General features: G+C 46.0%; 1 protein-coding gene and 1 pseudogene across 1 annotated transcript; one reads left to right on the top strand and one right to left on the bottom strand.

The window, feature by feature from the left end:
• Positions 1-18,573: 18,573 nt before the first annotated feature.
• LOC125506753 lies at positions 18,574-25,707 on the top strand (annotated as a pseudogene).
• A 10,403-nt stretch (positions 25,708-36,110) lies between these two features.
• LOC125507813 (patatin-like protein 3) lies at positions 36,111-37,895 on the bottom strand. The gene is made up of 2 exons (XM_048672320.1): positions 36,710-37,895; positions 36,111-36,619 (listed from the first exon to the last, which is right to left on the bottom strand). The coding sequence occupies exons 1-2, from the start codon at positions 37,796-37,798 to the stop codon at positions 36,257-36,259; spliced, it is 1,452 nt and encodes a 483-aa protein (XP_048528277.1). The 5' UTR covers positions 37,799-37,895; the 3' UTR covers positions 36,111-36,256.
• Between the last annotated feature and the right edge of the window lie 34,194 nt (positions 37,896-72,089).

Genomic DNA, 72,089 nt, shown 5'->3' with positions numbered 1-72,089 from the left:
CTGATGCCATTTTTATTTGGAAAGTGATATTTAGTTAATTCTTTTTGAAGATGATTAATAGATAAATTACTCATGTCTGGAAATTTATTTTATAATTTTTGGGGTTCCAGATCTTGCGTTAGATACAGATTACTACAGACTGTTCTGTTTTTGACAGATTCTGTTTTTCGTGTGTTGTTTGCTTATTTTGATGAATATATGGCTAGTAAAATAGTTTATAAACCATAGAGGAGTTGGAATACAGTAGGTTTAACACCAATATAAATAAATAATGAGTTCATTACAGTACCTTGAAGTGGTGTTTTGTTTTCTTTCGCTAATGGAGCTCACGAGATTTTCTACTTTAAATTTTGTGTTGTGAAGTTTTGAAGTTTTGGGTGAAAGATTTGATGGATTATGGAACAAGGAGTGGCAAAATCCTAAGCTTGGGGATGCCCATGGCACCCCAAGATAATCTAAGGACACCTAAAAGCCAAAGCTTGGGGATGCCCCGGAAGGCATCCCCTCTTTCGTCTACTTTCATCTGTAACTTTACTTGGAGCTATATTTTTATTTACCACATGATATGTGTTTTGCTTGGAGTGTCTTGTATTATTTGAGTCTTTATTTGTTAGTTTTCCATAATCATCCTTGCTGTGCACACATTTTGAGAGAGACAAACATGATTCGGAAATTGTTAGAATACTCTATGTTCTTCACTTATATCTTTTGAGTTATATAGTTTTTGCTCTAGTGCTTCACTTATATCTTTTAGAGCACGTCGGTGGATTTGTTTTATAGAAACTATTGTTATCTCATGCTTCACTTAGATTATTTTGAGAGTCCTACAAAACAGCATGGTAATTTGCTTTAATTATGTTAGGCATTCAAGATTAATAATAAAAATTTCTTATGAATGTGTTGAATACTATGAGAAGTTTGATACTTGATAATTGTTTTGAGATATGGAGATGGTGATATTAGAGTCATGTTAGTTGATTAGTTGTGAATTTGAGAAATACTTATGTTAAAGTTTGTGATTCCCGTAGCATGCACGTATGGTGAACCGTTATGTGATGAAGTCGGAGCATGATTTATTTATTGATTGTCTTCCTTATGAGTGGCGGTCGGGGACGAGCGATGGTCTTATCCTACCAATCTATCCCCCTAGGAGCATGCGCGTAATACTTTGCTTTGATAACTTGTAGACTTTTGCAATAAGTATATGAGTTCTTTATGACTAAGGTTGAGTCCATGGATCATACACACTTTTCTTCCTTCCACCATTGCTAGCCTCTCTAAAACTGCACACCTTTCGCCGGTATCATATACCCACCATATACCTTCCTCAAAACAGCCACCATACCTCTCTATCATGGCATTTCCATAGCCATTCCGAGATATATTGCCATGCAACTTTCCACCGTTCCATTTACTATGACACGCTCCATCATTGTCATATTGCTTTGCATGATCATGTAGTTGACATTGTATTTGTGGCAAAGCCACCGTTCATAATTCTTTCATACATGTCACTCATGCATCATTGTGTATCCCAGTACACCGCTGGAGGCATTCACATATAGTCATATTTTTTTCTAAGTATTGAGTTGTAATTGTTGAGTTGTAAGTAAATAAAAGTGTGATGATCATCATTAGAGCATTGTCCCAAGTGAGGAAAGGATGATGGAGATTATGATTCCCCCACAAGTCGGGATGAGACTCCAGACGAAAAAAAAGAGGCCATAAAAAAAGAGAAAAGGCCCAAATAAAAAAATGAGAGAAAAAGAGAGAAGGGACAATGCTACTATCCTTTTAGCACACTTGTGCTTCAAACTAGCACCATGATCTTCATAATAGGGAGTCTCCTATGTTATCACTTTCATATACTAGTGGGAATTTTTCATTATAGAACTTGGCATGTATATTCCAATGATGGGCTTCCTCAAAATGCCCTAGGTCTTCGTGAGCAAGCGAGTTGGATGCACACCCACTTAGTTCCTTTTGTTGACCTTTCATATACTTATAGCTCCAGTGCATCCGTTGCATGGCAATCCCTACTCACTCACATTGATATCTATTGATGGGCATCTCCATAGCCCGTTGATACGCCTAGTTGATGTGAGACTATTTTCCCCCTTTTTGTCTCCTCCACAACCACCATTCTATTCCACCTGAAGTGCTATGTCCATGGCTCACGCTCATGTATTGCGTGAAGATTGAAAAAGTTTGAGAACACCAAAAGTATGAAACAATTGCTTGGCTTGTCATTGGGGTTGTGCATGATTTAAATACTTTGTGTGGTGAAGATAGAGCATAGCCAGACTATATGATTTTGTAGGGATAACTTTCTTTGGCCATATTATTTTGAAGAGACATAATTGCTTAGTTAGTATGCTTGAAGTATTATTATTTATATGTCATTATTGAACTTTTGTCTTGAATCTTTCGGATCTGAATATTCATACCACAATTAAGAAGAATTACATTGAAATTACGCCAAGTAGCATTCCACATCAAAAATTCTGTTTTTATCATTTACCTACTCGAGGACGAGCAGGAATTAAGGTTGGGGATGCTTGATACGTCTCCAACATATCTATAATTCTTGATTGTTCCATGCTATATTATATTCTGTTTTGGACATTATTGGGCTTTATTATACACTTTTATTTTATTTTTGGGACTAACCTATTAACAGGAGGCCCAGCCCAAAATTGCTGTTTTTTTTGCCTATTTTAGGGTTTCGCAGAAAAAGAATATCAAACGGAGTCCGAACGGAATGAAATCTTCGGGAACGTGATTTTCGGAACGAACATGATCTAGAGGACTTGGACCCTACGTCAAGACATCAACCAGGAGGCCATGAGGTAGGGGGCGCGCCTACCCCCCCAAGCGCGCCCTCCACCCTTGTGGGCCCCCTGTTGCTCCATCGACGTACTCCTTCCTTCTATATATACCTACGTACCCCCAAACTACCAGATACGGAGCCAAAACCCTAATTCCACCGCCATAACTTTCTGTATCCACGAGATCCCATCTTGGGGCCTGTTCCGGAGCTCCACCGGAGGGGGCATCGATCACGGAGGGCTTCTACATCAACACCATAGCCTCTCCGATGAAGTGTGAGTAGTTTACTTCAGACCTACGGGTCCATAGTTATTAGCTAGATGGCTTCTTCTCTCTTTTTGGATCTCAATACAAAGTTCTCCCCCTCTCTTGTGGAGATCTATTCGATGTAATCTTCTTTTGCGGTGTGTTTGTTGAGATCGATGAATTGTGGGTTTATGATCAAGTTTATCTATGAACAATATTTGAATCTTATCTGAATTCTTTTATGTATGATTAGTTATCTTTGCAAGTCTCTTCGAATTATCAGTTTGGTTTGGCCTACTAGATTTATTTTTCTTGCAATGGGAGAAGTGCTTAGCTTTGGGTTCAATCTTGCGGTGTCCTTTCCCAGTGACAGTAGGGGCAGCAAGGCACGTATTGTATTGTTGCCATCGAGGATAACAAGATGAGGTTTACATCATATTGCATGAGTTTATCCCTCTACATCATGTCATCTTGCTTAAATCGTTACTCTGTTCTCTTGAACTTAATACTCTAGATGCATGCTGGATAGCGGTCGATGTGTGGAGTAATAGTAGTAGATGCAGGCAGGAGTCGGTCTACTTGTCTCGAACGTGATGCCTATATACATGATCATACCTAGATATTCTCATAACTATGCTCAATTCTATCAATTGCTCAACAGTAATTTGTTTACCCACTGTGAATACTTATGCTCTTGAGAGAAGCCACTAGTGAAACCTATGGCCCCCGGGTCTATCTTCCATCATATTAATCTTCCAATACTTAGTTATTTTCATTGCCTTTTATTTTACTTTGCATCTTTATCATAAAAATACCAAAAATATTATCTTATCATATCTATCAGATCTCGCTCTCGTAAGTGATCGTGTAGGGATTGACAACCCCTTATCGCGTTGCTTGCGAGGATTTATTTGTTTGTGTAGGTGCGAGGGACTCGTGTGTGGCCTCCTACTGGATTGATACCTTCGTTCTCAAAAACTGAGGGAAATACTGACGCTACTTTGTTGCATCACCCTTTCCTCTTCAAGGGAAAACCAACGCAAGTGCTCAAGAGGTAGCAGCCCTCCACCTCCCTCATCCCCCTTCGCCGTCGCCGGCTGCGGCCTCCGGCGTGCCCGGGTGGCGCCAGCGGCGGCAGATGTCCCTTCCCCGCGCGCCGAGAGGGAGAGTCGGGGCTCCCTTCTGCCCGACGGCGGTGAGGCTCGCGGCGGTGTCCTGCGGGCCTCGGGTGCCCTCGACGCAGCAGCGTGGCCGTTGGCTGTGGGGCGGTGATACGTCTTCGTCGAATCTACTTTTCCAAACACTTTTGCCCTTGTTTTGGACTCTTATTTGCATGATTTGAATGGAACTAACCCGAACTGACGCTGTTTTCAGCAGAATTGCCATGGTGTTATTTATGTGCAGAAACAAAAGTTCTCGGAATGACCTGAAACTTCACGGAACGTCTATTTGGAAATAATAAAAAATCCTTGCAAAAGATGAAGACCAGGGGGCCCACACCCTAGCCACGAGGGTGGGGGGCGCGCCCCCTACCTCGTGGGCCCCCTGGAGCTCCTCCGACCTCAACTCCAACTCTATATATTTGCTTTCGGGGAGAAAAAAATAAGAGAGAAGGATTCATCGCATTTTACGATACGGAGCCACCGCCAAGCTCCAAAACCTCCCGGGAGGGCTGATCTAGAGTCCGTTCGGGGCTACGGAGAGGGGAATCCGTCGCCATCGTCATCATCAACCTTCCTCCATCACCAATTTCATGATGCTCACCGCCGTGCGTGCGTAATTCCATCGTAGGCTTGCTGGACGGTGATGGGTTGGATGAGATTTATCATGTAATCGAGTTAGTTTTGTTAGGGTTTGATCCCTAGTATCCTTTATATTCTGAGATTGATGTTGCTATGACTTTGTTATGCTTAATGCTTGTCACTAGGGCCCGAGTGCCATGATTTCAGATCTAAACCTATTATGTTTTCATCAATATATGAGAGTTCTTAATCCTATATTGCAAGTCTATAATCACCTACTATGTGTTATGATCCGGCAACCCCAAAGTGACAATAATCGGGACTACTCCCGGTGATGACCGCAGTTTGAGGAGTTCATGTATTCACTATGTGTTAATGCTTTGGTCCGGTACTCTATTAAAAGGAGGCCTTAATATCCCTTAGTTTCCACTAGGACCCCGCTGCCACGGGAGGGTAGGACAAAAGATGTCATGCAAGTTCTTTTCCATAAGCATGTATGACTATATTCGGAATACATGCCTACATTACATTGATGAATTGGAGCTAGTTCTGTGTGACCCTAGGTTATGACTGTTACATGATGAACCGCATCCGGCATAATTCTCTATCACCGATCCATTGCCTACGAGCTTTCCATATATTGTCCTTCGCTTATTTACTTTTCTGTTGCTATTGTTACAATCATTACAAAATACCAAAAACATTACTTTCACTAGCATCACCTTTTGCTACCGTTACCACTACTATCATATTACTTTGCTACTATATACTTTGCTGTAGATATTAAGTTTTCAGGTGTGGTTGAATTGACAACTCAGCTGCTAATACTTGAGAATATTCTTTGGCTCCCCTTGTGTCGCATCAATAAATTTGGGTTGAATACTCTACCCTCGAAAACTGTTGCGATCCCCTATACTTGTGGGTTATCAAGACTAATTTCTGGCGCCGTTGCTGGGGAGCATAGCTCTATTCTTTGAGTCACTTGGGATTTATATCTGCTTATCATTATGAAAAACTTGAGAGATCCAAAAACCAAGATTTATCCCTCAACTACGAGGGGAGGTAAGGAACTGCCATCTAGCTCTGCACTTGATTCACCTTCTGTTTTGAGTAAGCTTGCGACACCTAAACCTGCTTCTGCTATTCGTTCTGATATGTCGCATGTTATTGATGATGCCACTTCTGCTATGCATGATACTTATGATGAAACTACTTCTATGCTTGATACTACTGTGCCACTTGGTGAATTTCTTGATGAAGAACTTGCTAGGGTTAGAGAGAATGAAATTATTGAAACTGATAACATTGATGAAAGTGATGATGAATACTCTCCCCCTAATAAATATGAATCACCTGTTATTCCTGAGGGTTATGTTTTGGAAAAAGAAGCTGCTTTAGCTATTTTAGCTTGCAAAGATAGATACGAGCTCAAGAGGTTATGAGCTAAATGGAAGCAGCAATCTCTTAATGCTAGAATGAAACCTGACCCTTCTTTTGCTACTTCACCTATCTGTGTTACTGATAAGTATTATGAATTCTCTTTTGATCCTGATATAATTACTTTGGTTGAATCTGGTCCTTTTCATGGTTATGAATTTGAAACTGTTGTGGCACATCTTACTAAATTAAATGATATAGCCACCATGTTCACTAATGATGAGAAATCTCGCTACCTTTATATCCTTAAAATATTTCCGTTCTCATTAAAGGGTGATGCTAAGATATGGTTTAATTCTCTGGATCCTGGTTGTGTGCGTAGTCCCCAGGATATGATTTATTACTTCTCTGCTAAATATTTCCCTGCTCATAAGAAACAAGCTGCTTTGAGGGATATATATAATTTTGTGCAAATTGAAGAAGAGAGTCTCCCACAAGCTTGGGGGAGGCTTCTCAAGTTACTTAATGCTTTGCCTGATCATCCTCTTAAGAAAAATGAAATACTTGATATCTTTTATAATGGAATAATCGAAACTTCCAGAGATTACCTGGATAGTTGTGTTGGTTCTATTTTCAGGGAAAGAACACCGGATGAAGCTGAAATTCTATTGAATAATATGTTAACAAGTGAAAATAATTGGACACTTCCTGAGCGAGCTTCTGATCCTATTCCTAAACCAACTCCGAAGAAAAGAGGTGTTCTATTTCTCAGTCCTGAAGATATGCAAGAGGCAAAGAAATCTATGAAAGAAAAAGCTATTAAAGCTGAAGATGTTAAGAATTTACCTCCTATTGAAGAGATACACGGTCTTAATTTACCGCCTGTTAGAGAAACATATGATCTTAATCCATTACCTATTGAAGAAATACATGGTCTTGATAATCCGACACAGGTAGTAAAGGTAAACTCTCTCTATAGATATGATAAAGCTGAAATCCCTCTTACTAAGTTTGCTAGCCAATGCTTAGATGAGTTTGATAATTTTATGGTGAAGCAAGAAGATTTTAATGCTTATTTTGGTAGACAATTGAAATACAATTAAAATATACTTGAACACTTGGGTGATTATATGGCTAATGTCAAAGTGAACTTAAACTTATTAGTAAACATGCTTCTATGGTTACCACTCAAGTAGAACAAGTACTTAAGGCACAAAATGATTTGCTCAATGAATTGAATAGTAAGAATAATGACTATGCTGTTAGAGTGGCTACTAGAACTGGTAAAATGACTCAGGAACCTTTGTATCCTGAAGGCCACCCTAAGAGAATTGAGCAAGATTCTCATAGAAATAATATAGATGCACCTAGTCCTTCTAAAAGGAAGAAAAAGAAAAATGGTAGGACTTTGCATGCTTCTAGTGAACCTATTGCTGAAACACCTGAGAATCCAAATGATATTTCTATTTCTGATGCTGAAACACAATCTGGTAATGAACCTGAAACTAGTGATAATGTTACTGATAATGTTCATGTTGATGGTCAACCTAGTAATGATAATGATATAGAAATTGAACCTGCTGTTGATCTTGATAACCCACAATCAAAGAATCAACGTTATGATAAGGGAGACTTTGTTGCTAGAAATCACGGAAAAGAAAGAGAGCCTTGGGTTCAGAAACCCATGCCTTTTCCTCCCAAACCATCCAAGAAAAAGTATGATGAGGATTTTGAGCGCTTTGCTGAAATGATTAGACCTATCTTTTTGCGCATGCGATTAACTGATATGCTTAAAATGAATCCTTATGCTAAGTACATGAAAGAAATTGTCACTAATAAAAGAAAGATACCGGAAGCTGAAATTTCCACCATGCTTGCTAATTATACTTTGAAGGGTGGAATACCAAAGAAACTTAGAGATCCAGGAGTACCCACTCTACCATGCTCCATTAAAAGAAACTATGTTAAAACTGCGTTATGTGATCTTGGAGCCGGTGTTAGTGTTATGCCTCTCTCTTTATATCATAGACTTGATTTGAATAAGTTGACACCTACTGAAATATCTTTGCAAATGGCTGATAAATCAACTGCTATACCTGTCGGTATTTGTGAGGATGTGCCTGTTGTGGTTGCAAATGTTACTATTTTAACGGACTTTGTTATTCTTGATATTCCTGAGGACGATAGTATGTCTATTATTCTTGGAAGACCCTTTTTGAATACTGCAGGGGCTGTTATTGATTGCAACAAAGGCAATGCCACTTTTCATGTCAATGGTAATGAGCATATGGTACACTTTCTGAGGAAACAACCTCAAGTTCATAGTATCAACTCTATTGGAAAAATTCCATTGATTATTATTGGAGGTTTTGAATTTCCTCTACCTACTGTCAAAAAGAAATATGATATTCTTATTATTGGGGATGTGCATATCCCCGTTGAGGTAACATAGTGTTATTCAAAATTTCTCCGGTTCCATGTTATTCGGAATGAGTTCGTTAACAAGACTTGATCAATCTTGTTAGTGGATTCCTTTTGATGAGCATGAGATGGATGAAACTAGAAAACACAACTCTCTGTACCCTACTTTTACTTTCTGTTATTTATTTTAAATAAAATTAAAATAATATTTTATGTCTGTTATCTGAATTATCCGTGAAATATAAAAATACCCCGAAAATAAAAGTTCTCTAAATGCCCTGAAATTTAAATATGATTTTTTCCGGAATATTTGAGAATATTTGGCACTGAGAACACAGCAGGGGGGCATCCACCTGGCCATGAGGGTGGAGGGCGCGCCCTACCCCCTAGGCGCGCCCCCTGCCTCGTGGGCCCATGGTGGCCCTCCTCCACTTATTCCTGCACCCACACACTCCTTCTTCCTCCCACAAACACCAATATCCAGCTCAAACCCGAGTCCAAGATCATTTTGCTGCCATTTTCGATCTTCTTGCTCAAAGCACCTCTCACAAAACTGCTTGGGGGGATTGTTCCTTGAAAATAATGAAGAGATTTTTGAGGGGCTCATCGAGCCGAAGCTCGAAGGAAAAGAAAAATGAAGAAGCAAAGAAGCCCAGATATAATCTGCCTCGCACCACGGAGGTTCGGCCGTGTGAATGGCCTTTCGATGAATTCTTGAGAGCAACCGGGATTTATGATGATTTTTATGAATTGGCTGAGAATGCAGGCCTCACCGCCATCCTCCACGACCAACGCGAATAGTATCTCTTACTCACCAATATCTTTGTGCAAAACTTTCATTTCCATGCTAGGAGCACACCACCTACGGTGGAGTTTTATTTATATGATGAGCATAAGGAGATGTCACTTTATGATTTTTGTCGGGTTTGTTTGATCCCTTTAGAGGGCACAATAGAGGAACCACACTGTGGTGATGTGGATGGGTTTATTGATACCATCACTGTAGGGGAAACGAGGAAGGTTTCCGATGCACGAATCACTAGCATACATTTTCCTATTTTATGCTACTTTGCAATTTTTGCTAGTCATTGCTTAATTGGTCGCATAAACTATGGAAACCTTAGTGTTCCTGATATTATTATTTTGTTCCACGGTTTATTCTGTGATAACTCTGTTAGTATGGGCGGTATTATTGCTAAACGGTTAAGTCTGAACCGTACAAAGGGCCCCATCTTTGGAGGCATATATGCTTCACGCCTAGCTGCACATTTTAACACACCTATTAGGCATTATGAGAAGGAAGAAAAATTGATGCCCCCTGTTTATTTAGATTATAAGAGTATGGTGGCACATGATTTTATTGTTAAGAATAGGGAAGGGGAGCTTAAATACAAATTGTTCTTTGATAAACATCATCCTGAGATTATTACCCTGCCTGCTCCTTCCTTGTTTGATTTATCTGCAGGCCAGTACCTTGTTCCGTTAGAGGCTATTCACGCCTACCGGAACCCTACATCAGCCACAGAGCCAGAGTCAGAACCACAAGTTGATCCTCCACGACAGTCTAATTACCAGTGGGATCCGGAGATGATTGCCAACCAGTGGCAATCGGCATCTTCTTCTTCGCAGTACGACCCCAACTATTACTATGGATATCCGCCAGGCCAGCCGTGGCCATAGACCAACTTAGGCCAAAAGCCTAAGCTTGGGGGAGTACGTATTTCTCACCGACATTACATTCATGTTCACACACTCATTGCTAGATGTCGGTGCTCATACTTTTTCATTGTATCATCCATGCTAGTTTATTTTCTCTTTTTATGCTTTCTTCTTGTGTGTTTAATAAACCTTAAGAAAAACCAAAAAATTAGTTGTAGCTTTTAGCTAGTTTTAATTTCCATGCTTGTAGTAGTAATTAAAAAGAAAACCCAAAAAGATTTCATGTTCTTCTTTTTGCTTGTTGGGAGCTTTCCCGTGTAAACAGTTTTATTTCTTTTCTTTTCTTTGGGGGTCGATAGGAGAAGACCATGATTAAATTGTTGAAGTGGCTCTTATATGCATTATTGTTGATCTGACAAAAGAGCCCATATTGCCTTGTCTTCTCTTGTTTATTGAATGCTTGCAGATTCCATCTTAGTCCAATGCACGTGCACTATTATTATTATCCACATCGTTCGGTCATGCAAGTGAAAGGCAATTATGACGATATATGATGGACTGACTGAGATGAGAAAAGCTGGTATGAACTCGACCTCTCTTGTTTTTGTAAATATGATTAGTTCATTGTTCCTGATTCAGCCTATTATGAATAAACATGTTTGCAATGACAACTAGAGATCATAGTTTCTTGTGCCATGCTTAATTAGCTAGGAGCTTATAATGGTTTACCTTGCGTGCCAACATGCTATTAAAATGGTTGTGATGTGGTATGATAGGGTGGTATCCTCCTCTGAATGATTTAAGTGACTTGACTTGGCGCATGTTCATGCATGTAGTTGAAACAAAATCAACATAGTCTTCACGATATTTATGTTCATGGTGGATTATATCCTACTCATGCTTGCATTCGGTGTTGATCAATTTTAATGCATGTTCATGACTGTTGTCGCTCTCTAGCTGGTCGCTTCCCAGTCTTTTTCTAGCCTTCACCTGTACTAAGCGGGAATACTGCTTGTGCATCCAATCCCATAAACCCCAAAGTTATGCCATATGAGTCCATCATACCTACCTATATACGGTATCTACCTGCCGTTCCAAGTAAATTTGTATGTGCCAAACTCTAAACCTTCAAACAAATATCATGTTTTGTATACTCGAATAGCTCATGTATCAACTAGGGTTGTCCGTATCTTCCATGTTAGGTGGGTTATTCTCAAGAGGAGTGGACTCCGCTCCTCACTCACGAGAAAATGGCTGGTCACCGGGATGCCCAGTCCCATGCTTTATGCAAATCAAATCAAAATAATTGCAAACAAAACTCCCCCTTGGACTCTTGTTAGTTGGAGGCACTCGTTGTTTCGAGCAAGCCATGGATTGATGCTTGTTGGTGGAGGGGGAGTATAAACTTTACCATTCTGTTTGGGAACCGCCTATAATGTGTGTAGCATGGAAGATATCGCCATCTCTTGGTTATTATGTTGACAATGAAAGTATACCGCTCAAAATATTATTCACCTCTATTTCAAAACCGATCTCTGGCACCTCTACAAATCCCTGCTTCCCTCTGCGAAGGGCCTATCTATATACTTTTATGTTGAGTCATCATCCTCTTATTAAAAAGCACTAGCTGGAGAGCACAACTGTCATTTGCATTCATTACTATTAGTTTACATTGATATTACTTGACTGCATCTCTTTTACCATGAATTACAATGTCTAGTCAGTCCTTGATCTTTAAAGGTGCTCTGCATTTATGTTTTGCGGTCTCGGAAAGGGCTAGCGAGATACCATCTTGTTATATCATATTATGATTGTTTTGAGAAAGTGTTGTCATCCGAGATTTATTATTATTGCTCGCTAGTTGATTATGCCATTGATATGAGTAAACATGAGACCTATGCGTTATTGTGAATATGGTTAGTTCATAATCTTTGCTGAAAACTTGAATGCTGGCTTTACATATTTACAATAACAAGAGCAAACAGAGTTTGTAAAAGTTTTTCTTTATCACTTTCAGTTTATCAACTGAATTGCTTGAGGACAAGCAAAGGTTTAAGCTTGGGGGAGTTGATAAGTCTCCGTCATATCTACTTTTCCAAACACTTTTGCCCTTGTTTTGGACTCTAACTTGCATGATTTGAATGGAACTAACCCGGACTGACGCTGTTTTCAGCAGAATTGCCATGGTGTTATTTATGTGCAGAAACAAAAGTTCTCGGAATGACCTGAAACTTCACGGAACGTCTATTTGGAAATAATAATAAAATACTTGCAAAAGATGAAGACCAGGGGGCCCACACCCTAGCCACGAGGGTGGGGGCGTGCCTGCCCCCTGGGCGCGCCCCTACCTCGTGGGCCCCCTGGAGCTCCTCCGACCTCAACTCCAACTCTATATATTTGCTTTTGGGGAGAAAAAAATAAGAGAGAAGGATTCACCGTGTTTTACGATACGGAGCCACCTCCAAGCCCTAAAACCTCTCGGGAGGGCTGATCTGGAGTCCGTTCGGGGCTCCGGAGAGGGGAATCCCTCGCTATCGTCATCATCAACCTTCCTCCATCACCAATTTCATGATGCTCACCGCCGTGCATGAGTAATTCCATCGTAGGCTTTCTAGACGGTGATGGGTTGGATGAGATTTATCATGTAATCGAGTTAGTTTTGTTAGGGTTTGATCCCTAGTATCCACTATGTTCTGAGATTGATGTTGCTATGACTTTGCTATGCTTAATGCTTGTCACTAGGGCCCGAGTGCCATGATTTCAGATATGAACCTATTATGTTTTCATCAATATATGAGAGTTCTTGATCCTATCTTGCAAGTCTATAGTCACCTACTATGTGTTATGATCCGGCAACCCCGAAGTGACAATAGTCGGGACCACTCCCGGTGATGACCGTAGTTTGAGGAGTTCATGTATTCACTATGTGTTAATGCTTTGGTCTGGTACTCTATTAAAAGGAGGCCTTAATATCCCTTAGTTTCCACTAGGACCCTGCTGCCACGGGAGGGTAGGAGAAAAGATGTCATGCAAGTTCTTTTCCATAAGCATGTATGACTATATTCGGAATACATGCCTATGTTACATTGATGAATTGGAGCTAGTTCTGTGTCACCCTAGGTTATGATTGTTACATGATGAACCGCATCCGGCATAAATCTCTACCACCAATCCATTGCCTACGAGCTTTCCATATATTGTTCTTCGCTTATTTACTTTTCCGTTGCTATTGTTACAATCATTACAAAATACCAAAAACATTACTTTCGCTATCATCACCTTTTGCTACCGTTACCACTACTATCATATTACTTTGCTACTAAATACTTTGCTGCAGATATTAAGTTTCCAGGTGTGGTTGAATTGACAACTCAGCTGCTAATACTTGAGAATATTCTTTGGCTCCCCTTGTGTCGAATCAATAAATTTGGGTTGAATACTCTACCCTCGAAAACTGTTGCGATCCCCTATACTTGTGGTTTATCAGGCGGAGTGATGAGCGGCTGGCCGGCGGCGCCCACTCGGCCCAGATCTGGGCCTTTTCGGGCCCCATCTGGGCTGGGGTGGGCCTGCGGTCTGGTTGCAACAGCGTGGCTCCCTGGTGGTGTGACGAAGGGGTCGTGGTTGCGGTGGTGGTAGCTCCGGCGGCCGGCGTGCTGCAGCGTGGCTGCAGGGACTGTCCGGACCCGTTGGCGTCCGGCCGGGCCGGTGGTGGCCTAGCAAGTCTCTGTCGCCATGTCCGGCCGGCTCCGCGCGGCGGTGGAGGTTGTTCCCTCCTGTTGGCTACGATGCGGTTGCCTCCGAGCCTAGTGTCTTCTCGTCCTACCTCCAAGTCTCGTGTTGGTGACCTCAGCAAAATGGTGAAGATGGTGCGGTATCCGTGGTGGCACAGGCTGGTGGGCGGCATGTTGGGCACTGCGCTTCCGATTGTCTGAGGTGGCGGTGGTGTTTTCGGGGCGGGAGAAATCACTGACGGCTCGTTCGCCACCGACACGGTTGCGCCTGTGGGCGTTGCTGGACCCTCCTGAGGGGCGTTGGTGATACCCCCTTCCCCACTGTCATCCGCGTACCGGGGGAAACCCTAGGACTTGTCTAGGACTTGTCCGGGCAGCAGCGGCGTCGTCGTCACATTTCTTCCTGAAGATGTTGCTTGGTACGCGAGGCCTCGGAGTGTTTGGTGGGCGGTGGTTCTTCTCCGGTGGGTGCAGCGGGTGTCGATCATCTTTGCTTAGTTGAGCTGCCGGCGTCGGCATTTGTTTCTTTTTGCTTTCTCTCCTTTTTCTTTTGAGCTTGTTTGTGCTGCGCCCCAGCAGTTGGTTGTATCGGTTGGACGTTGCTTTATAATCTAAAGCGGGGGGAAACCCTTTTTCTCATATTAGAGAAGTTTCATCCTACCACTTCGAAATCAACAAAAAAAACTACAGCCGTCGAATTGGAAAGCTTCAACCGTTGAATTGAAAAGCTTCAACCCAGATCATAGAAAGCTTCAACTGTCCATATAGAAAGCTTCAACATGTGTGATATGATGACCCACAAGCATAGGGGATCTATCGTAGTCCTTTCGATAAGTAAGAGTGTCCAACCTAATGAGGAGCAGAAGGAAATGACAAGCGGTTTTCAGCAAGGTATTCTCTTCAAGCACTGAAATTATCGGTAAAAAATAGTTGTGTGATAAGATAATTCGTAACGGGTAGCAAGTAACAAAAGTAACTAAGGTGCAGCAAGGTGGCCCAATCCTTTTTGTAGCACAGGACAAGCCTGGACGAACTCTTATATAAAGCAAAGCGCTCCCGGGGACACATGGGAATTACTGTCAAGCTAGTTTTCATCATGCTCATATGATTCGCGTTCGGTACTTTGATAATTTGATATGTAGGTGGACCAGTGCTTGGGTGTTGTCCTTACTCGGACAAGCCTCCCACTTATGATTAACCCCTCTCGCAAGCATCCACAACTACGAAAGAAGAATTAAGATAAATCTAACCATAGCATGAAACATGTGGATCCAAATCAGCCCCTTACGAAGCAACACACAAACTAGGGTTTAAGCTTCTGTCACTCTAGCAACCCATCATCTACTTATTACTTCCCAATGCCTTCCCCTAGGCCCAAACAACGGTGACGTGTCATGTAGTCGACGTTCACATAACACCACTAGAGGAGAGACAACATACATCTCATCAAAATAGCAAATGAATACCAAATTCACATGATTACTTATAGCAAGACTTCTCCCATGTCCTCAGGAACAAACGTAACTACTCACAAAGCATATTCATAATCATAATCAGAGTATTAATTATCATTAAGGATCTAAACATATGATCTTCCACCGAATAAACCAACTAGCATCAACTACAAGGAGTAATCAACACTACTAGCAACCCACAGGTACCAATCTGAGATTTTGAGACAAAGATCGGATACAAGAGATGAACTAGGGTTTGAGAGGAGATGGTGATGGTGAAGATGTTGATGGAGATTGACCCCCTCTCGATGAGAGGATCGTTGGTGATGACGATGGCGATGATTTCCCTCTCCGAGAGGAAGTTTCCCCGGCAGAACAGCTCCGCCGGAGGCCTAGATTTGTTCTGCCCAAGTTCCGCCTCGAGACGGCGGCGCTTCATCCCGTAAGCTTCCTCTTGATTTTTTTCAGGTCAAAACACACCATATAGCAAAAGATGGGCACAAAGGGCCTGCCATGTGGCCCACAAGGTAGGGGGCACGCCCTCCACCCTTGTGGATGCCTGGTGGGTCCCCTCTGGTACTTTCTTCATCCAATATTTTATATATATTCCAAAATAATTCTCCGTAAAATTTCAGGACTTTTGGAGTTGTGCAGAATAGGTCTCCCGGATTTGCTCCTTTCCGGTCCAGAATTCCAGCTGCCGGCATTCTCCCTCTTTGTGTAAACTTTTTGAAATAAGAGAGAAAAGGCATAAGTATTGTGCCATGATGTGTAATAACAACCCATAATGCAATAAATATCAATATAAAAGCATGATGCAAAATGGACGTATCATGATACACCGCAAAAATGTTGCAATCGTTGACATGAAAAGCTTCAACCAGAGACCGGCGGCAAAAAGTTGGAGCTCGCACCTCACCATTGATGCAACCGACTACTGCAATGGTTTAACGGCGGAGCTGCAGCGGTGACGAACTCGAGTGGTGCGACGATGAACTACTGGCGAGCTACAAGCTGGACGGGGCGACACTCCTTCGCCGACAGGAGCTGCATACGGCGGAGCCGGCGAGAGTCACAGCGAACCAGGGTGTGGGTGGGGGGCTGCGACCAGGGGCAGGCCATGCTGGGGAACAAGCGACGGGGACGCTGGTGAGGAGCGTCCGACGGAGCCGGACGCACGCGAGCGGAGGCCTGCTTTTTTCTTTTATCCTATGTTGTTACTTCTTTGTGACGAGGTTGAAGAAAACGTTTGGCCAAATCTGACGGCTATACACAGGCTTATCGGGTGGCTAGGACGCGTCCGGCCGAAAGTTTGGGCCGGCGCACCGACGCCCGGTACTGCCCACTAGGAAAAGACATAGTTTCCCCTTCCCTAGCGTAACGCGAAAATAGGGGAGCAACTAGTTAACGAACGCTCCTTCGGAAGCCTCACAACTATCAACGCCACTTGGCACGCTCTCAGCCGTCCGCCATGTGTCGCGCTCTGGACGCTCCCTCCGAATTTGTTGTTTTTCGCACGTGTTATCGGCTTTTTAAAAGGGTTTTTCTGAATTTTTTGACGTTTCGGTTTTCCACCGGTCTTCCTTAACTTTTGGACCAATGTTTTTTGATTTTTTTGCGAAAAAACGCGTTTTCTTTTTTTCTTTCGCGAGAGGCACGGTTTTGCTTTCGCGAGAGTCACGGTCGTACCTCTCGGAAACGAAAAAAACACATTTTTTTCGTGAGAGTCACGGTTTTGCTTCGGCGAGAGGCACGGTTGTGCTTTTGCGAGAGTCACGGCCATGCCTCTCGGAAATGAAAAAACGAATTTTCTGTTTTTTTTCTTCCGCGAGAGGCACGGTTGTGCTTTCGCGAGAGCCACGGCCGTGCCTCTCTTGAAAACGGGGAAAAAGAACCCTTTTTAGGGTTTTCCCTTTTGTGAGAGGCATGGTTTTGATTCCGCGAGAGGTACGGTTGTGCTTTCGCGAGAAGCACGGCCGTGCCTCTCAGAAACGAAAAAAACGCGTTTTTTTCTTTTTTTTCCGCGAGAGGCACGATTTTGCTTCTGCGAGAGGCATGGTTGTGATTGCGCAAAAGGCACAGACGTGCCTTTTTGGAAAGGGAAAAAACCCCATGCTCCCGATTCAGGTTTTTGTCCCTTTTTTCATGAAAAAAAATTCGTCAAAACTTATCAACATAAAATCTAGTTTTGAAAATCTCGATGCAAAGAATCCAACGGTGAAAACGGTTTAAGATTTGGACGCAAAATTTAAGACGTAAAACATTTTGAATAAATGAATCTACGAAAAAAGAAAAAACTTCCGGATTACGACAAGTGGCGCACATGTAGCGCGCCACTTGTCGCAACCTAAAAAGGTGTGAGTGATCTTTATAATGAGTACTTCTTAATCAAGTGATTTCGAAGAAATAGGGACGCCCCCATCCGGCAGGAACTGCAAACTAAGGCCTTGTTTGGTTCGTAAGTCCTAGGACTTTTTTTAGTCCCAACTTATAAGTTCCAAGTCCCTAAAAAATCCCTACATGTTTGGTTCCTGGGGCTTATAAGTCTCTATAAGACCATATTACAACTATAAGTCCATATAAGTCCCTCCTTGAGAGTCTTATTTCATAAGTCTCAAATGCTCACTTTAAGTCCCTATAAGTCCCTCCTGTTTGGTTTAGATGGGACTTATAGGGACTTATTTAAGTCCCTAGATCAATAAGTTCCTGGAAACAAACACCATCTAAATCAGCAGCGGTTGCGCGGCCCATAGAAGCAACCCAATGACCTAGGGAATAAAAAAACATGTCCCATAAGCACGAACGACTATGCGGCCAGCTAGAGAGGACACAGCCATGGTCGGCTGCACCACGCCGTCGAGAACAAGCTTCCAGTTGCTATCTGTACATGAATAAATTTGGATGGCAATATGTTCCGGTTGAAATAATAACAAACAACACCATCTCAAATCTCAATCTGTTTTTCTACACTCGATTTCTAACACCAGTTCATCTCCTCTTGGTCTGAAAGACTGAAACTTAGCTTCTACGTAGTACAAACTTCAGACTTCATGTTCAACCTCAACTTGTTAGGTTAAGCAGCTAGCTAGGTTTCACGGCGGAGGTGCGGACATGGCAGCGACAGTCACCCTCTCTTTCACTGCAAAGCTCGGTTTCACTTTCACGGCGGCGGCGAGCGCTGGCAATGGCGACGGCGAGCGAACAACGACGGAGTTCGAAGGTTTTTCCCCCTTGCGCGATTGGGCTTCGTTTATGGGCCGAACGGTTTTAGGCTTTTGCTGGGGGTGCTTGCCACGTTCCATCCGATGAGGCATCGACGGGCGCTAGACATCCACGTCCCTCTGCAGTAGTTGTTGCTACGTTCCTAGTTAAGGGCTCATTCGGTTTGGAGGAAATCAAAACATAAGAATTATGAGTAGTATAGGAATATGATAGGATGGCACTTGCCATCCTAAGGAATTTACTTGCCTCGTTCCTACGTGTAAAATGAGCTTTGAATGGATGTGTAGTTTTCTTCAAAAACATGGGAAATGAATAGTATTCCTACGAAATTCCTGCACGCATTTCCTACAAACCGAATGCATACATAGAAAATTTTCCTCTGGAATCCTTATTCCTATGTTTTTCCTACGAAAATCCTCCAAACCGAATGAGGCCTAACTGGCCCTGCTCGCCCCCGACTGCATCCGCCCCCGACTCAACCGCGCCGCCCGCCTGTTCATCCTCAAAGCGCACCCTCCCCCGTTTCTCTCTCCTCTCCTCTCCTCTGTTCCCCCTCGGGGGCCTCCTCAACAAGATGCTCCGCTCATGCTGGAATCTGCACCGTGTTTCCAGATGCGTTTTTGCATTGTACTAGTACTGATTTTTGGCTCTGTATTGAGAATTTGAGATCAACGTTTAATTTTGGGCGTTTGAAATCTTGTTGGGTAAGTCCTATTGCTGGTTACATTATCCTCCACCCCACAGTCCGGGGAAAATTGGAATTGATGTTTGCTATCAGCGGGGAATTAACAATTTCTATATTTGGATTATTTGAGTCGGATTCTAACTTTGAGTAAAAACCGGTACCTATATTTGGATTTCTATCCTGCTTGTGTATCTTATTTGAGTCGGATTCTAACTTTGCTCTTTCGTGACAGATCTGCTCATGAATCCTTCTTGATGGCCAGAAACATTGCAGCACATAGCCAAACGAATCGGCCTAGCCACCTCCCTTGGGCTTGGGGCAATGCTTTTTCCTATTGCACCTCCAGTAATACCCTCGGTGAGCAATTTGCCTCTATCAAAGGGAAAGATGGAGCAGAAATTATGAAGGAACCCAAGCTGGTCAATGTGAGGTCGGCCGACATCTATCCTAATAGCAGCCATCGCGATGGGTCTATAACTCTATATACGAAAACTCTATTCTCCAAAGCATAGGTCATGTTACAAAGCGTGATGAGAGTAAGTGATGCAACTCGATTAAAAGTTTGAGGCCGAATGCATATTGTTTTGTTTTGAAATATGCAATGTTTATTTTGATTGTTCTAGAGAAATTGTTTAGCGAAAGGTCGACCAACATGTAGTTTTTTTAATCTAAAATTTCTGGATAGAAATTTGGTGATAGATAATGCATGGTTAGGATCTGGACAATAGTCTTGTTTCTCTATAAATAGTTGTCATATGATTGATTTAACGATGTCCATATCATGTTTTAATATAACAACAACAAAGCCTTTAGTCTCGAACAAGTTGGGGTAGGCTAGATCTGAAACCCGTAAGATCTCGAAACCACTTCATGCACTCCTGTATGGTTACTTTTTTGGTGATATTCTAGTCCTTGAGATCTTTCTTCATAGATTTCTTTCATGTCAAGTTTGGTCTACCCCTGGCATTAAATATCAACGTGTTTTAACCGTTTGCTATGCACTGGCGCTTCTGGAGGTGTGTGTTGTATATGCCCAAACCATCTCAGGTGATGGTGGACTCTCTTCAAACGGTGCTACTCCAACTTTATTACATATATCATCATTTTGTGAAGTCCTATTTTAATGGCTCAAAACCGACCTTTGTTGCAGTCCTATTTTAATGAGAAAGTCATCAGTGTCGCCGTCCACTTGTTCGGACACTTGTCACAACATTGCCATACATGTCCTTGATGAGGGCAATGTACTTTGTTGGGACTTTGTGTTTCTCCAAGACTCACCACATAACATTCCATGGTATCTTATTATAGGTCTACTCCAAGTCAATGAACACCATATGCAGGTCCTTTTGCTCCCTTTATCTCTCCATAAGTTGTACCAAGAAAATGGCTTCCATGGTTGACCTCCCAGGCATGAAACCAAACTGATTTTTTATCATGCTTGTCATTCTTCTTAAGCGGTGCCGAAAGACTCTCTCCCATAGCTTCATTCTATGGCTTATTTGCTTAATTACACGGTCATTGGTACAACTTTGAACACCTCCCTGTGTACTAATATACTCCGCCTCCATCCTTTGGCATCTTTTTTGCCCGAAAAATGAGGTTGAAAAGCTTAGTTAGCCATACTTCGCTATGTCTCTGAGGCCTCTCGACACCTCAATGAGGATACAATCAGGGCCCGTTGCCTTTCCTCTTTTCATCCTTTCCAATGTCCGCCTGACCTCAGACTCCTGGATTTGTCGCAAAACGCTTGCTTGTATAGTCAAAGGAGTCGTCTGTTTTAATAGAGGACCTCAATATGGAATCAAGTATTTGGTTGTGGAGTAGTTTTCTCCAAATTGCAACATCGATAAGCTTGAGTATTCTATAGTCTCACCTAAATAGCTTGGCGTAATCATGGTCATAGCTGTTTCCTGTGTGAAATTGTTATCCGCTCACAATTCCACACAACATACGAGCCGGAAGCATAAAGTGTAAAGCCTGGGGTGCCTAATGAGTGTCATTTTGACTTTCAAAAAATTTAGGACTTGGATCAAATTTCTTATATTCTATTTACTTGCATATTATTATATTATCAGAAACATTACTTTTTTCTTGGAATCACGTGAAAAAAGTAAGCTCTGTGCAAACTTATGCGTTCATACCAAAATATAAATGGTAGATAAGAAAATATGATTTGTGGATAATTAATTGATTTGGAAAATTCTATAAAGTTCAAGCTATTGCTTTTTAATATTTTGTCGTGTATGACATGAGACTTGTAGCATTTGTTCTTGTAGCTTGGATTAGTAAACCTATTCCCAAAAGGTATACTTTTTCAATGTAGCATTGCTTTATTCTCCTCACTTATTTCGTTATATTTTTTGTTATGTTTTTCTAATAGATAAACAAAATTCTAACTTAGCACATGTATGCATGTGGAAATCATAACTGTACTAATTATTTTAAGTACTTGTCTAATATTATAATTTTTAAATGAAGCACAACTGGAGCCAATGAAGTTTTCGGATCCCACTAATTGCTTTCCTGACCAGCAAAGGTGTTGTATACATTTTGTATGTAACATGATGCAATTTTTCTCACTGAAATTGGCTAAAGTTTCTGCAAACACAAGCTTAGTACAATTATATGGATATATAGCAGTGCGAGATTCTCGGGATTTGTTGCTTAATTATATTGTCAATCGTAGCAGGGACGATCCCATTGTGGTGAAACAGGTGCACATCTTTACTTATACACAACTATTTTAAATAATTCATTTATTTTATAGTGTAGGCCTATGTCTGTCAAATGCATAGAGTGGATGGATTGTAATATAAACATTTTATGGCATACTACAATCATAGGACCACAATCATTTTTCATTCATAAAAGTTGGATGGAAAGTAGAATTTTCTAACCTACCTTATCTGTTTTATCTCTTGTGGATTGATGCATAGAATGAAAATGATGTTAGTTATGTTCTCTGTTTGTTCTAAGGCCAGCACTGGGCGCCGGTGCGCCGGCCGAAAGTTTCGGCCGGTCTGCCCCCAGCCGCGCGAGACCGTCAGATCGCAGCTCCTCTGCTACCTTTTTCTTATCTTATCCTTGCCTCCAGCACATACAGAGAGGAGCGAGCCGGTCGGGGCCGCCATGGATGCGCGACCACGAAGCACCGTCGGCTCGCACCGTCCGCCGCGCTGTCACAACCACACACCTCGCTGTCGCTGCTCGCTGTCGTCGCGCGCGAGGTTGTCGACGTCGTGCCCGAGGTGGTCGTCGTGCCCAAGGTCGCCATTGCAGCTCCCCTGACCGCCCCCTGGTTGCAGCACCACGACACAACGTCGCATCTCCACCATCAGCCGCCGTTGCAGCTCCCCATCACCGTTGTGCCCCCGTCCCAGCAAATCGACTCCATTGCCACGGCTTTCCATCTCGCCATCGCTGCTTGTAGCTCCGCCATTGATGGTTGTAGCATCCACCGATGAAGGTCGTAGCATCGCCGGTGGCCGCTTCCAGTAAAAGAACACTAGGGGTTATTGCTTCACGCCTAGACAGTTGTAGCATCCCCGCTGCTGCTCGCAGCTCCTCGCACCGCCGGTTCCAGCATCTCCAGCGACCGGTTGTAGCATCCCCATCTAACGCTCGCAGCTCCTCGCACTGCCAGTTCCGCATCGCCGATGGACGGTTGTAGCAAAAGAGCGACTCCGGTTGTAGCAAAAGGCGACGCGGTTGTAACAAAAATGCGACGCCAGTGGTCGTGGTTGCATCTTCTCAATCATGGTTGTAGCCGCCGCCAGCCACAAACGCCAATTGTAGCAAAATCCCTCGCCGGTCGAAGCAAAATCCGGCGACGGATGCAGCAAAACTTTGTCAGCACCGTCACGGTTGTAGCTTCACCGTGAAATCATTGTAGCAAAAAATCTTGCCGGTCGTAGCAAAATACGACGAAGGATGTAGCAAAACTCCGTCAGCGCCGTCGCAATTGCAGCTTCGCCATGAAAAATCCTTGTAGCAAATTTTGAGTCGGTAGCAGCAAAACTGGATGACGGTTGTAGCAAAAAAATCATCACGATACACCCACTCTCCGCGGCCCCGCCGGTTGCGCCGCCCTCGCCGTTTGAAACATCCCCGGCCGGCGTTATGGCCACCATCTAGCACAAAGGGGGCAACTGTGTCGACGTCGATGTTGGGTCACGGCACAACAGGGTACACAAGTCAGAAAAAGTGGGGAGGGGGTGCAGCACCGCAACGGCGGGAGGGGGAAGGTGGGCACCGGCCATGGCCACCACATGGCGGAAACGGGAGGAGATGGGCGTCGTCGGTGGTGCAGCCATGGCGGAGAAGTAGGTGATGGGGAAATAAAACAGAGGAAGGAGAGAGGGGATTTGTGCGTGGATGGATAAGGGAAAATGGGTGGGTGGGATGAGCTGTGTGTGTGGCCCCGTGAGCGTCGCTGGGAAAGCGACCGGCCGAGCGTTCGGCCGGTGCGCCGAAGTGAAACGTTTTCCTTGTTCTAATGTTTCTACTTAATAGATGTGACAAGATTAATTTATCATTTTCTTAAGCAAGCATTTTCTTATTTCGTAATACATGAATATTTACCTACTCTTGGTGTTATGAATGAATATTTGCTTCCATGTGGTTAAATCTAACGACCATGATATCAAGAAGAGAATAACATCGTGGGTTGACAATTACTAAGAAAAAAACATTTCAAGTAAATATATGTGAAATGAGTGATACTTTAGCAAGTGTTAGGTATTCAAATAAAGTCGGACGCGACAATTTTTTACTACTAATATTTTTGGAACTGACTAGGGAATGGTGTCGCACAATTGCCTTCATGTGCGGCTTACTCCCTGCCCTCGTACAAGCAGACAACAACATAACAGCAGCAAAGAGTTTTCCAAATTCAAAATTTTCAAATCTTTTATCTCTGTTAACCCGATTGACTTTTCACCATTGGCTTTGCTACGATGAGGTCTTCAAAACTAGATCTCATATCTTCAAGAATTGTATTCGCCAGGTTATTAGCCACTCAGTTGCCATAAAATTTACTTGGTTATCTACTTATACACTAATGTAGAACTTTGCTTCATGGTACTTTTATGAGTTGATGCCACTTTTTACTCACTCTCTAGCTACGCATAACATTGCGCTGCAATGTGTAAAAAAAGTCATTGTCTGGTAACTTTATTGTGGCAATTGTTCGCTCCTAACATGCATATGCTCTCTCTATATGAACGAAATCCCACTGGGACACCGCCATACTGGGGCGCATGCGTGTGAGCATATCCCACATAGAATTACTAATATTCTTTTTGTTTTGTCAAATACATCCGATTGTGCTTATCACATATGATATAAACACAACAAATACTTAGGACTTCAGCTACAAGACCATTTGGGTGTTTGTTCCTATAAGTTAAATGTTATCTTTACTCTTCTAAAATTTGAGGTGTTGGTGTTGATGGCTCCACTTTGAGGATCATTATGGATTTTTGCATTGAAATGCTTGTGTTTGGAGGATGTCATACACATATGCTGTTATCCTTGCATCCATTAGGCAAGTTTATGGTTAATTATCTTTGGATGATTTATTGAACATTAAGTTTCATGTGCAATCGTCTTACGTTTGTTTCTGGGTTTAGAATTTAAGCCATCATTTATTTGAGATTCATCATTGTCAGTTGGCTCGAAATAAGAATATACACTTTAGATTACTCTTTACTTTTTACTATGTGCTACTAGCAATTACTCTGGAGTAATAATTAATAGTTGTTTTGCAGGGTTCTCTCATTGAGATGATTGGCCCTAAGAGGGGCATTAATATGCTCGGTGATGTTCTAGTTGAGTTTGACATGAGGATCAAGACAGGAGGGCAAAAAGAAGATGATGATCTGCAACTTATCGACGGTGTAGTAGAGTACAGCAAAGCAAATGCACCTTTTCGTCCATTCACAGAGCGCATTAATGGTAATTGTGGTGCAGTTGACATCACTTTAGCACGCGTTCCTGATGCAGTGGAGGCCACAATAGATGTTGTCATATCAAAAATGCAGAGTGGATTTGATTTATCTCTCAGCTCGTTTGTGTTTATTGGTGGGTCACATAAGGAGATTGAGCTCTTTTGCGGTATTATTGGTGAGTCATGTGGTTTAACAAGAAGGCATGTGATTGCTATACAGGAGGATACTTGGATGTATTTGAAGTTCAAGGTAGGTCAGAAAGGCTCTAATTATAATGATGTAGAACGGTATTGTCAGTTCAAAGCAAACATTCATGGATGTGCCTATCAAGAAATAATGCTTAAGCATGCCTCTATCTGGGTGAAGGTGACTTGGTCGATCATACCATAAAGTTGTTGTGTTCCATATTCAAATTTGAGTTGGACTATTTGATCTTGCACTGAATACATCTCTAATTGGCACCGGATCAATTTCTTCAAGCTCTAAGCTCCCTTGGAATAGAGGTGAGATTTCTCTCACTTTGGTGTACGTGGTGTCCTTGGGTATTAGTAGGGGGCTACTGCAGGTGGTTCCAGCTACCGAGGATATGGCCAAGATGCACGCGAGGACCATCTTGCTCGTGCTACTATCTTCTCGCTCCCTAGCCCAACCTTTGTCTTTCTGTAAATTGGTATAGGCGACTTTCTGTCTCTGCAAATCGGCCTTGGCGAGATGGATACGATTCAGCTGCTTCCATCGTTTAACTAGAAGCTAACAGTTAACGCGTGCTTCGCTTTGTTTTCCTGTATTCTTTTTGTGCTTGTGCGCTCCGTTGAGTTGTAAGCCTCCTAGAGTGTCCCCTTGTATTGTTTGGCCGAGGTGGTTTGTGTGGTTTGTATTTCCTGACCGGTTGATGGCTTCGTTAATTTAAAACCAGGCTCTTCGCGAGCCTTCGTTCTAAAAAAAAAGAAAATTTTGTTTCGTGGCAACGCAAGCATGCATGAGAGTTATATGCAGTACGTCCTCCTCAGTTTGAAAACCTTCTCTTCCCCTTTCTACCGCTTCCATCGTGCCGACAAGAGCAACTGTCTGCCAAAAACCGAGTACCATTTACCTACATGTGGCCCATATCTTAGCCGGGAGAGATGGATTAGTACTATAAAAATTAGGGAGCCATGCCTTTTGGCTTTACTTATAGTCCGTTTAACTTCAAATTAGTTGCACCTACACTACACTTCAACACATACAAACTCGCCGTATTTCCAGTGGGATCTTATTGGAGAGTTGAGCTAGCTCTCCTTTTGTTTCCCTGCCTTTACTAGCACAAGAAGACAGTGACATGAAGACTCAATCAGGTAACATGAAGAGTCAATCAATCAAAGTTTCAGAGTGTCTGGTGGACTAAAATTCAAATGCTTGATGCAGGTTGGCATCTTTCGCCTAATAAGTTAGCCTAGCGTTCTTTTATTAAAAGCGTTGGATATTCTTTAAAAAAAAAGCGTTGGATAGAGATAGCATTTCTTTAGTTTGTGATACTTCATTCACACTCCATTCTTCAGACTTTTATCTTTTGAACAGTTCTCTGCTTTTTCATTAAAAGGAATAAAATTTGTCTACTTCATGTTGAATACTGGTCCATTCGTGCTGTGAATTTTTATCCATCGTTGGATACTTGAAATTCTAATTCACCAGACACTGTCACACGGGCAAATTTGGAAGAGTTAATGTGTGGCGGGTACGGTCAGCCGCCCGGCACTGCTACGACGATTCCGCTGGCAGGCATAAACTGGTACCCTCCAGTGCTACTTCTCCAAAATAGTTTTAGTTCCTTTTTTTTGCTATGATTTGTTTTTTTTACTATGGCTTTAGTTCCTTTTTGCAGAAGAACATGGAGCTTTAGTTCAAACAGAAGAGACAAGGGAATGGATGCTTGCGAACGGGATCTAGTTTGTTGGAGAGTTGAGCTGGCTCTACCTTTACTAGCAGTCTAGCAGAAGAAAGACAGTGACATGAAAGACTTGATCACTCGAACAAGCAAGGTTCAAAATTCTGGTGAACTACTAGAGATTTCTTCGTTGCAGATGAACAATTTTTGCCTAGAATGTTCAGCCTCACCTTAATCAGAGAATTCAGGTGATGATCTAGCATAACATGACAGACAGATGGTGCATGCAAGATCAAGTTGAGGAGGTGTTTCATATGCCTGGTGTTAATAATAAAACCTGTCCTCCTGCATAATTGGGGCACAATTCCTTGTTTCATTTCGCACTCATGGATTGGAACACCGCATAGATTCATCTGCCTTTGCCTTTTGTGATGTTGGCTAGCTAGATAGACCCCTCTGAATTCCAAGCAAAGTGATGTTGCCTCAAGAAGAACCTACTGCATGTGGACCACTCAACCTTTCAAATCGCTTTAAGATTGATGAGATGCAATTCAAGTACCTGAAGAAGTACCAAAAGGAACGCTAGATTTTTCTTAACCAAAAGGCAGGGCACCGGTTAGTTACTGTAGGAAATAGCGACCATAAGTCCATAAGGTCAATTTGTTTTGCAGCAACAAAGCATGAGGTTACAGTCAGTACCTGTAGTCTTTCAGACACTTTCTGTGCTCATGTCCTCATATCAGTTTGTTGGTTCCTTATCTTTAATTTTCACCACTTTCATATGAGGGCCGGCAAGTGCAACTTTCTCACTTTAAATTACAGTACTGCTACTTTGTTTGCGCCCTCATCTATGTTTACTAGTGTCAGTGTAGCATTTATCTACGTACTGCCCCCATATATGTTGGCAGGGAAAGATGGATTAATTAGCACTATAAATTAGCCATGCTTTTTAGCTTCACTAGCTTTGAGTCAAAGTAGCCTTGCATAAGTTGGCGGTAGCTTTGAGTCAAAGTGGCCTTGCATAAGTTGGCGGGAAGTCGTTCGAGCTGATACTTACTCTGCCTAATAAGGTGGCCTCTTCTGGACAAGTGTGGCACAACATGTATCTTTCTTTCCTCTCTTTTCTTTTTCGAGAAAGGGCTTCCCCAATTTGTAGTAAGAGAAATCAAACTTCTTAAAGATTCCACCAAACACGCTGCACCTCAAGCCGATCAAACCATCAAAAGTTAACGCAAACCACGTATACAAACTACAACCTCCTTCCGAAATTAACTGTCGCTGAAATGAGTGTATCTAGACGCGAGTATATGTCCTATCCAATGACAAACACAGAAACAAAATTGCTATGTTTTTTTAGGGATGCTATTGGTTCTTGTTGGGGAGTTGAGCTGACCCTCCTTTTCTTGATGTACATTTACCAGCACAAGAAGACAGAGACATGAAGACCCAAAGAATCAAAGGTTCAAAAATCTGGTGAAGAAGAGAATCCTTGTTGCAGATTGTTTGCAACTTTTGCCTAAAAAGTAAGCCTATCTATTTGTTCATTGAAGCGTCGGATGGGACTAGCATTTTCTTATTTTTTGAAGCCATTGCCAAAAATGCATTGTGGCTGGACCACTGAACATCTTTCATGCCTTAACCATGCAATTCAAGAACATGAGGGAGACGAACAACTAAATTGTAAAGGTTCAGAGAGTAGCACTAGGTGGATTAGTTATCTCTCCCATTCATTTTTATTCCTGTCATGTTATCTGCTCCTTATGGTCTTCCTCAGATTGGCAACTTTCGCCAAGAAAGTATCCAATTTTAGTTAAAGCGTTGGATGAAGCCAGCATTCCCCTTTTTTAATCTGAAAAAGGGACGAAAATACGCGGCCCTTCGAAAATTCAGTTCCACGTTAGAAAATCCAGCCGACGATCTAAAAGGACAAACAGATAGTAGGTGCAAGATCAAGTGGAGGTGGTGCTTAATTTGGCTGGTGCTAATGAAAGCATTCCTCCTACATACGTAATTGCGTGTGAATGCTTGTCCATTTGGCACATCATTAGATTCACCTGCCTTTGCCCTTACTTAGCTCTGAATTCCAGCCAAAGTGATCATGTTGCCAAGAGGCCACTGCATATGGACCACTGGGCCTTGCAAATGCCTTTAATGATCCATTGCAAATGCAATTTAAGGACCCGAGGAAGTACTAAAAGGCAGGGTACGTACCAGTTGGTTAGGCAGCATAAGCTCAATTTGTTTCGTGGTAACACAATCATTTGAGCGGCCGTAAACCGAGTACCATTTGTCCATTTACCTACATGTGGCCCATATGTTGGCCGGGAGAGATGGATTAGTACTAGTATAAAATTAGCCATGCTTTCTGGCTTTATTAGCTTTGAGCGGCCGTGCATGGCATTGGCATGGCGCGCGGCGGCGCGGGAGCTCGCTCAAACTGATCATAGTGAGCAGGCCCTCGTTTACCTTCAAATTATATGCACCTACGCTACACTTCAACATATACAAACTGGCCCTACTTCCAGCGGGGATCTTATTGGAGAGTTGAGCCGGCTCTCCTTTTGTAGCTCTGCCTTTACTAGAACAAGAAGACAGTGACATGAAGACTCAATCAGGTAACATGAAGAGTCAATCAATCAAGTTTCAGAGTGTCTGCTGAGCTAAAATTCGAATTCTTGCTGCAGGTTGGCATCTTTCGCCTGATAAGTTAGCCTAGCTTTCTTTTACTAAAAGCGTTGGATAGAGATAGCATTTGTTTAGTTTGTGATACTTCATTCACACTCCATTCTTCATATTTTTATCTTTTGAACGATTTTATGCCTTTTCATTAAGAAGAATAAAATTTGGCTACTTCATGATGAATACTGATGCATTCGTGCTGTGAATTTTTATCCAACGTTGGATACTTGAAATTCTAGTTCACCAGACACTTGAAGCTTCGGATTCTGGCTGCAGATTGGCAACTTCCGCCTAAAACGTTTAGCCTGGCTTTCTTTTTCTTTTTATTAGAAGCGTTGGACAGAACTCACTGCTTCCAATTTTAATACTTTATTCATACTGCATTCTTCAGATTTTCTTTCCTGGGCAATCACGATTCATTAACACGAATAAAACTTTGCTAGTTAATGACCAAAACTGGCTGAAAAGTTCCCCTACTGACCGGAACGGACACCATACAACATGACAATTGACAATGGTTTCACGCTCCATCCTTCAGAATTCACCCTCAAATGCCAACCTTTTCTCTTCCAGCTCAACATCCATTTCATTCCATCCATCATCCGAATAATAGTATCTCGGTTGCGTGCATTGATCGATAGGGCATTTGAAACCTGGCGGCGACCTATGCTAATCATTTTTAGCATGATGACTAGCTCTGAATTCCAGGAAAAGTGATGTTGCCAAAAGCCAATTGTACATGGAGCACTGAACTTTGCATGCCGTTTCAAGAACCTGATGAGAAGAAGAAACAAAAGGAAAGGAAAGGAAGGGGGGGGGAGCTTTTGCTTGCTTTGAGTGGCCGTGACATGGCGGGATTTCACTCAAACTGCTGACAGAACCGGGCATCAGGTGTGCACTGCTCCATGATACACGAACCGTACCTAACTCGATCGCGCTGGCTGAACTGCTGGTGTCGCGTACGAGTGGCAGCATCAGTGCAACAGAGCGTGTGCTTCAGTTCATTTTCAGTCTGGTCCCCGGTTGGATTGTACTGTACTCCTATGTTCAGATGGCACCGACTAATTACCATTGATCAGGGGCGAAAAAAGAAGAAGAAAAAAACCACGTGTTTAGTCTTTTTTTAACACAGTACAGATACAGATGCTCATACATACGCACACAGACTCATGTTTAGGTTATAAAAACTACTGTTACTAAAGTGCTGATCGTTTTTGCGTGTCCCTTGGAAAAAGAAAAAAATAATCATTTCTGCATCTAAGAAAGTACAGGTACTAATCATTTTTCCGCTTTATGTTTTGTTGTCCTTTGCCCATCCTTCTTTTTTTCCAATCATTACGTGGTACTACCAGTTTAAATTTGATGGGGGCGAGTAGTGCAAGTGTGCGCGCAACTAATCTCCACCTTTTAATTACTGCGATGTACCTTTGGCGTATATTCGGCAGCGCACAAGATACTAGCGCTACAAATTAGCCATGTTGTCTTGCTTTGCATAGTTTGAACGTGCGGTACCTCGCGCTGACTTCATATTTGGAGGTTGGATGTGGTGATATGACATGCTCTTCATCCATTCAAATATTGACGTTACCAACATTTCAAGGCGTGCGATCCTTTTACCGTGGGCCACAGTTGCTTTACAATATAAAGCGGCGGGAAAACCCTCTTTCACCGTCTACCGTCGGCCACATCAGAGCAACCCATAGGAAACACCGCCGCTGATAGGCCCGCCACAATTTGGCCCCTGTCGCCTCTGCTAATCCATTTTCGGCCCTCCCATGCTTCATCGCAGCCCCACGCCCGTCGTTCGGCCGCGCCACCCCTTTCATTGCTAGATCTCAAGGTAAAATTTCCCAACCTTTCCATGCAGATTTAGTTTAGCGGCTCATATATTTGTGTAGATGGCATATGATTCGCAATATGTGTACATGGATCCGATGGCGGAGCTAATGTATTTTGATGATCCGTCGTCATATTCGAGCTTTGAGTCCGAGTGTAAAATGATGGACACTAACGAAGACAAGGTAATACTAATGGTTGTAGAATGGATAGCATCAACCGGAAGGAAGAGGAAGCGTCCAGGATCGCAGGTTGCTCATGCGACATTTCACCGAAACAGTATTGATGGCCACGAGCGGCTTATCCTCGACTATTTTTGTGTCGGGTTGTACCTTCCCCTCGTACGTCTTCCGGTGACGCTTTCGTGTGACCGAACAACTGTTCAGTTGAATTGGTTTTAGTTCAAAATTGAACTAGAACTAAAACCACGACAAGTATTATGGAGAGGAGGGAGTACTATTCATCACGCAAGCTGCATGAACTTTCATAAAGAATTATGTCCATGACATAATTGTAATAGCAAAAGAAATTCCATGAGCTGTTCTTGATGAGAGCTCTTCGTCTGAAGTTACATGTAAACCAGACAACATGAAAAAAACGACAATCCCTATAAAAGGAAATCGTAAGGAAGATCCTCCAAAATGTCTATGAAATTCTTTTGAATCAAAGAAGAGGTCTTTGGTCTTTGTTCACACTTAGTTTAGTTTTTTGTTGTCCTCCTCGGCATTTTATCCATCCTTTATTGGAAAAAAACAACAACTGGCGTTCCTTTCCAGTGATTACCACTTTGATGGGGACAACAAGTACCGTGAGTGTGTGCTGATCTAGTCTTCCCTTTAATTACTCCGCTAACCTGGTCTACATTCAGTACACTAGCAGATGCTACAAATCACACATGCTTTTTTGCTTTTACTTGGCTTTGATTGATTAGTCGCTTTGGTCGAGTAGCCGTGCACGTCGTCGGATTTTGTCATGGCGCGCGGGAACTCGCTCAAACGGCTGAACTCTCACATGGCTAGACATGCTGTCCTGTGCTACTACTACTGTGTGAGTACGAGTAGTATCCAAGTAGTTCTAGTGTGGAAGATTTGGGATCGAGAGGTCGATCTGTAGCCTGTAGGCCAGAGGCAGGCTTAATCAATGGAGGCAGTAACTAATTCCAGCCAACTTTCCGTGTGCATACATACACACATATGCGTAGTACATTAGTACTAGCACATACTGTTTCAGCTCCCAGGTTTCAACGATGCAGATACACTAGTTCAGTTCAACGCCGTGGTTGAAATGCAGCGCAGGGATAAAATAATTCGCAGTGTCAGCTATATATATGCGTGCGCACGGACGCAAGGTATAGGATCCTAGGAGTACTTCTCTGTATACTGTGTTTGTAATTTGTAAATTCTGCCAGCCATCAGTTCTAGGGTTCTAGCTGGCTCCTGCCGGGCGGCGTGCAGTAGTAAACTACAGTAAACTGCAAGATGATGAGTTGACACCCATCGAAGTTCACTTTTACTACTACTACCCTGGGGTCTGGGGTTGAAATTGAAGATTCGGTTGCATTGACATGCCAGCTTAACCTACACACAGTACGGTACAAACTCCATGTGAGGTTAAGCTGGCAGTCGAAAATCGAAATCGAGGGCCTGCCTCACGTGCATGCAGCAGCAGCGCTCCAATGGCGATGGTTAAAGCTGGACGGAGATCTGCTCTTCCTCTTCGCCCGTCGCGTCGCATGCATGCGGAAGCTTCCGGTGAATTAAAGAGACGCTGCGTCCGATGGGGGCGTTGACAAGTTTCAACTCCGCCCAAGGCCAAGGCGGTGAAACTTGTGGGGTAAACGAGGTGGTGATCCGGCGTCGGTAACGGGGCGCCGTGAGATCCATGGCGTCCTCGGTTAATTTAACCAACTAACCTGTCTCCTCTCTTTGTTGTTCTTTTGGTAGTAAAAAACTCGCGAGAACCAATGCTCGTCCCAAAGATTTTACCAGCTCGTGGTGGCAGCATAGCATATCTGTCGCGGTCAAAGAGGTAAAGGGCCAAATTACCGCTTTCCTGACCCCAAAGGCGTCTGCAGTGTGCTTCAAGTACAAAAAATGTGTCTCCTACTGTGTTTTTCCAGTGGTTCTGGAACAGTGAGAGCACTGCCGAGTGACACTGGCCAGTGCGGTGCAGCGCTGGTACGCTTCTGTTTTTCCTTCCTCCTGTTTGATGCGCCGGTGTCTCCTACCAGACAGTTCAGTTCCTGTAGGCGGAATTCAGACGTCCCAACACACCGATCGTCTTGCGCTTCGGTTTCTGTCGTCGAAGGCAGTTCGGTTCCTTCTGCCCGGGAAGCAAGTCTTTGGTATCTCTTCCACGTCTCGTCCCTTGGGCAAAGCTAGGCCGTAGGTGCAAACAACACGGCATGAGTACGAGAAGATACGGAGTAGAAGTACAAGGAAGATCATGCTTGACGAGTACAATGTATGTATGTACCTGTCTATCTATCTGTCTGATGTAGAGTGCAATGCTCATTTTCTGATACACGCATACAGCATTCGGAAGCTAGAGTTTGTGCATAGCGCTAGCAGATGACTTTTATTTATACAGCCTTCAAGTCTCATCTTTGCAACAAAAAAAAATCCTTCTTTAGGGCAACTCCAACCATCAAAACGCCTCTAGACATCCGGACAGTGTGGTCTAGATACTTTTTGCCATCCAACGCGGTGCATTAACGGATCTGTTCGGACATTTGAATTCCCTCATACGAAAACAAACTCGTTGGAGGTTTGGGGAAGTTCGAACACCCATCACGTTGGACTCCGACACACTCGGCCAACCAAAACCCCTCTCCCGGAGCCCTTTCCCCCACTCAGCCCCTCCCCCCTTGCTAAGTATCCGCACCGACCAAGACCATCATCGCCTTTATACCACTCCAATCGTCGCCTAGTTCTAGCCGGAGCTTCGCTGCTCCACCCAAGTGCCTTGTACTTCGCCACCGTTGCACCCTAGATCCAAACGCAGCTCGGCTATTGTCCGCCCCTACCGATGGCATCCATGGCGAACACCACGACATGTAAGTGTTCGACCAAAATGTCAGTGGGAAACTTTTTTTTTGACTTTTCTCCGTGTTTAACATGAAGCAAGCATGATGGCTGGTACTCAGTGAGGGCGGATGCATTGTTGTGTGACGCATCATTGGTCATAATTGGGCGGTTGTACGCATAAAGCGAAAATGGCAAGATGTTTTGGCAACATGTGCATTCTTGATTCCATAAGGGCAAAGCACTGCGTGCCCTACAATTTGGATGTGATCCGTGATCGCGGTGTGAAGTCGCTACTCCATCGATGATACACCATTTCAAACGCCGTCATGAAGTATATTACGGTGTGACTGCAGAATTGGAATAAGTTTTGCTTTTTGTTGCTCTACGTGTTGGTCAGTTCACTTACTCAATGTTGCAACTCGATGATCATGTCATTGTGTAGCCTGGATGCGTTGCCACGTTGTATCAAAGGACGGAGGGCAAGCCTTTCAAATTGATGCATTGTTGAATGAAACTCAAGGGGCACAACATCTAGGTGAACAACATGTGTTGATGAAGAATTTCAAGCCCGAGGAGTGATAGTTTGAAATGAATGCCGCTTTCGAGGAGTATGATTAAATTTGGAACCGATGAATTTTAAAATTTTATTGGACGTCCGACGCTTTTATTAGGATTCAAATGTATAGTTTAGGTTCTACTGATCGATGATTCAAACTGGAGTTGCATAGCAGACATTTGGCTTAGTTTTATTCTTAAAAAAAATAACAGACATTTTGGTGTATAGGTTTAGATGGCCGCCCTCCTATCCGTTATCGACAAACACTTTCGAGCGTGTCAACAATATTTCTTGTGTCCGTTTCAATGAACCGCGTTGAAATTGCCCTTACTCCTCGACCGCACGCCACACAATCAGGAAACGAGAAGAAGAAGAGGAGACCATGTTCAGCAACATGCATGATGCATGCTCCCTAATCATGCATTTGCCGTGTGATTAACTGCACATTGCAATCGATCAAGCTACTAGTAGTACTATTTATTAGCCGTCTGTCAGCATCAGAACAGATGGGCAATTAGGGCTAATCCGATCCGCGTCGGCTTCAATTCAACCTGCCCGCGAGGGAAAACGGGAAGAAAGAAAACCGCTTTTTCAAAGGGATGGCATCTCCTTTCTGCTTTACACATTGACACATCGTATTCGCTGCTCATACGATTTCAATTTTGGGCAGTATAGTATAGTATTTCGCGGTGAACTGCTTTTCGAATGCCACTCGACAAAGTGGACGGACAGTTGTGATGTGAGCTACGGAGTATAATAGAATCAGCTTGACTTCATAGGGGTTTTTCATCGTGCCCCACATGTCGGCGACTCGTGGAGGGAGCAGAACAGAGGAGAGCAGAGGATAAATAAATAAACTTTAGTACTCGTAGAAGCATTTCGACTCCTCTGTTGCATAGGCGGGCAAATGTACAAAACTGGGGAAGGAGGGTGACCCGTCCACGTCGCATGCATGATCGGCTCTTGATCCGTGTCGTGTCAGTGCCCTGAGTCCTGCGTCGACGCCGGCGACGGCATGGTGGACGCGGTCCTGCCGGTGGTGCCCGTGGTCGCGGCGGAGGACGTGGTGGCCGAGGACAGCCGCGGCGGCGTCGGCGACACCTGCTTGATGGCCACGTTGGGGAGGAGCCCTGGGGGCGAGTCTCGCCGGCGGTCGTGCTCCTTCACCAGCTCCGTCGCGAACGCGTCCAGCTTCTCCCGGTTGGACTTCTCGGACAGCCGGCGCCCCCGGAACAGCTCCGCCTCCACGTTCCGCTGCGTCAGCATCCCGTCCGCGATCGCCACCACCTTCCGCGCCTCCAGCGACCGGAGCGCCTTGATCGAGTGCGCCGGCGCCGCCGCCTGGAACCAGTAACTCGTCGCTGTTAGTGTTTGAAACAAGGGAGACGGCAAGAATGGGGGGACGGGATGAAGCTCTGTGGCTTGGCTGACCTGGATGCGGACGTAGTTGCGGCCGCAGGTGTGGCCGAATGCCATGGCCACGGCCTGGTCGACCATGTCGGCGACGCCTTCGGCGGTGAGGCGGACCATCTCGGCGGGGGACGGGGAGCGCGGGGGGATCGGCGTGCGCCACCCGGCGGACGGGGTGGCGGAGCCCGAGGCGGTGCCGCCGGAGGAGGACCCGGAGCCGATGGAGACGACGAGGAGGTCGTCGACGCCGGCGGCGAGGGGGAACTCCTGCTTGTTGTGCAGGACGTGGGTGATGGCCGCCGCGGCCGGGTTGCCCATCGCTGCCACGCCGCCCGACGCCGCGGCGATGGCCGTAAGGCCGTTCACGGAGCGGACCGCGGTCGCGGCCGAGCCTCCGGCGCAGGTGGCCGCGCAGACGTCGCGGAGGCGGAAGTCGAAGCTGTCGCTCTCGACGGCGTCGGTGCGGGAGAAGAGGAACGGCGCGCCCGTGGCCAGGTCGTAGCACGGCACCAGCAGCGGCGCCACCGTGTCCCTCAGCGTCGCGTCGCCGAACACCCGGCGGAGCGACGACGAGGACGAGGACGCCGACAACGAGGACTTGTCCGACGACCTCTCCCCGCGCCGGAACAGCGCGGCCCACCTCCCGCGCCATCCACCTCCACCTCCGCCCCACCCGCCCTTCCCGAGGCCCGCCGCCACGAACGCCAGCGCGTCCGCGGCCGTATACTTGGGCCGCCCGTCAACACCCCTCACAAACAGCATCGCCGCGAGCACGCCGCCCGCGCCGGCCCCCGCGGCGGCGTCGAAGAAGTCGGCGACGCGAGCGTCGGGGTCGCCGGCCTTGGCCCGCAGCGCGGCCTCGAGCCTGGCCAGCGCGGCGGCTGCCAGCAGCGCGTCCCCGGGGCCCGGGCCGCAGCCGTCAATGGCCAGCACCCGCACCCTCGCGCCCCCACCGCCGACCGGCCCTCGCCCCGGCGTGCCCGGCAGCGAGCACACCCCGCCCCCGCTAGCGCCACCACCGTACAAGAACTTGCTCTCGAGGAAGGAGAAGATCTCGTAGCTCAGCTTGCCGAGGTCCACGTCCACCTGCGGCTGCGGCGGCGAGGCCATCGGAGCAGGGAGTAATGGCGGAGGGGGAGTGGGAGCTTTCGTTGGCTGGGATGTCCTTATTTACTCTCCCGACTGCGCAGCTGAACCGGGCAGAGCCCACCCCGCCTCCCCGCTTATAAATCGGAGAGACGACGCTACAGTACGAGCGGTACTGTACAGTACAGTACGAGCCAAACCCGCAACGCAACTGTAGAAGGCGTATTCCTACTGAACCCGCGTCCACGGAGGGAGGCAGCGGTGCGCGCTTGGCGGGTACCACGGATGCCCCGCTGACGCGTGGGACCGGAGGCCGCTGACACGCGATCCACATTCGGCGGGTCCGGGCGTCAGTGGGCCGGCACGGGCCGCACGTGCGAGCGACGGGATCGGGGCATGGAGCTCCGCTCAGCGGGGGTGGGGCCGGCCAGCTAAGTTTCCACGGGCCCGCGCTGCCAGTGGGCCTGCCCGGGTAGGTGGGCTGCGGGATCAGATAGATATCAGAGTGACCTGGCCGGCCACCTTTCTTCCTCGCTCGCTCGCCTGCCTGGCTGGCTGGCTGCAGCATGCAGCAGCAGGTTCGCGTAATTGCACGGACGCATGCACGCGTACGCGCAATACGCACGAACGGTACCACCCTAGCTAACTATAGCTTGATCAGTTGGTCTAGCGCGGTAGGCTGTGGAGTTCGTACCGCCGCGTTCATGGTCGCGGCACGTACGTCGTCTGGCCTATCGGAGGCCGATGCTTATTGGCGACCCAATGCGATGTGCCACTCATCATCGTAGGACGTCCTCTTGCGTCTCTGCGCGCTCCGTCGATGATCGATCGGTCGACCTCCGTCCGTATCTTGTTCTACGCGTACGCATGCATTATTGCAGTGACGACATGTGTATGCTGTAGTACGCAATACAGTTGGAGGAAGCTTGTGCGGTCGATCACGTACACGCACCCTTTGGTCCAGCTGGGTGGTCGAGGTAAAAGGGACCGAGAGCATCTACAGCCGGACTTGATAAATTCGGCCCTTCAAACGCCGAGCACTTTTCAAAAAATGCAATCCACACCCGGACACCTCAATTACCATATTTTAAATCCAGATAAACTCATGTAACTATGTCGACGCACACGCATCATCTGGGTACTCCATTACACTACGCTAAACATGTCATCATATTACCAAAATTTGGCATGTTTGATTATGGTGGACTTCATCCACGGCTGCCATTGCCCTTTCCGGCGCCCTTGTCGTCCTTTTCGTGGAAGTATCGGTCGAAGACGCAGTACAGATCGAGCCGGGTCTGCTCGTCGCTGGAGCTGTCCTCCTTCTCCTCCTTCGGTGGCAGTTCGGCCATGGCACGGACCGCCTGATTCTGCTCCTGGGCAACGGCGCACATGTTGATCCGCTGCCGATTCTTCACAATACGGACGCGGATGGCTTTCTCCGCATCAGCTGCCTCTGCCACGATACGGGCCTCGGCGGCCCTCCTCCCCACGACGGGCCGCCCGTTCCCGGTGGGACTCATACTCTGTCCGACCGATGATGGGGAAGGAGAGGTGTTTCAGCCGGGACAGCGAGGATCCAGCACCAGAGGACCCGAGTGCCTAGTGAGCCGACGCTATGGCGTCATGGCGGACGGATCTGTCCGTCGGCCGGGCGCTGTCCTCCCGGGAGCGGCGCAGTGCAATGCGGACTGGCATTGACTCCTCCAACCCACACGGGACGACACCCCAGTCGACTGATCCGAACTGGTCGGAGTCTGATCTGCTGCCTGCCATGGAGGAGAAGGCCAGAAACCAACGGAGGTAAGTTCGGGTGGCGGAGGAGAGTGGAGGGAGTGGAGTGAAGTGGCTAGGGTTTGCTCCTGCGAGAGGATGGGGACGAATATAAATGGGGTTGGGTGAGTCAGCATGGGCCAGGTCCGACGTGACGGGCGTGCCCGGGCACCCCCATATTTGGGCTGGATATGGGGTGCCGGTCAGACAGAGCGTTTGATGCCCGTTTGAGGCCTCTGTCTCGGTTGAAAAAACGTGACCGGGCAGCCTGTCCAGGTGTACGAGGCGGATTTTGAAAGGTCCGACTGTAGGTGCTCTAAGAGAAAGATCTTACACGCTGTCTGTTGGACTTGGGAGTACTGAAATGAGAAAATGATCCCATGGTACTTCTTTTTTGCTGGTTTGAATTAAGTTTTATTTCAAAGTAACAGCCTTACATTCTGCTAATACAAGATTATGAATGAACTGCGCCTGAAATCGCTTATATGTACGGAAATACTAACTCTGAGCCGAGGCGTTGAATGATCGTCGTCATCAAGATCACGGTTGACATCTTGCACCGGAGAACAACCGACAAACGGATCGAACAGCTGGTGCGTCCGAGTATTATATATTTTGCGTGGACGGATATGAATCATGATTCATGCATGCAAATGCAATCACCCTAATATCATTATTATTATCATTATTATTATTATTATTGCTGAATGGCTCATCGCTCTAACATCATATCGCGCGTTGGTGGATCGACGTCGCAGCTAGCTAGGATCAGTGTGCAGTACGAGTACGCGCACGGCATTGAACGAGGCCTTTGAACTTGATAACCGGCCGGCCGGAGCAGTTATTAGTTAAACTGCAGATTGGTTGAACTTAGGTGCGTGTGGTAACTGCGGCTTGGTTGGTGCGGCCGTGCTGCGCGCAGCTTTTTCACCGCCGTCGCCGTCAGGTTTGACACGTACCATCAATCGTCGTATCATTGCGGAAAGGGGTTTGTTTGTCGACTATGCATTCATGGGTCGACAAGGCAATCGGAACTGCATGCCACGTACGCATTTCATATGCCCATGCATATCCACGCTGTCCATGTGTCAAAAGCAGCCAGCTGCCAGCAGATAGTACGTTTTTATTTCCTCACTGCCTTTTAAAATGTTTGTAAATTTCATTAGGAGACACTCCTCCGATCCATATTAATCTCGCTGATTTAGCACTTTATTCGCTTTTGTTTACTCAGCATGTTAGCTTTGACTTAAGTCAAAGTTTAAAAAGGATTGATCAAGTTTATAGAAAACAATCTACACTTTCACGATAACAAATATATATGATATGAAAATGTATTCAATGATAATCTAATGGTATTTATTTGGTACTGTCAATGTTTTTGTTTTTGTAAACTTGATCAAAGTTTATAAAATTTGACTTGAGACAAAGCTAATATGTGAAGTAAGTAAAAACGAAGAGGTACAAAATTATACTAAATCAGCGACAATTAATATGGATTAGGGGGGTAGTATTTTAGTTTGTGAGCTGCATCACTAGCAATTAACTATTTGCTATTTTCATACCCATATATTTGACTCTCTTTCTTTGCGGGAAAAATACTTATATTACTCACGTAGCATCGCTATCAAAAGTAGATTGTGTGACAACCTCATGAGGGCTTGAACCAAGCCAAACCATAGTGCGGCCAGAGCTCCTATCATAAGATGCCAACAAATGGTTTATGATATTTTGAGTAATGTGAGTAATACAAGAATTTCATTATTCCATAAGTTGCTTGATTTCACGAACAATAGTATTGTTTCCTGATCTGTCCATATCTCCCTTACAAACTAAATTAACAGCCTCCAAACAATCTGACTCAATTACTAGTATTGGTCATTGACTCCATTTTAATGCCAGAGATAATCCTTCTTTAATCGCAGATAATTCAGATTCTAGTGCATCATGGCAATGAAGAAGATGTTAACAAGCACTGAAAATAACATCACCCTCATGATCACGAAGAACCATACCGGTGCATGTTGCATTACACGTATCATCCACACTTGTTCGTGTACATATATGAAAACATTTATTACATGGGAATTTCTAGATACATAGATCACGTCCCTGGTTTTTAGTTTTTTGTACTCATCAAAGACATATCAATACCCTTTTCTGAAGATTCTATAAACCTATACATCCAAACAAAGAAATCTGAAGAAGAAAAATGTTTCTAATTGTATGACGAGGACTGTGGAGCACCCTTCCATGCAAGCGGCGATCTCTGCATCGTCGAGGTGGGAATGTAGGTTTGGGAAGGCTGATTTAGGGTTAGTCTTTTGGGTGACTTGAAAAATAAGTCGTCTCTCCCCAGCTTTAAAAATAAGCCGCTTCCTAAATCTGTTGAGATTTCTAAATTATTATCCCATAATTACTTTAGAAGCCTCAAGGAATAAGAGAGACGTGATATGTGAAAAGCTCAAGACGAGGTGACTTATTTTTTAAGCTGCCAAAAGAACCATTCCTTAGTGATGCGTTAAGTAACAAGTATGTGAACAAAAGGAACGTAGAGAGGGAGAGGGCACCTCCTGCACCCACTTCAAAAAAATACATTCTAAACATGTTTTAAAATGTCAAAAGATTCAAAAGAAAATTTTACGAATACATGTTCGCAAATGTGTGTGCGCTGCACAAAGTTTTGTGAAAAAGATATGTTTTTATTTTGTTTCCGCAAAAAAAGACAAATTTCAGTGCTTATAAATAGTGTTTCATGACATAATTTTTTGTCTTTTTTGCACAGACCACACAAAAAGTTAATTTTCTGTGAAACTTTATGCACGCACATTGAACATGGAGACGTAGCCGTGCAACATTTTTTAGATTTTTTTTAACATTTGGAAATGTGTTTTCTGAAGTGGGTTCATATATATCCGGGTTTATCCATGCACTTCTTGGTAGAGAGGCCGTCATTTGTGGGAACCAATGAGATATTTTGTAGAGTGGGTAATGGGTGGCTTTTCACAATATATTTCAGGATGACATAGCTAATTTGACCATTAACTTTTGTGTAAGGGTGTTCTCTCACATCACCAAAGCATCATCGAATAAAGTATACACCAAGTGACTTGAGCGAGTTTTGAGCAGTCAACACATACGTACGCACAGAAGTTGCGCCCCCCACACGTGCGCCAGAATGTGTAGACCAAGCGACGAGACCAGCTTGGTTTGGCCAGCCATGGAAAGCTCCAGTTAACGTGCTCCGATCGACCGTCCTTATCCCGGACGTAAAGTACTTAAGCTTCATCACAAGTCTTATTAATCTCCATTAGTGTGCACGTACGCAGAGGCGATGAAAAGGCAGATAGATACCTGAAGGAGGCGACGACGACTACGGTGGTTGACGCGTGCACCGGCGCCTAGCTCCATGGATGGAGGCCATCATGCCGCATCGTGCATGCATGTTTCACACGTACGCCACAACCCCCGCCCGCACGTACAAAGAGAACAGGATCGGCATGATTACCGTTGGTTTGTCCAACTAAACTAAATTATCTCGCCGGTCAAGTAGACAGCTTTGGCTTTGTTAATCTTATAATTTGCCCCTAATCCCCGCAAGAAAATACTGCCGCTAATCATTGTAGAATAAAGTGCTACGTACAAATGAAGGCCACCGTCATAGATGATGCATGATTCTGAAGCCTTGGGCGCAAGGAAACAGAAGATAATCAATTCACTTGATTAACAGGGGTGGCAACAGGGAGAGGATTTGTAGCACGCAGGGACGAGAGCATGCATATTTGCGGCCGCCCGATTGTCTTTTGATTTAAAAACTGATTACTTTGTGTATATGCTTTAGCCCTTAATTATTTTTTATGGGTCCTTGCGCGTGGCATTTTGCAACCTCTGACAGCTTCACCCGTCCCATCTTTCTTTTTTTTTTTGACTTTTAATTTCGAACCGTTTGTATCTTTTGAGCGGTAAGTCCAATTTAATTTTTGTTTCCAGACTCATGTTGCTTGTGGTGGGAGCTTTCAAATAAGATCTATTTTAAATACATTTTGACAAATTTTCATAATAGCTTAGGTTTCAATTGTTGAAACTTGGTACGGGTGAACGACAAAATCGCATGTTTTAGAAACTGAAATTTAAAGTTTGGTGTATCCTCATGCGGAAACCAATCACTTTGTTGGCCGAGAGGCAAGTTTCAACTACTAAAACTTGATGAAACGATGGTAATAGCAAGTTTCAAAAACTAAAACTTAAACACTAAACCCTAAGCTCAAAAGCCCCAAGTCCTAAGTCCAGAGCCATAAAACCCTAAAAACATATGAAACTTGGTAAAACTTAATGTTTGACTACAAGTTTCAATATTGAAAACTTTGACTTTTTTTGTCAAAATTTATTATAGATTGGTCCAGTATCTCACAAGTTCTCGTCGCGACAAACACGAATATGCAAACGAAAACTTAATTTGAACTTTTGGTTCAAAACATATAGTAGATTGATATTAAAATATGAAATGGAAAGAGTATGAGAGGTGGGATGGATGGTGCATGCACCTCTGCTGAAAGCTGCCAAAACCATGCATGGATGGACCAAACAACATATAGTAATAAAATGCCTAAGACTAACAAATTTGTTGATCTTAGGGCATCTCCAATGGCAACCGCAAATTTCCTTCCGCATCCGTCTGCGAGGGGGGAGGGGGGGGGGCAGTTCGCGGACACAGATGTGGGAGGCCGCCATCCAACACTATCATGTACATGTCTGCCAGTAAAGGGCAATTTCAAATTCAAATTTAGTCGGACGCACACACCGCGTCGGACCACACCAACGCCGAATTGCATGCCCTATCACGACCAAAAAGAGACATGTATGCTTAGTTTTTACATGCCTGAATCCAAAAGAACATCAGTCCGGCCATCCCTGCAATTTTGTGCCCTGCCGAACCGGCAATCCCAGCCGTCTACTCCTTGATCAAGGTGTCGTCGTCGCCGCGTAGACAGCCTCCGCCTCCGCCTCGGCATTCACCTCCGTTGTGTCCTCATTCTCAGCCGCCGCCAACTAATGTTTCTGCCGTTGCAACATCTGGTAGCAGACGGATTGCACGATCATTCTAGCGTCGGCATCCAAAGAGTCCACATTTAAGGTCAACATCTTGGCGTCCTCAGCATTGGCGGCGATCTTTAACTTCTTTTCCTGGAGTGCGTCCTTCCTCTCTTCGATCTTGGTCTACCTCTCTTCGAGCTTGAGCTTCTTGTCCGTCACCTCCATCAACAATTTGAACCTCTCTGCCTTTTTCTCCTCCTTGAGGTCCGAGCGCTTCACACATGCCTCCTCCTTTGACACGATGCCCTCGAACCTCTCCATCATCTTGGTCGCCACACCTTCTCTCTTCGCCCTGTCCTCCTCCCATTTCTTCCCCCATAAATTTCTTCTAACCTTCTTTGGCGGTTCTTGGGTAGGGTTGGTAGGGTCACCGTCTTTTTTTCTAGTTGGCTTGGGCGGCGGTCTTTGCTATGAAAAGGTTCTACTTCAGTTGCCCATTCAACTTCCAACCAACAATGCATGGTTGTGAAGTTTTTCTTATCCAATTTCTTTTACACCAAACAAGCACGAGAAGGCTACAAAACCAGGGTCGGGCCCACTGTTGTGCCAAATGTGCGGCCCGCACAGGGCCCATAATTTTGAGGGGCCCCAAATTTTATATGTAGGCCTAGTGTTTTTTTTAAATTCCAGATCAAGGTCGCACTGGGCCGCGAGGTGTTGGAGCTGGGCCTATGTGGCTATGTCTTGAGCGCTGCGCTACGCTACCCTACAGGCTACAGATTGTGAGTAAGATGGAAAAACTGATCGTTCCTAGAAAACGATCGTAAGATGGAAACATGCCGTCCGTAAAGAAAAACGAGATCTTTGTGCTATGCTACATGCTACGATCGGGAATCGGGATCGTCTCGAACTCTCGATCAGGCACTGTTCTCGATCACGAAACCGTCGCGTCGGCGATCCGGTGATGCTACTGGAAACGGGATCCACGGATCGTCTCGTCGCCTTCGCCTCATCGGCCCTTCCTGTTCCTGACTTCCTCTCCCATATTTCATACTCGTTGGCTCGTTGCATCGTCGGATCGATCCGTGACCGACTCCAGCCTCTAGGTGCTTAGTGAGTCCTTTTTTCGATTAAATTTAGTTCCTACTCATAATTCCTAATTTCCGAATTATTTTTTTGCATGGATCGTTACTTCGTGTCTTCATTAGAGTGGCATGAATGTTTTCCCAATGCAAGTATTGCATATAGAGTTCTGTTGACCATTCCTGTGACAGTTGCATCGGCAGAAAGAAGTTTTTCTAAGTTGAAGCTATTGAAGTCCTATATGCATACTACTATGACACAACAAAGACTCAACGATTTGGCCACAATAGCACTTGAGAGTGAAGTGTTGGAGAAGATTGGTTACGAAGATATCATTGAAGATTTCATTTCAAAGAATACTAAAAGAACGAAGATTTTCAAATAAATAGCAACCGGGAGTTTAATAGGTATGATTTTTATACATGCAATTGTTATGTAAGACATTATATTATATACATTATAAAAATTATGCTTCATATATATATACATTATAATTGCTCGTTAGTTCATTTTTTAGTGAGATAGGGCCCCATTCTTTAGTTTCGCACAGGGCCCGGGATTTTGTCCGCCCGACCCTGTACAAAACAATGCATATCCAGCTAGTGAGAAACAAAACAAATGCATGTCCCGCTAGTGATCAACTAACTATGCATATCCAGCATGTGAGAACAAGATTAAGCATATCCGGCTAGTGAGCAACAAAACAAATGCATGTTCGGCAAGTGATGAATAAAACTAAGCATATCTGTATGGTGATCAACAAAAGAATGCATGTTCGGCTAGTGCGCAACAAAAGAATGCATATCTGGCTAGTGATCAACTTACTTGCTCGATGATTGTGCACTGCTAGGCCACCATGTGATGAGATGCTTCAAGTGCCTGCAATACTTGGACACAGCCTCTTGGATGGTGTACCATCGATGGTTGAGGAACTTCTATTCATGGTTGCAGATAACCGCGTCGGAGTAGGGTGCGAAATGCTTATGTTCATGGAAACATATGTGAATGTTGTTCCAAAAGGTTGTGCCCTTTTGCTCCGTGCCATGAAGAGGATCGAGGCTAGTGGACAACCGTGCATCACACAACAGCTCGTCCTCCTGCATGTTAAAGCTTTCTCCTCTATCCTTCTTCTTCGGATCTCCGACTGTATTGGCCGGATCATCGTCCTCACCATCCTACCCTCCTCTTCCCCCTATGGCTGCTGCTGTTTGGCGGCCCAATGTTGTTGTTGTTGTTGTTGTTGTTGTTGTTGTTGTTGTTGTGTGTCCACGCCGGTCTAGGCTTTGGACTGTTGCATGGCCGTCTAGGTGTAGGAGTGCTGCTGGTAGTTAACGCCTTAACGGACTAGGTGGGATCTGAGTCTGCCACCTTCCCATCCTCCTCCTCCGTGGCCTTCTTCATGGATGATGTCGAGCATCTCCCTGTCAAGATCATAGTACGTAGGCTCCCCCACTCTAGGCATTGTAGCAAACAGCGTGCGGGCAACCATTTGCTCCCTGGCCAACATCCGCGCCCGGATGGGTTGCGGCGAACAACACTCGGAGAAGAGCGGCGCTGCATTTACGTCGATGATGTAAAGCACCTTACCGGCGGGGGTTTCGAGCTGTTTGGCGGCGCAGTAGTACGGTGGCTTGTAATGCTCTGGCCACGACACCATCTGTACTGTGGGCGTGCCCGTCTGGCGACGTCTGCCACAACCACCACGCCCAACGGCACTAGGCCCATCATCGGCTAACCGCTTCTTTAGCTTCTCCTCCTTTCGGCCTTCGCTTTGACGCGACGAGTTTGCCGCGTAGCTGAGCGGATCTTCCAGGCTAGCTGGATGCTTAGATCCTCCGGCACCTCTGCCACCTCCATCTTCGACAGGTTCTCCGACAGTTCCATGCGTCAACGAGGGAAGGAAGGAACGGGTGGGAGAGAAGAGCGGTGTCATGGTTCTAAGTCTGACAGTAGAATAGGGGGTAGGGATGTAGAGGCAAGATCCTAGCTATGGAGGAGTTGTACATGCAAGTTTTACGAATTCAGGCCCTTCTCGGAGGAAGTAACAGCCCTATGTCTCGGAGCCCGGAGGCGGTCGACTGGATTATATGCGTGTGAGTTACAGGGGGTGCGAACCCTTGTCCCAGAGGAGGGGGTGGCTTATATAGAGTGCGCCAAGACCCCAGATCCCCTCCGTTACACAGGGTTCAATGTTTATAAAGAGAGAGTGTTACAGGTAACGTCTGTAATAAAGTGCTACAAATGATCATTAAATATACGAGTAAATGCCCGACTGTTGCTGTGCAGAATGGCTTTAGGTCTTCTTGTACGTCGAGTGGTCTTTTACATGGTCGAGTGGTTGAATAGTCGAGTGACTCAAAGAAGAAGTAGTCTCCGAGTGAATGGTAGGTCGAGTGTACTGCACTCGACGCCTTTATTGGGTCCACCTTGTTTACTCTTGAACTTCTTTGCTTCTAAGACAAGGACCTTAGGTAGGACGTATAGGTCAGGCCTATTACCCTACCCCAGGTCTATGTCCTCATCATTAGCCCCCGAATGGATTGAGGTCTGAGTGAAAAGAAGGTTGAAGTTGATCTTTCCTTGACTCTTGCCTTTCTCAAGAATTCATCTCTGAATGGAGGCCAGTGTTGGAACTTTCGGCTTCGTTTCAGTCGCCTTGCTCGATTCAGCAATTACCGATTGTTTTTTATAACGTCGCTTGTTGAGTGTCATCTTTGATGCGAAATCTTTGGCATGATCAGTTTCCGAGGATCCCGGATTTTGCGGGATTCGAAATTCCGGTAGGAGCGCGCCAGACGGAACGTGCCGTGGTAAGCAGAGTGGATAGACAGGGCATTTCGATTTCCGCGCCACCTTTTTCGCCACGTATCCCGTGCGTGACTGTTTGAGGGATTTGACAGGATCGCCCGGACCCACGTGTCAGCCACTCGGAATTGGGCCTTTAAAAGCGGCGAGACCGAGGCGTCCGCACTGTGCGTGCCCATTCTCCTTCTTCTTCCTCTTGCTCCTTCACCCCATCCGGCTTCTCCACTCATGACGCCACCGCTCCGCCGCCATGGGGAAGGAGAGAACGGCGGCACTGGAACACGCAAAGAAGGCGATGGGGGCGGCGAAAAGTAGGAAGACGAATCAGGGGTCTTCATCGTGCTCGGGGCTGCCGTCGGGTTGGATCCAGGGATATTGGATCCGATCTTCGCTTCGACAGGAGGACTTGGACGATATGGCCGAGTTAGGGCTGATCGTCCACGAGTCTGCGCGGCTGCCGGTGGGGGAAACGGAACCGCAGCCGCGACCGGGTGAGTGCGTTCTACTCGCCACCCATGTCGACCGCGGCTTCTCGCTTCCTCCACACCCCTTCTTTCGGGGTTTGTTGAATTTATTTGGGGCCCAACTCCATCATTTTACTCCCAACACCATCACGTATCTTGTCGCGTTTGTATCCATGTGCGAGAATTTCCTGGGGTGTCGACCGCACTTGGGTCTTTTCAAGCACATCTTTACCATCCGCTCCCAAACAGTGAAGAAAGCGAACTCGAACGACGAGAAAGCCCATGTTATCTAGATGTGTGGGGGTCTGGGTATTCAGAAGAGGAAAAGAAGTTCTTTTCCCTCGATGACTCTTCCGGAGTCGGTCAGGGGCTGGCAGTCGACCCGGTTCTACTATCAGGACATCGTGATGCCAGGCCAATCGAATGGACTTCCCCCTTTCTCTTTTGATTGTGTTCAAACTCCATCTTCGTTGAAAGTGACTGCGCGGAGAAGGCGGAGACATGCATGCTCGTCGAGAGAGTGGTTCAGTTGATTAACCAAGGTGTCACTGGCATGAATCTACTAGAGGTGTTCCTCAGTCGGCGCATCCAACCACTCCAAGCTTGTGACCACTCCTTGTGGATGTACTTCGGGGCTGGTGACACCACATGGTTCATCCGGAGGAGGTGGCGGCCAAAACAGTGGCTGAGGGGTATCAACAAGGACAACCCCAGGGGCGCCAGGAGAGTCAACCCTTTCAGCGACAGAAACCAACCAGACAAGGTTTGGCCATTTCAACTGAGCTTTTAGACGTGTTTTCCGACTATTTGTTGATTCGACTAACTTGCAGTCGGCTCCTTGTTTTGTAGATTTACACGGAGATGTATTCAATGCCCAATGGTGAACAAGCTCTGGAGAAAGACCAAGAGGGCGAGGACAGTGCGGAGGAGAGCGGCGAGTGGGAGTCACCAGCCGACGATGATGAAGATGAGAGCGATGAGTCGGGCGATGAGGAAGTAGCCGACTCACCGCCTCGTTCTGAACATCGATCCAAGCAGCACCATGATCCCATGGGCAGGCACGGTAAAGCTGTGGCGTCGAGTGCTCCATCTCAAAAACGCGCTCGGTCTCCGACTCCAGAATTGGCTGAGAAGGTCACCAAGCAGCCCAAGGTCAATCCTTCGAAGGCTCGGAAGACCTTGCCTAGAATCAAGATGGACGTTCCTGTTGCTTTTGGGTAAATGTTCTTCCTGTATTTTCTTGTTCCGACCGACTTTTTTGTTCTGACCGAGTGGATTATGAACCTTTACAGCCTGACCTCAGCTGCGACTGACATGGACATTGACAAGAATCCGGTCGACGAGGAAACTGACGACGCAGCTACCTCCAAAGCTAGTAAGTCTGCCCGATTCGAATTTATTTGGATGACTGGATTGTTTGTCAGCTATCCGTACGACTTTCTCTATTTATTGCAGTTCCACGGGACGTTGTTGTGCTCCCGGATGATGAAGAAGAAGTACCGCTGAGGGGGAGGAGGAGGAAAGACAAGGAACTGGGCGGGAAAGCGCCTGAGGTCCAGGTTCTTCAGTCGACCGTGACGCCTGGGGCGGCAGTCGAGCAATCGACAGATCCGGCTTGAACCAATGTCACCTTCGCCGTCCTGCTGTCGACTGGTTGTCCATCAGGATCAGCGCTCAGACTTCTGCTGCACCAATACAACTCCACGCTTCAGATCTTGCAGATGCTTCGACTGCTCTACCAGCATCGCTTTTTACTGCGTATCAGACTTCGGATGACCCATCGACTGCTGCCAAGGAAGCTCTTCTCCAGTTAAATCTTGTGATGGGGCAAATGAAAGTGGTGCATGAGGCCAGCCAGGTGGACTTCAACGTCGGAGCTGCTCTGCAAACCAATGTCCAGGTTAGTTGGTCATATTTCTCGTCTGATCACCCACTGGGGTGTGGCTGTTTTGAAATTGTATAAGTCACTTTGGATCGACTTAAGCTGAATCTTTGAACTAGTGGGGGCACTCTGAGTGCACCCACTGGGTGTAGTCCCCGAGACCATAGTTGACCGCGGACAGTCGACTGTGGTCTAAGAATCTGAACTTTCTTTTTTACAACTCGCGCTGGGCGGACCATGCCGGGTGGAATTAAAACTAGTGGGGGCACGCTAAGTGCACCCACTTTGTGTAGTCCCCGAGACCATAGTTGACTGCGGGCAGTCGACTGTGGTCTGAGAATCTGAACCTCTTTTTTTTGTTGATGGTAGTCTTGGAGTAGCTGTCGCAGTGATGTCTTTCATTTCAGTCGACTGACAAGTCTTATGTGTTGGCCGCAGAAATCTTGTGATCTCGGTGCTCAACTCTCTACACTGAACCAGCAATAAATCAGCCTCAACCTTGATCTGGAACTGGCCAAAAAGAATCTCAAGACTGCTCGCGATGAAGTAGCTACCATGGGAGGTAACCGATCATGAACTGTTTATCTTACTGTTGCTGGCACTTTTCCTTTCCATTTTTTTGAACCGAGTGACTCCACTCGAGCAGATGTACGTAGTGAAAACCGTCAACTCCAAGCCCGTCTGAAGAATGTTATTTCTTTAGAGAAAATGAAGCAGGCTTTGGAGAAGAAGGATTTGGATCTTGCTGCTGCACAGAAGGAAGCGCGAGAGAAAACTGCGCTTGCCGACAAGAAGCTTGCTTCGGTCGACAAGCTAGAATAAGAGAATTCCAAACTGAAGACTGCTGTTTCTGATGCCAATCGGGAGGTCGAGCGACTGAAGAAGGACAAGGACAAGCTGACTGACGAGCTTGGGAGCCTCAAAGTTAAGAAGGGCGAGTTGGAGTCTTATCTGGGCCAGCTTGCTGCAAAGCTGGTCTTAAACCTTGAAGGTACTGATGGTTGACTGACTTGTTTCTGTCGACTGTCAAGTCTAATTATATCGTCGACTCACCATTCACTTGACTGTGCAGAGTTTTGTCAAGACTTTGAAGCAGAAACTGGGCGGGTCAAGACGGGTCTTGACCCCATAAACTGTCCAGTCAAGGATGATGTTGTGATGAATGTGTTGTGGTTGGAATCTCGCATGGATAGCGCAGTTACTTATCTTGCCTGCCTGAAAGCGGCGATGACTCGGGTTGATACTGAACTCTGGCCTTAGGCGGAACTGTCCCAAGATCTCGAGTCCCTGATGGCTCGACTGAATCAAATCCCTGACCGAGTGCAAGAATGGAAGAAGTCATACGCTCGCTGTGGCGCTGATGTCGCGTTGTCCCTGGTCCGAGTGAACTGCAAAGACGTTAAAGAAGACAAGCTGGCGGAACTCAAGGTTGCTAACACCAAGAGACACACTTTCCAGTCCTTCATGGACATTTTCCTTAAAGCCACCACTCGTATTGCAGACATCATAGACCATGACAGTTTCTGCGACCCAGCCAGTCCTTCTCCTGACACGTGGCCAAATAACATTATGCTCCACCTTTATTTGCCTCGGAATGCCAAGTGATTGTGTAACCGTTAAACTCCTTCGGGCTTGATGCTCGAATACTTTTGATCTGTCGCCTGGAACTTTTAGGATCTATCTGAACTTGGTTTATTTCTGAATATGCTTGTATTTGCCTTCGCGTGGAATTTGCTCTTTGAGATGTAGCCCTGAAGTGGAGACTTCAATCGACCGGCGCCTCGTCATCCCTGCGGACAGGGATGGAGCGCACATTGTATTTGTGGCGTAGCTCGGAGAAGAAGGTCGCGGTCGACCTGCACCTCGTCGCCCTTGCAGATAGGGATGGAGCGTACGTTGTACTTGTGGCGCAGCTCCTAAGGAGAAGGTTGCAGTCGACCTGCACCTCGTCGTCCTTACGGATGGGGATGGAGCGCACATTGTATTTGTGGCGCGGCTCCAAAGGAGAAGGTTGTAGTCGACCTGCACCTCGCCGTCCTTGCAGATGGGGATGGAGCGCACGTTGTATTTGTGGCGCAGCTCCAAAGGAGAAGGTTGTAGTTGACCTGCACCTCATCATCCTTACGGATGGTGATGGAGCGCACATTGTATTTGTGGCGCAGTTTCGAAGGAGAAGGTTGCAGTCGACCTGCACCTCGTCATCCTTGCGGATAAGGACGGACTTTAAACCTTAGGCAAGTACTGGACTACAGCTAAACCCCAGAGTGAGAGAGTCGCTCACCACTCGGTAGGATTTTTTAAACTTAGGCGAGTACTGGACTGCAGCTAAGCCCCCGAGTGGGAGGATTGCTCACCACTCGGTAGGATTTTTTAAACTTAGGCAAGTACTGGACTGCAGCTAAGCCCCCGAGTGGGAGGGTTGCTCACCACTCGGTAGGATTTTTTAACCTTAGGCGAGTACTGGACTGCAGCTAAGCCTCCGAGTGGGAGGGTTGCTCACCACTCGGTAGGATTTTACAAACTTAGGCGAGTACTGGACTGCAGCTAAGCCCCCGAGTGGGAGGGTTGCTCACCACTCGGTAGGATTTTTTAAACTTAGGCGAGTACTGGACTGCAGCTAAGCCCCCGAGTGGGAGGGTTGCTCACCACTCGGTAGGATTTTTTAAACTTAGGCGAGTACTGGACTGCACCTAAGCCCCCGAGTGGGAGGGTTGCTCACCACTTGGTAGGATTTTACAAACTTAGGCGAGTACTGGACTGCAGCTAAGCCCCCGAGTGGGAGGATTGCTCACCACTCGGTAGGATTTTACAAACTTAGGCGAGTACTGGACTGCAGCTAAGCCCCTGAGTGGGAGGGTTGCTCACCAGTCAGTAGGATTTTTTAAACTTAGGCGAGTACTGGATTGCAGCTAAGCCCCCGATTGGGAGGGTTGCTCACCACTCGGTAGGATTTTTTAACCTTAGGCGAGTATTGGACCGCAGCTAAGCCCCCGAGTGGGAGGGTTGCTCACCACTCGGTAGGATTTTACAAACTTAGGCGAGTACTGGACTGTAGCTAAGCCTCCGAGTGGGAGGCTTGCTCACCACTCGGTAGGATTTTACAAACTTAGGCGAGTACTGGACTGTAGCTAAGCCTCCGAGTGGGAGGCTTGCTCACCACTCGGTAGGATTTTTAAACTTAGGCGAGTACTAGACTGTAGCTAAGCCCCCGAGTGGGAGGATTTCTCACCACTCGGTAGGATTTTTTAAACTTAGGCGAGTACTGGACTACAGCTGAGCCCCCGAGTGGGAGGGTTGCTCACCACTCAGTAGGATTTTACAAACTTAGGCGAGTACTGGACTGCATCTAAGCCCCCGAGTGGGAGGCTTGCTCACCACTCGGTAGGATTTTTAAACTTAGGTGAAACGGATTTGCAGCTAAGCCTCCGAGTGGGAGGCTTGCTCACCACTCGGTAGGATTTTTAAACTTAGGCGAAACGGATTTGCAGCTAAGCCTCCGAGTGGGAGTCTTGCTCACCACTCGGTAGGATTTTCTTTTAAACTTAGGCGAAACAGATTCGCAGCTAAGTCACGCACTGGGGGATTTCAGACACAAATAAAAGCAACAACAATCGTTTACGAGGACTGTAAAGCTCTTGTCTTTGATAAGCAAATTACAAAGGTATTTCTTATTGCATTTTATTCGAATGAGTACTTAAGTGTAAAAGGGCGGAGCAACTCCGCATTCCAGGCCCGTGGCTCGTCCTTCTTATGCTCGACATTGTAAAGGTGGTATGCTCCGTTATGGAGCACTCTAGTGACAATGAAGGGGCCTTCCCAAGCAGGAGTGAGCTTGTGTGGTTTCTGCTGATCCACTCGAAGAACCAAGTCTCCCTCTTGAAAGCCTCGACCTTTCACATTTCTGGTGTGGAATCAACGCAAGTCTTGCTGATAAATGGTCGACCGGATCAAGGCCATCTCTCTTTCCTCCTCTAGGAGGTCGACTGCGTCCTGCCGAGCTTGTTCTGGTTCATCTTCACAGAAGAGCTCGACTCGTGGTGCATTATGAAGCAAGTCACTCGGTAGAACAGCTTCAGCTCCATAGACCAAGAAGAATGGAGTTCGACCAGTCGACCAATTGGGAGTTGTCCTCAATCCCCAAAGAACTGATGGAAGTTCATCAACCCAGGCGCCCGTTGCATGCTTTGAGGTCTCGCATCAGTCGGGGTTTCAATCCTTTGAGAATCAGGCCATTTGCTCTCTCTGCTTGTCCATTCGACTGGGGATGGGCGACTGAAGCATAGTCGACTCGTGTGCCTTGGGAGGCGCAGAAGGCTCTGAACTCATCTGAATCGAAGTTCGATCCATTGTCAGTGATGATGCTATGTGGAACTCCGTATCTGAACGTCAATTCTCTGATGAAGCTGACAGCAGTACTAGCTTCTAGATTCTTGATAGGCTTGAATTCAATCCACTTGGTGAACTTGTCGACTGCTACAAGCACGTGAGTGAAGCTGCTCCTACCAGTCCTCAGCGGTCCAACCATATCTAATCCCCAAACAGCAAAGGGCCAGATGAGTGGAATGGTCTTTAGGGCTGACGCAGGTTTGTGGGACATATTGGAGTCAAACTGGCAGCCTTCACATATGTCGACTATATCTTTCGCCATTTCATTTGCTCGTGGCCAATAAAATCCAGCTCGGTATGCTTTAGCCACAATGGTCCTAGAGGACGCATGGTGGCCACAGGTCCCCGAGTGGATGTCGTTGAGGATCGCTAGACCTTCTTCCAGGGTTATGCATTTCTGGCTGACTCCGGTTACACTTTCCCTGAACAGCTGTCCTCTTATCATAGTAAAGGCTTTGGATCGATGGACGATCTGTCGAGCCTCTTCTTCATCCTTTGGGAGTTCCTTCTTAAGGATATACGCAATGTACGACACTGTCCAGTCGGGAGTAATAACCAAAATATCCATGATTAGGTCGACCACGGCTGGAATCTCGACTTCAGTCGGATCGGTGGCACTCTTTGGCTGTGGGGGCTCTTCAGTGAAGGGATCTTCCTGAACTGAAGGTGCATGAATATGCTCCAGGAACACATTACTGGGAATGGCTTCTCTCTTGGAGCCTATCTTTGCTAAATCATCAGCTGCTTGATTTTTCAGTCGGGGTATATGATGGAGCTCTAACCCCTCAAACTTGTTTTCCAACTCCCTCACCGTGTTGCAGTAGCCAATCATTGCTGGGCTTCTGACGTCCCACTCCTTCATCACTTGATTGACTACCAAATCTGAGTCGCCATAGACCATGAGGCGACGGACGCCGAGTGAGATGGCCATATGTAACCCATACAAGAGTGCTTCATATTCTACTTCGTTATTGGAGGAATCAAAGTGAATCTGGAGGACATATCTGAGCTTGTCTCCTCAGGGGGATACCAGTACCACCCCAGCACCGGAACCATTCAACATCTTGGAACCATCAAAGAACATGGTCCAGTGCTCTGAGTGAACTTGAGTCGGCAGTTGCTGTTCGATCCACTCGGCGAGGAAATCCGCTATTGCTTGGGACTTGATAGCTTTCTTTGCCTCGAACTTGATATCTAAGGGAAGGAGTTCAATCGCCCACTTTGCCACTCGACCAGTTGCATCTCTGTTGTTCAGAATCTCTGATAATGGAGCGCCACTGACGACTGTAATGGAGTGGTCAGAGAAGTAATGTGCAACCTTCTTCGTGGTCATATAAATCCCATAAACAAGCTTCTAATAATGTGGATATCTTTGCTTTGATGGAGTCAAAACTTCAGAGACATAGTATACTGGGCGCTGAACTTTGTAAAGTTTTCCTTCTTCCTGCTCGATCGTAAGTACTATACTGACGACTTGTCCAGTGGCTGCAATGTAAAGCAGTAAAGGCTCTTTGCTGATTGGAGTAGCAAGCACCGGCTGGGTGGAAAGCAGGGCTTTAAGCTCTGCAAATGCTGCATCAGCTTCAGGAGTCCACTCGAACTTATCTGACTTCTTCATCAGTCGGTAAAGAGGCAGTGCCTTTTCACCGAGGCGAGAAATGAATCGACTTAGGGCGGCCAAACAACCAGTAAGCTTCTGGACATCATGCACACGCCCAGGGCGTTTCATCTGGAGTATGGCACCCACTTTCTCTGGGTTAGCGTCGATCCCTCATTCGGAAACGAGAAAACCGAGTAATTTTCCGCCTGGAACTCCAAACGTGCACTTTGATGGATTAAGCTTGATATCATACCTTCTGAGGTTGGCAAAGGTTTTAGCAAGGTCAGCCCGTAGGTCGGAACCTTTACGTGACTTGACCACAATGTCATCCATGTATGCTTCCACATTCCGACTGATCTGAGTGCGTAAACACTTCTGAATCATCCGCATGAATGTGGCTCCAGCGTTCTTCAAGCCGAATGGCATAGTGACATAACAGAAGCACCCAAATGGGGTGATGAAAGCTGTTTTTATCTCATCGGGTCAATACAGACGGATCTGATGATACCCGGAATAAGCGTCCAAAAAGGATAAACGCTCACACCCCGCAATCGAGTCGACTATTTGGTCAATGCGAGGGAGAGGAAAGTGATCTTTCGGGCAGGCCCGATCGATATGTTTGAAGTCAATGCACATGCGAAGTGAGTCGTCCTTCTTTGGGACCATGACAACATTAGCTAACCACTCGGAGTGGTAAATCTCTCGGATAAACTCAGCTGCTAGAAGCCGAGCCACTTCTTCACCGATTGCCTTTCTCTTCTGTACGGCGGACCGTCGAAGTTGTTCTTGGACTGGTTTCACTTTTGGGTCGACTCGCAAACGATGCTCAGCCAGTCCCCTGGGAACACCTGGCATGTCAGAAGATTTCCATGCAAAGATGTCCCAGTTCTCACGGAGGAACTGGATGGGCGCTTCTTCCTATTTGGAGTCGAGTGTTGTTGAAATGTGAGTCGGAGCAGCATTGGGATCCGTTGGGTGAATATGAATCGGCTTCGTTTCACCAGACGACTGGAATGTTGAATCTGTGGCAGGCTTCTTAGCTCGCAACAAATCACTCGGATCTGCATTTTTTTGATACTCCTGCAACTCCACTACTGCCATCTGTGCATCGGCGATCTTTGAGCCCTTCTGGAAGCACTCTTCTGCCTTCTTTTGATTGCCAGTGATAGTGATCACCCCTTTAGGACCAGGCATCTTCAATTTAAGGTACACGTAACATGGCCGAGCCATAAAACGTGCATAAGCTGGCCTGCCCAGAATAGCATGATAAGCACTCTAGAAATCCACAACTTCAAATGTCAACTTTTCTTTGCGGTAATTCTTGGAATCTCCGAAAACTACATCAAGGGCGATCCGGCCGAGTGACGCAGCCTTCTTGCCAGGAATAACTCCATGGAAACTCATATTTCTTTCACTGAGTCTGGACATCGGAATGCCCATTCCTTTCAACGTCTCTGCATACAGTATAATCAGACCACTGCCACCATCCATCAGAACCTTAGTCAATCAAGTGCCTTCGACTACTGGGTCGACCACCAGCCCTTGCCTCCCAGGGGTGGTTATGTGCGCTGGGTGATCGGACTGGTCGAATGTAATTGCAGTCTGAGACCACTTCAAATAACTGGGTGTCACCGGAGCGACCATGTTCACTTCTCTGTTGATGACTTTCAGTTGACTCTTACTCTCAACATCAGCGAAAATCATCAGAGTGGAATTGACGTGGGGGTAACCATCATCGTTCTCTTCCTCATCCTCAACTTTTTCCGCTTCCTTCTCCTTTTCCTTGGGTTGTTTCTCTCGGAATTGCTGGATTAGGAGCCGACACTGTCGAGTGGTATGCTTCGGGTAAATGAAATTACCATCTTCATCTTTCTTGGTGTGAATGTGGCATGGTAAATCTAGCACATCATTTCCATCTTGATCTTTTACTTTCTTGGGGTTCCACGGTCCTTTGGGTTTCCCTTTGAACTTTCCTTGAGTCACAGCTAAGGCTTCTCCAGGAGTAGCTGGCTCGACTTTGCGCTTCTGCTTCTGATTGGAGTTCCCTCCTCCGGTTTCCTGGGCGACTGTTTTGTGCTTGCCACTGCGAAGTCGGTCTTCCTCTTCACCATTGGCGTATTTAGTGGCAATCTCCATCATCCGAGTCAGAGTCATATCTCCTGTCTGACCGAATTTCAGATTCAATTCCCGATACTTAACGCCTTCTTTGAAGGCACAAATTTCTTGGTGATCTGACACATTCTCCACTGTATGGTGTAACATGATCCATCTCTGGATATAATCTCACAGAGTTTCATTCGGTTTCTGAACGCAACATTGTAATTCTGTCAGCCCCGCTGGCCGTTTGCATGTACCTTCAAATGTTCTGACAAAGACTCGGGCAAGATAGTCCCAAGTATAAATACTACCAGGCGCTAACTGATTCAGCCACGCTCTGGTCGAGCCCTCTAACATCAAAGGGAGATGCTTTATGGCAACTTCATCGTTGCCACCACCAATCTGTACAGCCACTCGGTAATCCTCAATCCAAGTGTCAGGCTTGGACTCACCAGTGAACTTATTGACTCCAGTCGCCAACCTGAAGTTGGGAGGAATCACCGTAGCCCTGATTTCTCTGCTGAAGCACTCTGGACCTGAGACATGCACTCTGCTGCTGGTTGGAAAATCTCTATCGTGGCCTTCTCTGTGAGCTCTGCTTCTGTCGACCAGACCCTGAATGAGAATAGATCTCGCATCAAAGCCCGGTTCCCTGGGGTCGACTGGAATCCTTCGCCCACCACTGTGAGGACGTCTGTCATCATGTTGCCGAGGCACGTATGACCCACTTCTTGGGGGAGGCGTGGGCACTCGACGACGATCATCGTGATCGAGTCGGTGATCATACTGCTTGTGGTTTCTGTACTGATCTCGCCGGTCCCCACGTCCCTCACGCCTCGGGGGTGATCTCAGGCTGTGAGCCGACTGGACTGTGTCTGCAACCACGGATCTACTATGGATCCTATTCCGCGACTGAGATACTGCTGTATTCTGCTCTCCCACTGCTCGGAGCAAGGCCCGGATCTGCACCAAACCTCGACCATCTTCTGACTGGGAAGGTTGAATTGACTCCGCTATTCGGGCCGCAGCTGCGAGATTCTGGATCGGAGTTCGGTATACCTGAGTCGGAGGCGGAAAAAGTTGGCGTCGACTGGACTCGGGGATACGCTGCCGAGCATGCTCGTCGAGTGCGCGCTGGAGGTTCTCCAATCGAGTGCGCTCAGCCAAGTTGGCCAGGCGCGCCTCCTCCAAGGCCTGGGACTCAGGGGTTTCTCCAACGATAGGAGTGTGAAGCGCATCCATGTTCCGGCGGCGAAGTTCTTCCCTCCGCTGCGAAGAGAGGGGTTCGGGGCGGTACTCTTCGTGAACACGCGACGGATCGCCGCCCCCATCGCATCTGTCTTCATGGGTGAAGCCAGGAGGACTGCGTGGTCCATTGACCATCAAAACTTCCATCGTAGGGTCGCTGCTGTCGCACTCGGATGCAGTCTCTACGGAGCCAGTCGAACAGGCCGTAGAGATTTTCGTCGGGCTCGATTGCCGTGACTTGGGGGGTGGCCGACTGGCGAGCCACCACATGCCTCACCCACCACTGAAGCCTCGATCGACCGGAACGTTTCCTCCGGCGGGCTGCAGGGAGGGAGGTCAGCACAGGAGCCGACTGATACTGAGTCGACGACTGCCATAGGAGGACGCCACGGACGCACACGCGAAAGTGTGTTGCCCCACGGACGGGGAGCACCTCGACGTCAAGTGGCGCTTCTTGGAGCCAAGCGGAGTCGTCGGCGACGAATACGAGCGCGCCGAGACTTATCTCGCGGCCCTCGGCCAAACCTCCGCTTGAAACCATGTTGATGGGGATTGGAAAAATCGCAACTTCTCCAACAAGTCGCTAAGACACCTGCCCCACGGTGGGCGCCAACTGTCGTGGTTCTAAGTCTGACAGTAGAATAGGGGGGTAGGGATGTAGAGGCAATATCCTAGCTATGGAGGAGTTGTACACGCGAGTTTTATGAGTTCAATCCCTTCTCGGAGGAAGTAATAGCCCTACGTCTCGGAGCCCGGAGGCGGTCGACTGGATTATATGCGTGTGAGTTACAGGGGGTGTGAACCCTTGTCCCAAAGGAGGGGGGTGGCTTATATAGAGTGCGCCAGGACCCCAGCTCCCCTCCGTTACACAGGGTTCAATGTTTATAAAGAGAGAGCGTTACAGGCAACGTCTGTAATAAAGTGCTACAAATGATCATTAAATATACGAGTAAATGCCCGACCGTTGCTGTGCAGAACGGCTTTAGGTCTTCTTGTACGTCGAGTGGTCTTTTACATGGTCGAGTGGTTGAATAGTCGAGTGACTCAAAGAAGAAGTAGTCTCCGAGTGAATGGTAGGTCGAGTGGATTGCACTCGACGCCTTTATTGGGTCCACCTTGTTTACTCTTGAACTTCTTTGCTTCTAAGACAAGGACCTTAGGTAGGACGTATAGGTCAGGCCTATTACCCTACCCCGGGTCTATGTCCTCATCAAGCGGAAATTGGATGGAGAGCGGCGAGGGGTGGAAGAACAGAGTGGGGGATTTTGGCACGGAAACAACACGAGTTGCTACAAAAATGCGGGCTTCGCCTTCCTTTTGGGTCGGCTATGGACAGATAGGGACGTTTCGCGTGTCCGGACTCTCGCAAAACCCCCCAATTTGGTTCCGGTTTGCGGGAGAAAACACATCTGGACTGCTCGACGGACCGACACTAGTCCGTGTTGGATGGATTCCATGGCCTAGATGGATGCGGGCGGTTGTGAGGGTCCGCGTTGGAGATGCCTGACGATGATATGTACCTAGGGTAGGGCAATAGACCTGGTCTAAACACCCCTCCCAAGGACACTGCCCTACAGTCAAAGACAATCAAAGGACAGCAAGTTCTACCGACTGAGATAACCTGAGTGCATGCCCACTCGACTAGCAACTCCACTCGGATATCCCAATTCCATTCGACCAGTACGTCATCACTCGACCATACAAGAAACCACTCGGAGTATAGAAGATCTAACGTCATTCAGGATGGCAACGGTCAGGTGTTCACTCTGTAGTATTAATGATCAGTTATAAGACTTTATTGTTGGCGTTACCAGTAATGCCACATCTTTATGTACATTGAACTCTTTGTAACGTGGGCTGGCTGGGGTCCTGGCATACTCTATATAAGCCACCCCCTCCACCGAGACAAGGGTTCGCACCCCATGTAACTTCGTGCATAATCCAATCGACTGAGCCTCTGGGCAACAAGACATAGGGCTGTTACTTCCTCCACGAAGGGCCTGAACTCATACATCTTGCATGATCTCACCGTAGCTAGGATCTTGCCTCTACATTCTTACCCCCCCTATTCTACCGTCAGACTTAGAACCACGACAGTTGACGCCCACCGTAGGGCAAGTGTCTTAGCAATTTTCCGGTGAGGTTGCGATTTCTTCGAGTCCTTTCATCGTGGTTTCTGGTGGAGGTTTGGCTGAGGGCTGCGAGATCCGTCTCGGCGCGCTTGTTTTCATCACCGATGACTCCGGTTGGCTTCAGGAAGCTCCCCTCGACGTCGAGGCACTCCCCGTCCATGGGGCGACGCACTTTCGTGCGTGCGTTCACGGTGTCCTTTTGCGGTAGCCATCGACCCAGTATCGGTCGGCTCCTGTAGTGTCTTCGCTCCCCGCTGTTCGCCGTCACAAGCGGTCCGGTCGGTCACGGCTTCAGCGGTGGGTGAAGCATGCGGTGGCACGTCAGTCGGCCACCCCTCAAGTCGCGGCAATCAAGCCCGACGAATCTCTCTACGGCCTGTTCGACTGGCTCCGTCGAGACCCTGTCCGAGTGCGACAGCGGCGACCCCGCGGCGGAGGTCCTGATGGTCGACACGGCATGCAGCCCGCCTGGCATGCGTCGCAACAGCGGTGACGACCCGTCATGCGTTCACGAGGAGTACCACCCTGAAACCCTCTCTTCTCAGCAGAGGGAAGAACTTCACTACCGTAATATGGAGGCGTGCCACACACCTGTTGTTGGAGAGACCTCTGAAGCTCGGGCCATGGAGGCGGCGCGTTTGGCCACTCTGGCTTAGCGCACTCGACTGGAGAACCTTCAGCGTGCACTCGACGATCGCGCTTGGCGGCAGATCCCCGAATCCAGTCGACGGCAGCGGCAATTATTCCTGCCTAAACCGCAGGTAAAGCTCACTCCAATTCGAAACCTTACGGCCGCGGCCCGCATAGTAGAATCCATTCAGCCGTCCCAGTCGGAAGCTGGTAGAGGTTTGATGCAGATCAGAGCGCTGCTCCGAGCAGCAGGAGAGCAGAACACTGCAGTGTCTCAGTCGCGTAACAGAATTCATAGCAGATCTGTAGTAGCTGACACCGTTTAGTCGTCTCACAGCGCAAGATCGCCTCCGCGGCGTGAAGGACGACGGCATTGCCAAGGGCTATACTTGGGTCGGAACCACGAGTAGCACGATCATCAGCTCGACCGTGATGACCGCCGTCGAGTGCCTACGCCTCCTCCGAGGGGTGAATCATATGTGCCCCGGCATTATGATGATAGGCACCCATACAGCGAAGAGCGGAGGAGGCCAGTCGACCCAAGAGATCCAGGGTTTCATGCAAGGTCAATTTTGGTGCAAGGTTTGGTGGACAAGAATCGAGCACCTAGAGAAGGGCAACACAGAGATCGCTCAACTGGAAGCAGAGTGCATGTTTCTGGTCCCGAGTGTTTTAGCAGAGCCATCAGGGTTGCAGAGATCCCTCCCAACTTTAGGTTGGCGACTGGGGTCACTAAGTTCACTGGTGAATCGAAGCCTGACACCTGGCTTCAGGACACCGAGTGGCTGTGCAGATCGGTGGAGGAAACGATGAAGTGGCCATGAAGCACCTTCCCCTGATGCTTGAAGGGTCAGCTAGAGCTTGGTTGAATCAGTTGGCTCCGGGCAGTATATTCAGTTGCGAAGAGTTGGCCTGAGTGTTCGTCAGAACGTTTGAGGGCATGTGCAAACGGCCAGTGGGATTGACAGAATTGCAACATTGCATGAAAAAACCGAAAGAAACTTTGAGGGATTACATCTAGAGGTGGACCACTTTACATCACACTGTGGAGAATGTGTCTCATCATCAAGCAGTTTGCGCCTTCAAGGAGGGCGTTCGGTATCGGGAGCTCAACCTAAAATTTGGTTGGACAGGAGACATGTCTCTGACCCGAATGATGGAGATAGCCACTCGGTACGCAAACGGCGAAGAAGAAGACCGACTCCGCAGCGGCAAGAGCAAACCAGTCGGCCAGGACACTGGAGGAGGTAATTCCGATCGGAAGCAGAACCTGCGGGTCCTGGAGAGGTTGCAGTCGCAACCCAAGGAAAATCTAAAGGAAAACCTAAAGGGCCCTGGACCCCTAAGAAGGTGAAAGATTCAGCCGGGAACGACGTGTTGGATTTGCCATGTCACATTCACATCAAGAAGGATGAAGAGGGTAATCTTATCTATCCCAAGCATACCATTCGACAGTGCCGGGTCCTTATACAGCAGTTCCGAGAAAAGCAACCCAGTGAGAAAGAGAAGGAATCTGATAAGGATGAGGACAAAGAAGAGGATGATGAAGGATTTCCCAATGTCAATTCAACAGGGAAGTAAACATGGTTGCTCTGGCAACGAAGACGTATCTGAAATGGTCAAAGACTCCTATCACATTCGACCAGTTAGACCACCCGACGCATGTTGCCACCCCTGGGAGGCAAACATTGGTGGTCGACTCGGTCGTTGGGGGCACCCGATTGACCAAAGTCTTAATGGATGGTGGTAGTGGATTGAACATTTTGTATGTTGAGACCCTCCGAGGGATGGGCATTCCGATGTCCAAACTCAGCGAGAGCAACATGTGGTTCCATGGAGTTATACCTGGAAAGAAAGCCGATTCACTCGGCCAGATCACTCTTAACGTGGTTTTCGGTGATTCAAAAAATTACCGTAAGGAAAAGTTGACATTTGAAGTCGTGGATTTTTCACAGTGTCTATCATGCTATCCTGGGCAGAACCGCGTATGCTCGTTTCATGGCTCGACCATGTTATGTGTATCTCAAACTCAAAATGCCTGGCCCTAGGGGCGTGATTACATTCACTGGTAATCGGCAGCGAGCAGAAGAGTGCTTCCAAAAGGGCTCAAAGATTGTCGATGAATAGATGGCAGCAATAGAAATGGAAGAAAATACAAGAAGACGACAGATCCGAGTGATTTGTTGAGAGCTAAGAAGCCTGCTTCAAAGTCTGCATTTAAGTCATCTGGTGAAACAAAGTCAGTTCATATTCATCCGACCGATCCCAATGCTGCTCCGACTCATATATCAATAACACTCGACAGCAAATAGGAAGAAGCGCTCATCTAGTTCCTCCATGAGAACTGGGACATCTTCTCATGGAAACCTTCTGACATGCTAGGTGTACCCAGAGAACTGGCTGAGCACCGTTTCCGAGTAGACCCAAAAGCAAGACCTATCAAAGAGCACCTCCGACGGTCCGCCGTGGAGAAAAGAAAGGCAATCGGCAAGGAAGTGGCTCGGCTTCTGGCAGTTGAGTGTTGGGGAACGCAGTAATTTCAAAAAAATTCCTACACACACGCAAGATCTATCATGGTGATGCATAGCAACGAGAGGGGAAGAGTGTTGTCCACGTACCCTTGTAGACCGTAAGCGGAAGGGTTATGACAACGCGGTTGATGTAGTCGTACATCTTCACGATCCTGACCGATCCTAGTACCGAAAGTACGACACCTCCGCGATCTGCACACGTTCGGCTCAGTGACGTCCCACGAACTCATGATCCAGCAGAGTGTCGAGGGAGAGCTTCGTCAGCACGACGGCGTGATGACGGTGATGATGAAGCTACCGATGCAGGGCTTCGCCTAAGCACTATGACAATATGATCGAGGTGAATTATGGTGGAGGGGGGCACCGCACACGACTAAGGGATCAATGATCAACTTGTGTGTCTATGGGGTGCCCCTGGCCACGTATATAAAGGATGGAGGGAGGAGGAGGCCGACACTCATAGGACGCGCCCAAAGTGTGGAGTCCTACTAGGACTCCCTAGTCCTAGTAGGATTCCACATCCCACATGGAATAGGAAAAAGGGAAGGGAGAAGGAGAAGGAAGGAAGGGGGCGCCCCCTTTCCCTAGTACAATTCGGACTAGTCCATGGGGAAGGGGCGTGGCCACCCTTCATGCCTTTCTCTCCTTTATCGTATGGCCCATGCATTATGGCCCAATACGAATTCCTGTAACTCTCCAGTACTCCGAAAAATACCTGAGTCACTCAGAACCTTTCCGATGTCCGAATATAGCCTTTCAATATATCGATCTTTATGTCACAACCATTTCGAGACTCCTCGTCATGTCACCAATCTCATCCGGGACTCCGAACAAACTTCGGTCATCAAATCACATAGCTCATAATACAAATCATCACAGAACGTTAAGCGTGCAGACCCTACTGGTTCGAGAACTATGTAGACATGACTGAGACTCATCTCTGGTCAATAACCAATAGCGGAACCTAGATGCTCATATTGGTTCCTACATATTCTACGAAGATCTTTATTGGTTAAACCGCATAACAACATACGTTGTTCCCTTTGTCATTGGTATGTTACTTTCCTGAGATTTTATCGTGGTATCTCAATACCTAGTTCAATCTCATTACCGGCAAGTCTCTTTACTCATTCCGTAATGCATCATCCCACAACTAACTCATTAGTCACGTTGCTTGCAAGGCTTATAGTGATGTGCATTACCGAGAGGGCCCAGAGATACCTCTCCAATAGACGGAGTGAAAAATCCTAATCTCGATCTATGCCAACTCAACAAACACCATTGGAGACACCTATAGAGCATCTTTATAATCACCTAGTTACGTTGTGATGTTTGATAACACACAAGGTGTTCCTCCGGTATTCGGGAGTTGCATAATCTCATAGTCAGAGGAACATGTATAAGTCATGGAGAAAGCACTTGCAATAAAACTGAATGATCATTATCCTAAGCTAACAGATGGGTCTTGTCCATCACATCATTCTCTAATGATGTAATCCCGTTCATCAACTGACAACACATGTCCATGGCTAGGAAACTTAACCATCTTTGATTAACGAGCTAGTCAAGTGGATGCATACTAGGGACACTATGTTTGTCTATGTATTCACACATGTACTAAGTTTTTGGTTAATACAATTCTAGCATGAATAATAAACATTTATCATGATATAAAGAAATATAAATAACAACTTTATTATTGCCTCTAGGGCATATTTCCTTCACTGAGTTCATCCGAGAGATTTACCACTCCGAGTGGCTTGCTAATGTTGTCATGGTTCCCAAGAAAGATGATTCACTCTGTATGTGTATTGACTTCAAGCATATCAATCGGGCCTGCCCGAAAGATCACTTCCCTCTCCCCCGCATCGATCAAATAGTCGACTCGACTACGGGATGTGAGCGATTGTCCTTTCTAGACGCGTACTCCGGGTATCATCAGATCCGACAGTATGGACCCGATGAGATAAAATAGCTTTTATCACCCCATTCGGGTGCTTTTGCTATGTTACCATGCCCTTTGGTCTCAAGAATGCTGGCGCCACATTCATGCGCATGATACAGAAGTGCCTGCTCACTCAAATCAGTCGGAATGTGGAAGCGTACATGGATGACATCGTGGTTAAGTCGCGTAAAGATTCCGAACTGCTGACTGATGACCCACAAGTATAGGGGATCTATCGTAGTCCTTTCAATAAGTAAGAGTGTCGAACCCAACGAGGAGCAGAAGGAAATGATAAGCAGTTTCCAGCAAGGTATTCTCTGCAAGTACTGAAATAAGTGGTAACAGATAGTTTTGTGATAAGATAATTTGTAATGAGCATCAAGTAACAAAAGTAAATAAGGTGCAGCAAGGTGGCCCAATCCTTTTTGTAGCAAAGGACAAGCCTGGACAAACTCTTATATGATGTAAAGCGCTCCCGAGGACACATGGGAATATCGTCAAGCTAGTTTTCATCACGCTCATATGATTCGCGTTCGGTACTTTGATAATTTGGTATGTGGGTGGACCGGTGCTTGGGTACTGTCCTTACTTGGACAAGCATCCCACTTATGATTAACCTCTATTGCAAGCATCCGCAACTACAACAAAAGTATTAAGGTAAACCTAACCATAGCATGAAACATATGGATCCAAATCAGCCCCTTATGAAGCAATGCATAAACTAGGGTTTAAGCTTCTGTCACTCTAGCAACCCATCATCTACTTATTACTTCCCAATGCCTTCCTCTAGGCCCAAATAATGGTGAAGTGTCATGTAGTCGATGTTCACATAACACCACTAGAGGAGAGACAACATACATCTCATCAAAATATCGAACGAATACCAAATTCACATGACTACTTATAGCAAGACTTCTCCCATGTCCTTAGGAACAAAAGTAACTACTCACAAAGCATAAACATGTTCATAATCAGAGGGGTATTAGTATGCATATAGGATCTAAACATATGATCTTCCACCAATTGAACCAACTAGCATCAACTACAAGGAGTAATTAACACTACTAGCAACCTACTAGCACCAATTCCGGACTTGGAGACAAGAATTGGATACAAGAGATGAACTAGGGTTTTGAGATGAGATGGTGCTGATGAAGATGTTGATGGAGATTGCCCTCTCTCGATGAGAGGAGCGTTGGTGATGACGATGGCGATGATTTCCCCCTCCGTGAGGGAAGTTTCCCCGGCAGAACAGCTCCGCCAGAGCCCTAGATTGGTTCCGCCAAGGTTCCGCCTCGTGGCGGCGGAGTTTCATTCGAGAAGATGGCTTATGATTTTTTCCATCGAAAGAGTCCATATAGCAGAAGAGTGCCACCGGAGGGCCACCAGGGGCCCCACGAGGTAGGGGGCGCGCCCAGAGGGGTAGGGCGTGCCCCCACCCTCGTGGGCAGGGTGTGGTCCCCCTGGTGAAGTTCTTGAGCTCAGTATTTTTTATATATTTGGAAAACACCTTCTGTGAAGTTTGAGGACTTTTGGAGCTGTGCAAAATAGGTCTCTAATATTTGCTCCTTTTCCAGCCCAGAACCCCAGCTGCCATTCTCCCTCTTTATGTAAACCTTGTAAAATAAGAGAGAATAAGCATAAGTATTGTGACATAATGTGTAATAACAACCCATAATGCAATATATATCGATATAAAAGCATGATGCAAAATGGACGTATCAACTCCCCCAAGCTTAGACCTCGCTTGTCCTCAAGCGAAAAGCCGAAATCAAAAAATATGTCCACATGTTTAGAGATAGAGGTGTCGATAAAAATAAAATACGGACATGAGGGCATCATGATCATTCTTAGAACATCAACTTATATAATTCTTTGTCATATAATCTCTTATGCTAGAGTAATAATTCAATCACAATATCAAGTATGAATCGTAAACCTCATTGAAAACTAACAAATTAACTATAATCTCAGTCATTGAAGCAATTGCAATTTATCATAACATAGGAAAGAGTCAATGTATAAGAGCTTTTCAGCAAGTCCACATACTCAACTTTCATATAATCTTTCACAATTGCTGACACTCACGCAATACTTATGGGTATGGAGTTTTAATCGGACATAGAGAAAGATAGGGGCATATAGTTTTGCCTCACAACGTTTTACCTCAAGGGTAATGTCAACAGTAATAGTTCATGAAAACTCACATCCAATTAGTCATATATACCAGGATCTTTCCAACATATTGTGCTTGCCAAAGGATAAAATGTAAAAAGGAAGGGTGAAGATCACCATGACTCTTATGCAATGTAGGAGATAAAAGTAAAAGATAGGCCCTTCGCAGAGGGAAGCAGAGGTTGTCATGCGCTTTTATGGTTGGATGCACAAAATCCTAATGCGAAAGAACGTCACTTTATATTGCCTATGATATGGACCTTTATTATGCAGTCTGTCGCTTTTATTACTTCCATATCACACGATCGTATAAAGATTATTTGTTCCACACCAATCAATCATACATATTTAGAGAGCAATTTTTATTGCTTGCACCGATGACAACTTACTTGATGGATCTTACTCAATCCATAGGTAGGTATGGTGGACTCTCATGGCAAAACTGGTTTGAGGGTATTTGGAAGCACAAGTAGTATCTCTACTTGGTGCAATGAATTTGGCTAGCAAGAGGGAGAAAGGCAAGCTCAACATGTTGGAGGATCCAAGACAATATAGTTTATCTCAAATGTAAGAAAACATAACCCATTATGTTGTCTTCCTTGTCCAATGTCAACTCTTTAGCATGTCATATTTTAATGAGTGCTCCCAATCATAAAAGATATCCAAGATAGTATATTTATATGTGAAGACCTCTCTTTCTTTATTACTTCCTATTAATTGCAACGATGACCAAAACTATGTTTGTCAACCCTCAACAATTTTTATTCATCATACTTTTCTATGTGAGCTCATTACTCTCCATAAGACTCACATGATCTTCTTATTTATTTTTATTTCTTTCTCTTTTCTTTTATTCACTTAGGATCATGGCAGAATAATCAAGCCCTTGACTCAACACTAATCTTTATTATATAGCTCATGGACTCGATTACATAGAAGAATAATAAAGCAAAACTCACAACTAGATCATACTAAGAACTTTTATTCTACTAGATCAAAATATTACCAAAAGGATCGAACTAAGAAAATCGGTAAAGATGAAAGTGATGGTGATACGATATCGGGCCACTCCCCCAAGCTTGGCAGTTGCCAAGTGGAGTGCTCATACCCATGTGATTATGTCTCCTTTGTTGGTGAAGAAGGTGGGGTTGTTGATGATGGATAGTCGCACATCGAGCGTAGGAGGTCTTCTAACTTGCAGATAATGCCCTTGAGTGCGATGATATGCTCCTTAAACAAAATATTTTCACGAGTGAGATACTTATTTTGTATACGAGCTAACTCAATCATCTTGAAAGATTCAATTTCTGTTGGGGTAAGAAGATTGTGATCTAGTTGAAGGGTGTCTTCTGTTGCCGGAACTTGGTCCTTGATGGCCTTCTTGATCCCTTCATCCTTGTTGATCTCCATGGGTTCTTCTCTCTTCAGCTCTATCTTCATTAGCCAAGCATCGTTACCCTCATGGTTGGGGGAGGAGGGAGATGACATAGTGCCTAGCCTTGACAACCCTGACAGAAAACAACTCGAAACAAAGACATGAGATTTTTGCGTGATACGGGATTCAAAACCCCCGACAGATTATATAATGAATTTATACCGACCAAAATATGTGTCCTGTAAGAAAACGGAGTCCGGAAAGCGCATGAGGTGCCCACAAGGTAGGGGGTGCGCCCAGTAGGGTAGGGCGCGCCCTCCACCCTCGTGTCCTTCCCGGACTGCTTCTTATTTTTCTATTTTTCTAAATATTCCAAAACGGAGAAATATTGCCTTAAAAACCGTTTTGGAGTCGGTTTACTTACCGTACCACATACCTATTCCTTTTCGGAGTCTGAAACGTTCTGGAAAGTGTCCCTTATGTATTCCTCCGGGGTTACAGTTTCAATAACATTGGTTTCAACATTTATGGGGTTACCTGCGATATAGTGTTTGATTCTTTGACCGTTAACCACCTTCGGATTTGTGCCTTCAAAGTTGTTGATTTTGATGGCACTGGAATGATAGACCTCCTCGATAACGTAAGGACCTTCCCATTTAGAGAGAAGCTTCCCTGCAAAAAATCTTAAACGAGAGTTGTATAGCAATACAAAATCACCTACATTAAACTCATGCTTTTGTATCCTTTTGTCATGCCATCTTTTAAATTTTTCTTTAAACAACTTGGCATTTTCGTAGGCCTGGGTTCTCCATTCATCAAGTGAGCTAATATCAAATAACCTCTTCTCACCGGCAAGTTTAAAATCATAATTAAGTTCTTTAATATCCCAATAAGCCTTGTGTTCTAGTTCGACAGGTAAGTGACATGCTTTTCCATAGACCATTTTATACGGAGACATACCCATAGGATTTTTATATGCAGTTCTATAGGCCCATAATGTATCATCAAGTTTCTTGGACCAATTCTTTCTGGACCTATTAACAGTCTTTTTCAAAATTAATTTGAGTTCTCTATTACTCAATTCTACTTGACCACTAGAATGAGGATGATAAGGAGATGCAATTCTATGATTAACATCATATTTAGCAAGCATTTTAC

The sequence above is a fragment of the Triticum urartu genome, chromosome 5, assembly GCF_003073215.2.
Source record: "Triticum urartu cultivar G1812 chromosome 5, Tu2.1, whole genome shotgun sequence".
In the NCBI taxonomy this organism is placed as follows: domain Eukaryota; kingdom Viridiplantae; phylum Streptophyta; class Magnoliopsida; order Poales; family Poaceae; genus Triticum; species Triticum urartu.
Note: the sequence above shows the minus strand (reverse complement) of the source record. Positions and strands in the feature narration are given on the sequence as shown.

What these genes read in the sequence shown, in the direction of transcription:
- LOC125507813 (XM_048672320.1), bottom strand. Translation starts at nt 37,798, where the DNA reads ATGGCCTCGCCGCCGCAGCCGCAGGTGGACGTGGACCTCGGCAAGCTG. An exon ending in GCAACTACGTCCGCATCCAG is followed by an intron (nt 36,620 to 36,709) that starts GTCAGCCAAGCC and finishes TACTGGTTCCAG; the next exon opens with GCGGCGGCGCCGGCGCACTC.